General features: G+C 29.2%; 4 protein-coding genes across 5 annotated transcripts; 3 read left to right on the forward strand and 1 right to left on the reverse strand.

Annotated features, from left to right (window-relative positions):
* Positions 1 to 2,261: 2,261 nt before the first annotated feature.
* Positions 2,262 to 2,698, forward strand: LOC114182559. The gene has a single exon (XM_028069447.1). The coding sequence runs from the start codon at positions 2,421 to 2,423 to the stop codon at positions 2,580 to 2,582; it is 162 nt and encodes a 53-aa protein (XP_027925248.1). The 5' UTR covers positions 2,262 to 2,420; the 3' UTR covers positions 2,583 to 2,698.
* Positions 2,699 to 7,001: 4,303 nt separating this feature from the next.
* LOC114182310 (KH domain-containing protein HEN4) lies at positions 7,002 to 13,315 on the reverse strand. 2 transcript variants are annotated; one of them, XM_028069158.1, is made up of 8 exons: positions 13,183 to 13,315; positions 12,109 to 12,752; positions 11,468 to 11,899; positions 10,816 to 11,073; positions 10,451 to 10,717; positions 10,269 to 10,333; positions 8,615 to 8,682; positions 7,002 to 8,437 (listed from the first exon to the last, which is right to left on the reverse strand). In XM_028069158.1, exons 2-7 carry the CDS (start codon positions 12,682 to 12,684, stop codon positions 8,634 to 8,636), a joined length of 1,647 nt encoding a protein of 548 aa, XP_027924959.1. In that variant the 5' UTR covers positions 12,685 to 12,752; positions 13,183 to 13,315; the 3' UTR covers positions 7,002 to 8,437; positions 8,615 to 8,633. The 2 variants fall into 2 exon arrangements, with proteins under 2 accessions (XP_027924959.1, XP_027924960.1); XM_028069159.1 differs by lacking the exon at positions 13,183 to 13,315 and adding an exon at positions 12,921 to 13,154.
* A 21,897-nt stretch (positions 13,316 to 35,212) lies between these two features.
* LOC114182062 (polypyrimidine tract-binding protein homolog 1-like) lies at positions 35,213 to 42,078 on the forward strand. The gene is made up of 10 exons (XM_028068811.1): positions 35,213 to 35,389; positions 35,846 to 36,046; positions 39,208 to 39,270; positions 39,823 to 39,896; positions 39,990 to 40,085; positions 40,243 to 40,300; positions 40,377 to 40,463; positions 40,531 to 40,612; positions 40,819 to 40,931; positions 41,773 to 42,078. Exons 1-10 carry the CDS (start codon positions 35,213 to 35,215, stop codon positions 42,076 to 42,078), a joined length of 1,257 nt encoding a protein of 418 aa, XP_027924612.1.
* Positions 42,079 to 60,747: 18,669 nt separating this feature from the next.
* LOC114181533 (expansin-A10-like) lies at positions 60,748 to 62,177 on the forward strand. The gene is made up of 3 exons (XM_028068008.1): positions 60,748 to 60,966; positions 61,110 to 61,398; positions 61,569 to 62,177. Exons 1-3 carry the CDS (start codon positions 60,819 to 60,821, stop codon positions 61,876 to 61,878), a joined length of 747 nt encoding a protein of 248 aa, XP_027923809.1. The 5' UTR covers positions 60,748 to 60,818; the 3' UTR covers positions 61,879 to 62,177.
* The last annotated feature ends 9,912 nt before the right edge of the window (positions 62,178 to 72,089 follow it).

A 72,089-nucleotide genomic window follows, 5' to 3' on the forward strand; every position in this document is an offset into this window, starting at 1 on the left:
ATAACTCGATGGAGCAACATGTTCAGCTTTAATAAAGTTAATTAAGTTTCTAATTTATTCTAGTTTTTATTTTTTATTTAAAAAGTCTATTAAAGGAAGCAACAAATTTTGAAAAGTGGTAGCAATCAGTGGAAAGTGAGAAACTTACAAGTCAAAAAGTCAAATGTAATATTTATGATGCTCCATTATCTTCTTTTTTCTCCTCTAAGCAACCTACTGTAAAATAATGCAGTACTGAAACTGAAATATTTGAAGAATTTTCAAGATCACTTTAAACAGAAAAAAAAAATTAAAAATGGGTTATATGTAGATTCATTTATATACCCTTTATTGTATAATTTTTAAAATTTTTATCTTTTAACTATAAAATAAAATAATGTATAGTTAAAGTAAAATATAAGTTAAGTTTAGTTTATGAAATTAATACTTAATTGAAATATTAGTTAAAATGTCGGATAATAAATATTCATTAATCAGACCTTTTTCGATGTGTTTTTATAAAAAAGTATGGTTTTTAAGTTAAAACATTAGCTTTATAAAAGGAAGCTTTTATAAGTTAAAATAATTTATTCACAATTTAACTTATATAAAAAATTAACTTATGTATAAACTAATATTAATTTATAAAAAAACATTTTTCTCGGTGAGTAATTTTGGAGAAGTTTATTAAAAATACCCTAAATATATACTAATGGTACTAATTAGTGCCTAATTACATTTTTTTCTGACGTTAATTTTTTCGTACTATGCATACTTTTGTATTTTTTTTTCTTTACGTTTTGAAATAATGCTCCTTTAATAAACGAGACGTAAATTTTCCTTTTACATATGTTTATAATTGATATATCATTGTAATGTTCTTTAAATAAAGGAACTTTTTTCATTCTTACAATAAAGAAAAAAAGTGAAAGGGAGGAAGAGACTAAAAGTGCATCAAATAATAAAAATTAAATAAAAGTATTTTCTTAAAACGAAGTGGGAACCACGAGATTTTTTCTCTTAAAAAAAAATTACAAAAGTCTCCCATTCAATAATGGATCTTGTACGTTGGGGTGTCCAAATTTTGGTTGAATTATTATTTTAATTTATTTTTTCGTCAAAAAATATAGAATTAGTCGTTTAAAAATATCAAGTTGGTCATCTAATATTTTTTTAATCTCAAATTGATTTTGATTTTTTTAAAATTGATGTAATTTGATATTTTTGTTAGATTTCTTAAAGCAGAACAAAACTTTTTCACCAAAATTTATACTAAGATTATATCGATTACACCAACAAAACAAACCATATTTATTCACAACTTCAATCTTGATGAAAACAATTGGTCTGATTCAAAAAATTTAATGAAAAAATGACAAAATTGTATATTTTTTCTAAAATCGAGACCAAATTGAAACTAGAAAAACTCAAGGACCAATTTATTATTTTTGAACGAAAATAGGAACCAAAAGAGTAATTCCAAAATTTTTATATAAACTAATAAAAACATTGTATTTACTTTTTTTATAATAATAAAAAATAATAAAATTATAATTATTGTTATCATTATAATTATAAAATTAAATATAAAATAATTTTTATTTTATTATAATTAATTTTCATTAATAATGCTTAAATTTGAAAATAATCAAATAAATAATATTAAATTAAATAAATAATCACTTAAAAATAATATTAATAAAATAATTTCTTTATTTAAAAGATAAAATTGAAAAATAAATGTGAAAAAAAAACTATTCTTTATCTATAAATATAAATGAATAATATATATTAAAATATTAAATTTTAAAAAAATATATATAATTATATAAATATAAGAAAAAAATGGGGGGCATGCCCCACTGTGTCCAAACTAAGTTCCGTTACTGTATATATGTATGATGTATAACTAATATATTTGTATGAAAAAAACATTAATGAAAAACGTAAGAAAAAAAAATGTATTGTTTATTATCATATTGTTAATGTTAAATATGTATTAATTTGATCCATAACTAATATTTGTTAAACAATTTAATCAAACACTTGTAGTAAAAAACTTTGAAATAATAAGTCAAATCTTTGAAATAGAATAATCATAAAAAAATCAATAAATATTTCAAACCGGTAAGTAAAAAATAATAATACGTTTAGAAATTATTTAATACAATTTGAATTTGTAGTGGCCATATTATATTTCCCAATGGATCAATGATGAATGGATTAATTATAGTTTATTTACTAACTACCATTTAAGAGTTGACTTACAAGAAAGAAGTATAAATCCCTAGATTGGTGGTAGTTAAGCTAGCAAAACACCAAGAACCCTAAAAATTGAAGCTTTTTGAGAAGGGTATCTTCAAGTTCAGATCTTCATCATCAAAAGGAGGAAGATCAAAGTGAAGAAAGAAGAAAGAAGAAAGAAGAAAAAAGAAAAAAGAATGAAGAAGAATATGATGGGTGTTTTGATTGGAATAATTGGTGCAACCCTAACCCTATTTGCTTACTCACAAACCTTCATATCACCAAGTCAATGCATCACACTTGGCCTAATTGTCCTCATGTTGGGTTTGCTTGTAGGAGAAGGTCTCATATCTTTCTAAGTCTTCTTTTCTTCTCTTTCAGATCAAACATGGAATATTAAGTGTTGTTTTAATTGTTCTCTAATTATAAATAAAATGATATCGATATATAGGGTATCTTAAATGTTGCTTTTCTATTGTTAATTTCAATTAAACTTCTATTTTGATAATCTAGCTTGGTATAATGAAGATCTATAGCAAAAATATTATGTGATTATCAATAAAATTTTAATTTCAAATGAAAAAAATGTCATATGAAACCTTAGTACTTCTATCCGTTGTTAATATGGAACTAAACTTTGATTTGAAAATATTTTTCTAGTTCTTTTTTCTGCGTACCAAATTAAATCCCAGTCTATGAAGGGATGAAGGAAAAATAATGTATTTTCTGATGTATTTCTTTGTATTGGCCGCAAATATTTATATATTTTAAAATATGTAGCCTTTTCCTAGAAATTATGAGTTTTGCAGCTGGTTAAACACTTCTAGAAGCCATTATAATTCAGAAAATATAGCATTGCTTTTAATTTTACTTTTGTAGGTTAATTATTATTCGTGTCATACAAAAATTAAGCACTCAACCAATGTAAAAAGATCAATGGTATAAGTTTTAAATTGACTATGATGAAAGTGAACAAATTTATTAAATATAACTATTTATAATTAACAACATCGCGTAGATTATTTAGAGTTTACTTTATTCAAAATAATTACCGTACATATAGTATTATGACAAGGTTACTCGGTTAATTTTAATCATTACCAGAGAAATTACAAAAAAAGAGAGAAAATTAATAAAAAAATGTTGGGACCTGACAGTAAAGAAATTAAAAATAGAAAATAATAATTTTTAATGGTTTATGAATAAATAAAAGATAGTTTAAACATTTTTCCATTTGATAGCATTGATCGTCACTGTGGACAGCCATGTTCGAAATAGTAAACATTAAATGAATGTTTGGTCATAACTGGAAAGTGATGCTTCTTAAGCATGCTTCCATTCTAATAATGCTACTAATACCAAGTCAAATTAGTTTTCTCATTAAAAAAATTATTAGGATAATTTTGTTATTTGGAATTATATAGGTGGACATAAATTTAATACATGGTTGTTATATTTTTTTTTCTCAGCACATTTGTTATATATAAGAGGTATTTATTTTAATAAACTAATATTATATAAGATTTAAATAAAATTTTAGATTATAAAAATAAGAAGAAAAAGTTTTTTTTTTATCTAACAAACAACAATAATTAAATAAAATATTAGTTATCTTAAAAGTTACGATAGACAATGGAATTCACAAAAATACAAATTAAGATTTCGTTTTATATAATAATTCTTGCAATGAAGATAATCGTATATGAGATCTTCAAGTTTCTTTTTTTTTTAGTTCCACTATATTTTATCATTTTTAAGATTTTTTTAAAATTCATTATAATCCTAAAGTATCAAAACTCAAGTTCTAATTAATAGTTTACTTAATTTTATTTAACTATTTAAGTTTAGCTTATATTTATTTTGATTCATAAATTTTTATCAAATTAATGCTTCAAAATGACGGTAGTTTTGGTCCTATGAAAAAGATTCAAAATGTTGACCTTCTAATGAAATATTAATTTACTTATAATATGGTGTTAGATTAATCAATTCTTCTTTTATCATTTAAAATAGCTAGTTTAAGATCAACAATGTAACATTATTTTTATAAAAGTATTTATTTCAATTAGTGCAATATTTAGTGGTATTATTTATACTTGTACAAATAACCTTAAACTAGCCAAACGGAGACCGTAAACATTACTTGGTAATTACTAACTAGTGAATAATAATGATCTGGTTCATTGTCATAATATTATTGTTTCTCAAATTTAAAATGTACAAAATTTGCCACGACTCTTTCTAACTTACTAGATCAAAGATTAATTTATTTATTTTTTTACTTATTAATTTCCTTATGATATTGTCACTTACATAACGACTCTGAACATTCAATTATTGAAGAAAGGTTCATACTTCTTTTTTAAAATTTAATTGGCTAATATTCTCTATGAATATTAATCAGTCACGATATGCCTAGTGAAAAATACAACAATAATTATTCTTCAAAGGGCTAGCAAAAACAAAAAACTACAAATATAACAAAAAAGAAAATCAAAGGCACAATAAATAATTACTTTGGTGGGATGCTTGCAAAATATTACACTAAGCTCAATTTTAAGATATGAAGCAACAATAAGATATTAAACTTTAAGGCAATGAACACCAATCTTGATACCTGCAAAATCAATTAAGTTAAATCAAAGCAACCAAGGTGAAAATCAACCCCAAATGAAACCCTAGCTTATATATATATATATATATATATATATATATATATATATATATATATATATATATATATATATATATATAATTTTTTAACCTAGCATTTTTACATCTCACCATCATTGATTATGTCCAATAATGTGCATGATTATATGTATCATCAAGAGAGTCCAGCATGAGAGAAGAAGGCCTTAGTGTTTGAAAGCAAAATGAATATTTGAATATAACATGATATTCTCAATAAAGACTTTTATAAAGATAAATTAAGAAAAAAAATAAAGTGAGCATTAAAAAATGGTAAAAATAAACTAATTTCAATTATTTAAAAAAGAAATCATTTTTTATGTAGAAATGTATCCAATACAACTAGTTTGTCAAGGTTTGAAAAACAATTTGAAACTTGAGTATGACTTGAACCACAACATCAAAGATTTTTGGACTTGTGGTCCAAAAACATCAAAGGTACCTTGCAGTGAAGATTTTACCATCATATCAAAGGTAAAATCTTCACATCAAAGGTTAGCACCTTATCAAAGATCAAAATAAAATTGTGACTTCAGCCAAAACATCAAAATGTGTAGACATATTGTGATCAAAATCTTGCATATCAGGGGTACTTTCCTATAATTTATCACAATATGAAAAGATTGAAAGAAAATTGTGACTGCAACCAAATTTTAGAAGGTTGACTCAGAATGCCAAAAGAAGTTTGCCGGCAAGTCATGCATTACATGACCTCATTCCCACATGCAAGACATTAGACAAATCATTTGAAGCTAGTGATCATTCAGATAGGCTGAGAAATCTATGATTCCTACATAAAACAAGGTACAAATACAAAATCAAGTTATTCAGTATAACCAATCAAATGCAGCCAGCCTAGAACTGCCATAATTGCAAGAACAGTTTTTTCCTAAATGTGGAAGACAACATTCCCTGCTAGAATGAGGAAAAAAGAGCTTTTACATTCACAAAAGAAACTAACAAGCATGGACTCTTATAAGGGGTTAATGATTAACTAACTGGTAGAGGTGAAGAAGCCAAAAAAATGGGCTTGAATGGAGCTTTTATGCAGAGAAATGATCTGATGAGAATATAAAGAAAATGTTAATGCTGCATGACATTGCATTAATGATGCTAGCATGTCTGCAGAAGGGGAAGCTCTATAACAGTTCCACTGTTGTCCTTTACTCAAGGGGAAATCAGAAGAAAAAAATGCGTTTTCTGGAGGATTCTTATTGTTGGACGTGACATTGCATGGTGAACAAACCAAGGAATATGAAAACTTTATTAGATGTATTCCGATCCCACCACTCTAGTTTTGTGTAGCTTCTCATGTCATCCCTGTTAAAGATTTACCATCTAGTCGTATATTTAACAGATAATTATCTATAAGCTATGTGACACGGTATTGATAGAGATCAAACAGATTATGTTCAATGAACAGCATCTACGTTAAGAAATACTATTCACTAAGTTGAGAACTGATCGATGTGCATTGTGTCAGGTGGATCTATTTTTCACAAACAGAGAATCTCTAACCCCAATTGTCAAAACTCAGGTTATGTGTTCTTATATGATTGGAATCCAAGTTGAAAAATATTCAATAAAATTGATTAACCGAATATTCCAACCAAAATAAATCTTCAATAAAGCCAGTAATTTTTTTTTCAAGAGAAGCACACCAATAACACGATTATCCAAATCGTTGAATGGGTACATGGTATTTGGATTTACATCACATCGGAATGCATTCTATTCTAAGTCAAGATAATTCTAAAAATAAATTAGAAGATAAATTGAATAAATACTATACCTTAATTCCACCCAAAAGTGTGGAACCAAAGGATGGAATACATTTTGTTCTTGATTCACTAATGAAGCAAGTATACTAGAACACTTCCCCGAATAAAACCCTGTTAATTCCAAATGGAGCCTCACAAGTCATTTATTTACATGAACAGTCAACTTTCGTAGCACGTTCAAAGTCAAAGAAATAAGACAATAATAAGAACAAATCATATATGCAAATATGGCCATGATGCTTTTGCATCAATTAGATGGGAGCCAACAAAAACCTATTCCTGATTGGACCTACGAAATGAGTTGCATATAACAAACCAAAGTGCATTTCATATAAAATTACAAACCATTGAACAATACAAGTTGTTACATACAAACTACCACTTAGCAACCAAAATCTAATTTATCCACTCTCCAGGTATCATCAGAGTACTGAAGAACAATGTTATCTAAATCCAAATACCAGGAAAAGTGAAATACACCAAAACTCCAAAAGAAATTCAGATCACTGCATCTCTCTCTAGGCCATTGTTCACAAAATTTAAACAAGTACTTATGAAAAGAGTTGTAAGAGTAACCCAAGGCACACCTTTGCACCAGCCATCGGATCACCAAGATTTCAGAAGACTCTCACTCTGCAGGTGACCTAATGGCCTGACAAAATATCTTCTTTTCTTATGCCAACTTTTGTGAGTAGTGGTAATCCAATATAATTTAAAAGTGAAATAAATAAAATAAAAGTGGTTCAGTGCAGTTGAATGCTAATTAGGCTAAAAAAAATGTACAGCACTGATAAATATCCAAACATGTGTTATATTGATAAATATCCAAAAAAAAAGTGCCAAAAGTGATAATAAGTTTGAATACTGCTTTCTAAAAGAGTTTTTATATTTTAAAAAACTAAACAAATCGGTTCCATAATTTTGAAGAACTTTTTTTCTCAATCTGACTTAGTGCAGAAAAATGAAAACACGTTTTAGTTGTTTGTTTCCTTTAACTCGTTCTAATCAATTTTCTATTTTCACTTTGAACTACCACAGTCACAACCACCATCACTACCAATGTTGTTGATGTTGAAGTGCCTTCAAGCTTTCCCAATTTATCCTCAAAACAGAATTCATCAAACAGATCCTCTATTTCTGAATCACCATATACCATACAATGTCTTCTAATGATCTTACCACAAACAACTTATTTTTGACTATGAGCTTCAGTAGTTGAGGTAACAATATAATAAGATGTAAGTACAGCTTTCATACCATTAAACAGAAAAGTGTAGTCATGTAAGGTACTCACAACACCCATTTGTATGAACTTTCAGAATCATTGAAGACAACATGCCTTTACCTGTTCACACTGATATAGGCAAATAGAGGCACCTGCAAATCATGACGCCAAAACTCCACCAAATTTGATGTGACAGTAAAAATATGAGATAATAAAACCCAAAAACAGTAAATAGTATACAACTGTTGGATGATGAAAGCTACATGGTGTCTCAGTTTTAAAGATAAAAATAAACCACAATAATAACAGAAAGGCAAGCCAACTTTATAGGTTCTTGGGAGAACAAGTTATCAAGCTTGGGAATTAAGGTAAAATGGACATGGCCAATTTCAATAGTCTCCACATAAGTTTGGTCCTCTAAGTAGTAGCGTCAGGGTGGGCCATAAGTTTGTCAAACCCTGGTTCATCAGGTCTTCTGGTTTAGGCAGTAGGCAGGCTGCGGGCTTCACAGAACTCGCTGTTTGGGTGGTAAAGGAAAGGGAACAAAGGGAAAACAATATCATCAGAATTCTAAATGGGCACTGGTCAGGTTAAGATATCAATCTCTTATTTACTAAATTATAGGAAGTTGACAGTTCTAAATCATAGGAAGTTTCCAGGTAAAAGTATACCAGTAATGAAAATTGCATTCTACCTGCAGAGACTCATTAAGTTCAGTAAGCATGATTTCTCCTCCGAGAAACACCACTCTGAGTTGACATCCTGGAAACAGGTACTGAGTGTTAGAATTGATGAATTCAGTAACAGTCATAACAAATTATCAGTAAGAGTGGCCTTTTTCACAACATGGAAAGGAAAGAATAAAGAAACTGAGAATGTAAGGTAACTTATTCTGTTAAGGGGCATTTTAGAAAATATTTCAAAGCATGTTTTGCAGGAGGATATTCAAGTTAAAAATATCAGTTTAGAAGACTACAAATCCACTCATAATATTAACCCTTCAAGGGTTGGATAATAATGCATGTTATCAATAGAAGATAACGGCCTATTGCAATCAGCCAAATATCTGCCCTATAAATATCACATATTGGCAGCCTACTACGCAAAGTCATAGTGGACAAATTTTATATAATGACAAACTAATTTCAGAACATTTATAAAACTCTTATGATTATCATCACAATTCTTGAACACAACTCATAAAAATACTAATATTCCATTAGGCAATTTGAGGATGCATTGCTTTAGTTTTCAGTGTTTGACATTATCCTGTAAGTGGAAAATAATTGGTAACAATATTCTATGAGCAAACATACGAATAACAAACACAATTGGTTCTGAAATTTTGAAAGAAAAAAAAAACGAGAACAATAAAATGAGAGCAGCAACTACATGAAGAACGTCTAAAAGAGAAGGGGAGTAAAGGAGAGAAAAACAAAAATTAGAAGGAACATGAAAAAACAGAAACAAAACTTGGTTTCAAGGTTTAGGTCCTTAGAGCTTATGTCGCCATTGTAATTCAGGCTGCTGAAGCCATTGCCATATATGACTCAAAGGAGACTTGATCACAAAGAAGGGTCATTCTCTATTTCTTTCACAGCTCTATTCTCACTCTGTGAAGAAGGTTCTCATTCATAAAAGAGGGCTCATTCTCTCCCATGTCCAGGATTGGGGTTATTTAAAAATGGGTCAAACCCAAAATGATGCTTTTGAAAAACAAAAAACAAAGGAAAAAACCAATATTCTACCATAGGCACCAAGAACCACATCACATCCATGGCAGGGTGCCATGGCATAAGACACCACATCCTTCAAAATAACGGATGGTGGATAGCAACTTCTGGAAAAATCGACAAGCCATACCATTATGACACTACCATAACGACCATTTTATAACGCTCACTGATAACAATGGACTAGACATCAGTGTATGTAGTAGGCTAGAACACTGGGAATTTTGCGGAAACAAAATCCAAAGTATCAAACAATAAAGTACAGTTGTGGAAGCAAACACCAGAACACAATAGGGGATAAAATTTAATACGTAATTTCCTATAAAAATAAATGCGCCAATAAACATCCATAAATCAAATCTACACAAGTGAAATGATATTAGAAGCTTCCATGATACAAGTTTCAAAAAGTGTATGTATAATCCAAATCCAACCTTTCAGTCCTTAGTTAAAATATATTTGAGCTCAAATCAAATATTCAACTGTGCAGTTACCTTATGTTAGGTTCACTTTCAAAACTGATAACCTATATATTCATCTAAGATGATAATTACTGGGAAAAGTAAGAGATAAAAAAACTTGAGCAAGACATTAGACATCAGGAAGATTGATTACCCAGCAGTACCAGACCGTCCCAAAGAATAACTTCCATAAGCCCCATAAGCACTGCTACTTCCAAGCTACAGATGTATGAAACAACATTACGAACATGGAATAAGAAAACACATCTTTAAACTTAAAGAACTCATGACCATTTAAATATGATCCTAAACTCAAGTCCAACTGGAGAGAAGTACCTGTGAACCGCCATAGCTTCCATAAATGTCACCACCTGTTAAATCACTTGAGCCACCATACCCACTTGAATAAGAATGTCCACGCCCATGTCTTTTACCATCTCTACCATCATAGTTTAGGCCATCAGATCCATCTGCTGAAACAGGCAGATATGGCATAACTGGAAGGAATGCAGAGAGAGCACCCTCCCTATCAAAAATATTTGCTCTCAACCGTGTAAGTACATGCACCAGAGCCTCCTTGGCAACATCAAGATCTCCTGAAATCTAATCAGGATGGGTTTGGGGAGCCAATGTAGTAGAACAGAATGTTAGGACTCTATCAGAGACAACATTACTAGACCAAAGAATGAAAGTACCCTTACCTGCACCATTTCATCATCTTCAGATGCAATCTTAGGAAGATTCTCCTTCGAGATAATGCGAATATTTGCTTTTGTGAGTCTCCTCATCTCAGTTATGATAGATCCCCCTTTACCAATAAGGCAACCAATTCGTGAGGTTGATACAAGAAGACGGGTTGTGAAAGAGATAATTCCTGAATCTCTTTCAACCTTCTCACTGCATCGAGGTTGCAATCGCACAGCTGCTTCTATTGTTGGGGAGAAAGTCTCTTCAAAGAACTGCGTTAGCACAAGTTATAAACATCACAAAATGCACAGAAGAAAAAAATCATACCACGAAAAGTACATTCGTAGCGCAAGTGAAAAATGTAGGCCACTGGGAGATCATGTCTCCTCAATAATTGAAATGGTTACTAAGCATATTAGGGTTTCAGTTGTAATGGGAAAATTGGGCTTTTCAATGCGTTAAAGTAAAAACAACAAGTTTGATGACTTTGGAAAAAAGCGTTTTGTATTATTTCACGCAACATTTTTTTCAGACATGCCATTCGCAGTAGCACAATTTAGAAAATATCACCATATACCACAAAATACAAATCATGGGAGTTTTATAAACTCGGATTGTAAACACGAGAGATGGAAATAAAGACCCATTAGGTGACCAAAATTTTACCTCTTTTGTCAAAATGGTGATCAAGCATTCCTCTCCTTCTGTTGGTGAACTATCAACTTTGATTGTTGCCCCAGAATCCTGTCTAATTTGATTTATTATCATACCACCTTTTCCTATAACACCTCCAATGTTTCCGGTTGGGCAAACCAATCGAACTGAAAACTCCTTTGAAGACCCCTCATCCCTTGGAGCTGAGTACATGGAACGCGATGGCCAGTCACCAGTGTCACCTTTATATCCCCCATAAGCACCAACAAGGGGAGCTATCCCCACAATTGGAGCTCCTGGAGTTGGACCAATGAGTGAACTACCAGCAGGATATATACCAGGAACAGCAGAAGTAAGAAGATGCTGAGATCGTGAAGGGTTATCATGAAGTCGAGATGCTATTTGATGCAGAGCCCTTTTCACAACAGTGGCATCCCCAGTAATCTTGAGTTTCAAAAAGCCAATAGAAAATAAATTATAAACAAATATTAGTTTTCAACCAGATTCCAACAGTATCTAAACAATATAAACAAAAACAAGTCAGTCAAATAGCAATTCATTTAACACCCTAATCATCAATTGCATTAATAAATAAATAAACTGAAAAAACAAAACCATTGAATTTAATGCTAAAAAATTCTCATCCAGTTCACCTGCACAAGCTCATCAGAGCTCAAGGCGCACAAAGGTAAATGGTCATCCTTGAGTATCCGAATCTGGGCCCCAGTCTCACTACGAATGTTCTGAACTATCTGCCCCCCTTTCCCAATAACACAACCTATCTGATCAGATGGCACCAGCAGCTTAGCAGTCACTTGGTGACCTCCATCATCATCCTGATCACCATGCAAGTCCTCAGCAACTACTCTGTCATGCACCTTAAACAGAGCATCCTGAGCCGGAGACACGTAATTCCCACCACCCTCAAAAGAATTAGTCTCATCACTGGGGCTATAAATAGTAACAACTCGCTCTTCACAACCCGGCACAGTCTCCCCAATCCTAATCTTGGCCTTGGTCTCCATCCTAAGTTGCTTAACAATCTCACCTCCTCTACCAATAACACTGCCAATCTTTCTACCCGGGCATACATATCGAAAAACTGTATCTTCCGAATCAATCACAAACTGCTCTCTATCCTCACCGTGATTCCTCCTTTTATTCGGCCCATTATCATAGTCAGATTGAGAGTGGGGACGCTTACCATAACCACTCCTTTGGCCACCCATTACAGCAAATTATCTATACCAACTTCCAAATCAAACAGACAAACAGCTTTCAGAAGGGGCTAGATATTCTGCAAAGGTCACAAACCCAGATTTCAAACTACAATCTAAAATATTGAAATATTCAATAGAATAAAACACAGGTAATACATTTAATAGGATGGTCAAAGAATCTATTTTGATGATTGAATTGAGAAAATGACCAACTACTTTTGCAGGGTATGCTAACATAAACTCACATATGCAACAGAAAATTCAGATCCATCGTATGAGTATGAACTACATATAGAAATCAGGCTAAAATATCGACTTGATTGAACTTTCAGCAAGAATCACCCATTATTATTATTACTTAAAGTAAATACCCAAACCAAAGGGTAATTGGAATTGGGAATAAAAATACAATTGAAAAATAAAAGAGAAAAGTTTTATCGAATAAGATTAAAAAAAAAAGGAAAAGATTGTGAGATCTGGGAAGAGAAGAAGTGATGCGATGCTTACAAGGTGGAATTGGAATTGGGATGAACGCAGCAGAAAAGTCGTCGCTTGAGGAGACAAGGAATCTATCCTTAATTTCAATTGCGTTAGGGTTGGGTTAATCGTCATTTAACTCATATCATCTATTAATTTAGTTTTTCCATTAATGTTTTAAAAAAGTCATATTTTTACTAATGTATTTTGTTGTTTATATTTTTCAGAAAATGTCCTCTTATTTTCATTATTAGCGAACACACGGAACTATCACTATGTTCACAATTCTTAATTTTCATAAAAATTTAACTTTAAGGTGAATAAAAAATATATAACTAACGAATACACAGCTATTCATTTATTTTATTATTATTATTAAAAATACATGTATACATGTTATTTTTTATGATAATAAAATAAAATGATTATTATTGTTAAAATTATAAAATTAAATATGATTTTTTTATAATTTTATTATAGGTATTTTTATTTATTTTAGACAATTTTTATTATAGATAATTAATTTAAATAATAAATTAAAAACAGTTAAATTTAAATAAAATTAATAAAATGAATATTTTAATTTAAAAGATAATTATTTAAAGACTAAATTTTACAAGAAACAAAATGTACATAAAAAGAACGGTAACCTTTCTAGATTATTATAATAATATTTATTATTATTATACTTAAATACAATTTTGGTCATTGTTTTTGTTGAGTTTTTATAATGTATTTTTAGTTTTTCTTAATCAGATTCTAGTGTTAATTTTGTTCAATTTAGTCTTTTTCGTTAACATTGTCTAAATAGCTAATGGTACAGTGTACAACATGACCCATTATCACCTTCATCATCGAAATCCCATTCACCTCCACATTTTTCATACAAAGATTTTAATTTTGTTTTTCGTCCGAGCTTTAACAATTATGGAATTATACATTTAAGTCAGAAAAGAAGAAATTAGGAAAATGGAGGAATGCACAAAAGCACAAGAAATGCACAAAATCTCCTTGGGAGTAAGCAACATTAACACTAAATTGTGGTTCTCTAAATCACACACAATCTCAACATTCTATTCAATCACAATGATTGGGAGTGGAAGGTGTGCCCTTGATTGTAAGTGATCGAAAGAGGAAGTGGAAGATGTGCCCCTGATTGTAAGTGATTGGAAGAGGAAGTGGAAGGTGTGTCCCTAGTGTAAATGGAAGGTGTGCCCCCTCTAAAAGTGTGCCCATCGTTTACGACCTGTTCGCTTGATACGATGTGTGCGCATGGATGAATTTTTTAAGAAGATTTGTGGGATTAACATTGTTCTTTTTGAAAGATTTGACATGATATGGAGGTGTGAATTTGGAAGATAATAATCTCTGCAAAGAGTGGAGATTTGGAGGATTTGTGGATTTAAGTTTAACTTTTATACATATAATTATTGTTCTATAATAAATAAATAATAATTATATTATCTAATTAATAATATATAATAATTATTAAATAAATACCGATAATAATAATTTATTATTATAATAAATAATAATAATGATAATAATAAATAATAAATATAATAATATATTAATTTTATCTATCATATAAATCTATTCACTCACCAACTTTCACACACTTCACTCTCAAATCCACTCACTTTATCTTCAAATCTCTTAAAAAAAACAACTAAAATTCATCTACTCAAATCCACACAAATTCACTCAAATTCATCAACTCACTCCCTCTTAAATCCACTCCTTCAAAAGAACACACCCTTAGGGTTTTAGGTGTGTCTATGCTTCTCTTTTCATCTTTAAATCACACAATTTCACATTAGAGTGTTCTTGGTACATTGATCAAAAGTGGAGAAAAAATGGAGGAGATGATGAATGGTTGTGTGGAAGGTGTTTGAAAGGATGGAAGTGGTTGTGTGATTGAGAAAAAAAATAAGAGAGAGAGAGAGAGAGAGAGAGAGAAAGTCTACATGGAGGGTGGAAAGGAAGAAGATAATGGAGGAGATGATGAATGATTCGATGATGGAGGTGAGAAAGATGATGTGTGAAGGTGAGCGTGTGATGAAGAGATGAAGGAGGTGGAGTGCCACGTCACAGTAATGGACCACGTTGTACATTGTACATTAACTATTTAGACGACGCCAGCGAAAATAACTAAATTGATAAAATTAACAAAAATTGGGATTTCGTTGAACAAAATAATAGTATTATCTATATAAACACTTTAAGCTAGAGGGGATGAGGGACATTCTAGATACTTCTCTCTTTTTCCAATCATAATTGATAATACTATTTCATCATCCATGTTTTCCACTTTAACGCGTCCGGGAGAGGAAGGTTGCTAACAATGTGGGTTCTTAAAAAAGTTCCATTATAGGTTTTTTTTTCTTTTTCTTCTCAATACACCAAGACCTATACCATTAATGCTTGACGTGATAAGGTTCATAATAATTATGACAGGTAGGTTTTAAAATATTAGTTTTCATTTTTTCTTTCTTTCTAGTTCTCATATCTTAATTTAAACTATTCACCTATTATCTAATAAATAATATTTGGTATTGTTTTGTATATACTATTTTTTGTAGGGAAAAGATAATTAATCTTTTTTTTTGTTTATCTTTTGATGTTTATTCGACCGATCGCGAGTGAGATTAATCATTTTCACCAAATAAAATTAAATCATTTCTCAAATAGTTTCTTCATAAAGAACTATCTGATTCTTATTCTCCCGTGTGAATGAAGATAAGTAAGAGCAAAAAATAATCTTTATCAGGCAAAAATAAAATATTTTTTTTCTTTTGAGTATTTTCTTTTTATTATTTTTGGAGAAAATAAACATTAAAAAAAACTACATTCATTTGTATATGTTAAATAAAGGTACTAAGCACTAGGGTGGTAACATCTCCCCTACGCGTAACTGGCCTAGGCTCAAAATTTGTTTTCGTAGACCTTATTCTTATAACTATAGTTTTCTATAGTTCTCAGAATAACTATGGTGACAACTCTAAACTTTATTTTTTTATAGTTTTCATTTTTGGTTCACCGTCTCATCGTGATTTTAATTATGACAAAAAAAATTAGAAAATGGTGATAAAAGACATTAATATTTTTATATTAATACAACTCTTATTAAATCTCTATCTATTTTCAACCTTTTAAAATGAATTGTTTCACTAGTTTCTAAAATTATTCAAGATACTTATATCTACCATAATCTACTATAATACTAAAAAGTTTACCACTATAGAAATCTCAACCTTGCCCATTTCTGGTTATTGACACCTCTCTATTTAAATGTTTTTTTTTGGCATTTGGGTATCCAAACTATAATATTACTATGTTGCCCTTCTATGTAAGATGCATCTTCATTGTTATTCATAGTGTTTTTTATTTTGTCATGACTTGAACTTTTTATTATTTCCCTTGTAATTTCGCCTCCTAGTTGTACCCTTTTATGTTTTTGTTTTGTGAACTACTAAAAATTCTCATATTACATGAAAATTTTCTTGCAAATTTGTTAGAAATTTTTGCAAGAAAAGACTTTTTCCTGCTATTTTTTCTAAGAATTTTAATTGGCAGGTAATTACTTCGTGGATAATTATTTCCTACAAAATTATAAAATTCGCAAGTATTTCCTACAAAATTTGTTGCAAAAAGTGTTTTATACAAAATATTTTGCAAAAAAATTGGCAACAATTTTCTGCAATTTTTTTTATAACAAAATTTATAAGTATTTCCTACAAAAAAAAACTTTCAAAACAAAATTGACAGGAAATATGGATTTTTTTAGTAGTGTATAATGTGAAGCTTGGTTTTTAGGTAATTTTTCCTTTCCCGCACAAGTTTCTTTGACGTCTACGATGCATGATAGACATTATCACATTCATGTATTTTCTCTTTCTCTCAAGTGATGCACATTTTTTTCCTCTTTCTCTCAACATGTACACGGTAAGACCCGAGGAAATTAATTAAATAATTAATTAATAAATACGAGTAGTGGGAGCCTTTATGACATTAATTAATGATTGACGTGATGTGAAAAAGTACTAGCTCAAGTGGTTGAGAGTACTTGATGGTGTGGATGGTCTGGGTTGATTCAAGCGTCTAGCTCGGGCGTGGAGTTTTGGCCTTGGGTGATAATCCATCTCGCTTAGGCCAATTATGTGTTGTTTGATTTATTATTATTTAAAAAATATGCAGTGCTACCATTTTAAGTATTGAGAGAATATCAATTTTTCTGGGCCAAGAAGAAGGATCATCATCGGAAATACCAGGTTAGTGTTATTTCTGGTTCAACTTGTATTTGGGTACCATATTGGGTCTAAATTATGTCCATAAGCTTTGTGCACTACTTCCAATTGCGTGGTTTGGTTTTGGGATGTGATTTGTTCATGTGTTGCTGGTGTTTGTTTGCATCACAGTGCAAAAGTCTACAATTCTCGCTCAAGCGAGCCAAGCTCGCCTAGGCGAGGTTAGCAGGAAGTTGTGTTTGTGTCTATTCGAGCGTTTAGCTCGGGCGTGGAGTTTTGGCCTTGGGTGATAATCCATCTCACTTAGGCGAGTATGCCTCGCCTAAGCGAGAACTCAAGAGTGTTTGGAGCCTTTGCTTGAGCATCTCGCTCAGGCGTGAAGGTTCGTCTTGGGCGAAAGCTAGTCTCGCTCAGGCGAGAGACCCTCGCTTAAGTGAGAATTTGATGATTGATGGGTTCTGTTTAAACTCGTCGCCTAGGCGAAGCACATCAGTTTAGGGCGAAGGATGGTCTCGCCCAAGCGAGAAGGAACTCGCTCAAGTGAGACTTCATGGGCTGTTGTACTATGAGCTCGCTCAGGCTAGTGAGCGTAACTTAAGCGAGATGGGTTTGGATGTTTGGACGAAGGCTTTTAGCCTAAGCAAAGAAAAGTACAATGGTATGTCTCAAGGCAATTGACAATGTTGTATCAGATTGGTTGGTGTTTGAATTGTGATGCGTGGTCTATAAGGCTTCTAAGATATCTCAAAGGTGGGCTTGCTGGTAATCCTTGAGTTGTGGCTCGAAACATATCCCTTTAGTTGTGGCTCGGGATAGGGGTTAAGCACGTGGCATTCTCTGAGTTGTGGCTCGGAATGACGTTACTTGAGTTGTGGCTCGGGATAGCGGATGAACACAAGGAACTCTTGAGTTGTGGCTCGGGTTGGCAAATGTTGCCGGTGTGAGTGTGCTGGTTGTGGCCAGTACGGATGGGTCCAGATAGATTGTCCTCCTTAGTAAATAGCTGACGAGTTTGGTAGTCTTGGGACGTTACGAACTATGTTCGTATTTGGGAACTCCACCTGGCGTTACGGTGTGTGATCCGTAGCATGGTTTCCTGCACGTGCTCTATCGGTTGTGGCCGATAAGTGTGGTAGCAAGATATCTTGAGGTATTCACTAGAGGATGTAGAACGCGGTTAACATGGTTGTGGTCATGTGGAAGGAAAGGATGAGGTTCTTTTGATGCGACTAGATATCAAACCATGGTTGTGGCCATGTGAGACCAAAGGATGGAATTCCTTTAATGTGAATTTAATATCGAACATGGTGGTGGCCATGTGGGATTAAAGGAGGGGTTTCTTTTGATGCGATTTGTTATGTGTACATGAATATATATATATATATATATATATATATATATATATATATATATATATATATATATATATATATATATATATATATATATATATGTGTGTGTGTGTGTGTGTGTGTGTGTGTGTGTGTGTTTATTATGTTAGCGCACCCTATCTGCTTTTGTTTGGCGATGATCGTGTACGCGGTACACGAGAGCAGATGATATTGCAGGTGGATCTGGTGAGGCCTAGAGACAGATAGAGGCTAGTATTGAGAGAAGATTTTTATCAGAGTTTTTATTATGTTTTGGAACAGTCGTAGTATTTTATATTATTAAACTTGATTTTTATTATGGATTTTATGTTTGAGTTATAATAGAGGTTTTGAGACTATTTATTACTACTATAAGATTTTAATTTTCCTGCGTTTGGGGAACATAAGTTATAATAAATGAAGTTTTATTATTTATTTCTTTATTTTATTATTTAAATCTGTAATATCCGGTCAAGATGTTACATTGTTTTTCTTCAATCATTCGTATGATTTTCAGGTTTCATAAAGCAAATAATCGATAAACACTTTGTATTTTTGTATTTTCCTTCTTTGATTTGTTTTTCCAATTTTATTTTATAACATGATCATGTATAGTGTTTTTCTTATTTTTATGTTATATTTTTGTTTAAATTGTTAACGTTTTTTATTTTTATTTTCTTCTTTTTTAGTTTCTTTTTGGTATAAATACACATTTGATATCCAAATTTTTTCGAAAAGTTCAATTTGGTATGATTTACTAATTTGGTCTCAAATGGAAGATGACGAAATTGGATGATTTTAAAAAATTGGGGTACTAAATTGAATAAAAAATTTAAATTGGGGTACTAAATTGAAAACAGCTATTACACTGCCATGTGTCATGATTGTAAGCTGCCACATGGCACGATGATAAACTGACATGTGGCAGTTTTAAAATTTTTTGAAAAAAAAATAAAAATAAAAATAAAAATTTCATGGCTTGACAGTGTCCTGTATGGACACGGTGTTAATTCCAACTTAACGGAGAGGATCAAATTGAATCTCTTTAGAAAATTGGGGTACCAAATTGAACATTCTTAAAATTCGGGTACCAAATTAAACTTTCCGAAAAAGTTTGGATACCAAATATGTATCTATACCTTTCTTTTTTCAAGGAGTTGTTGAAGACAATATCAAAAGTTCTTGAAGACTTAAGATTATGTCATTAAAAAAATGATATTTTTAAAAGGTTTTATCTTTATATTTTTTAAAGATTTGATTTTTATCGTTTTCTGCATGCAAAGTTTGTTTTTTTATGTTGTTTGCGGTTGAATTTGTTTAACATGTCAAAGTTTTTTTTTTTGTTATTTAATTTCTTCTTCCAAAGTTCCTAGAAGGTTTTAAGGAGAAGATCGAAGAGTCTTGAATATCCAAGACGATGTTTCTAGGTAGAAGGACAAATATATTTTTAAAAGGTTTGATATTTTTAAAAGGTATGATGATTTAAAAGTTTTAATTTTTACTTTTTTACACAGTTTGATTTTGATTATTTTTCGTTTTTGCATTAAAGAAATTATTTCTTATATGTTGTTTGTGGTTGAATCTGATATTTGATGATGTGGAGAATGAGTAACTTTTATTGATTTAATTTTTTGTTTTTGGTGTTATGGAAGCTATGATAAACCAAATTAGGCAACCAACTCTAAGAAGGAAAATCACATTTATGTTATTTAGAAGACATTACATGTCATCAAGCACCCTGCAACTTTTACCTTTGGTTAACTCTGAACCTCCAACAACAACCTCACACCTCAAGTACTCTTTGATCTCCTATAGTAGCACTACACCTCTAATATCAACTTATGCAACTCTCGTGCCAACACCACTTCTCTGGTAATGAAGTATTCTCTTTTTCTTCATTGTGCTACTTAAATTGGTTTTCAATTTTTCTCCTCCTCTCCTTCTTCTTCTACTCCCTCTATTCTTTTTTTATAAAAATATATAGTTAATTTATAAATATATTTCGTCAAATTGGGTGGGAAGTTTGGTATCCAATTTCGACAAATCTTTTGGTCAATAACCAAAATTTTATTTTATTGACAAATTTTAAGAAATTCAATTACTAATGTATTTTATTGACAAATTTATTTTTATCGATAAAATTTGTCAATAAATGTTTCACCAATGAATTTATTTTTTTCGATAAAATTTTGTCAGTAATTAAAGAATTTTTTGTAGTGTGTTTTCCATGTATGCAAATGCACATTACTTCTTCATGTGACGACAACAAAATTTCTATTTGTTTATTTATTATTATTATTATTATTTTCTATAATATACTTACAAAATTTAGAGTCAAAATCAGACAATGATGTTTAATTATACTTAACTGTTATTTATTTATTTATATTATTTTATATATTATACTAAAAAAAATTTGAAACATAATTTTACAATAACATATCACATAATTAAAATATTCTTATATATATATATATATATATATATATATACAATATTGTATGCATCTTATATCCACACCGTTTAATACATCTTATATTTCCTATATTAGAAGAGGAATAAGTGTTATTTATTTACAGTTTTCCCTTCATATACTGGCCTTTAAACAGGTGGAGGGAAAACGTTATGGATATGGTTCACTTGGACTATTGGAGTAAATAGAAGGTAATTTCGATTTGTCCTTCGATGACAATTGCCGCATTTGGAGCAGAGAGAAAAATAATGGTAGAGTTTCTCGTTCCCTGAAATGTTACAAAATTATTCACTACATTGGTTTGTCATGCATTCCCCATGAAAACAGCCACAGTGTCAGCAAAGAAGGGATCATACATGTTGGGAGCAACCATCTATGATAAAGTTATAAAATTTTGTTTTTCACACACAATCATAAAATAGGGAAGTGAGACAAATATCACATAAAAAATACAGCATATCATAATAAGATAAAATGAAATGAAATTCTCCCAAATCCATAAAATTGGATTTTATTATACTTTATAAAGATATTGATTAATTTTGTAGTGACTAGTCAGGATAAATGAGCTCATGGCCAACAAAGTAACTCAAGAACATCTCATCTTAAGTAATACTAACTCGTTTAAATCCCCAAGGTCATACCTCCAAATACAATAATCAAATATTTATTTATCATAAAGTTTATTTCAATATTAAACCAAATAATTATATAAATAAATAATGAATAATTAAAATAAATATAAATAAATTAAAAGGACCAGTACGTAACTGAAGATAAATATAAATAAGTAAATGATAGTAAATATAAATTGAGTAAATAGGATCAGTGCACAATTGGAAATAAAAATAAATAAATAAATAGGAACGAGAATTAAATATAAATTAGAATGAGGTTAGGGACACCTCACTTATAGAGATAAAGGTAATTATGAATAGATAATCAAAGTAAATAAAATGATAGATGTCTCCTCCCCTTACCTTAGTTATTATGAAAGATATATCCCAAAACCTTGTGAACGTTTTAGCTTTTTTTTTTCTTCACTGCCAATTCACACTCACAAACTCCTCTTCTCCCTTTTTTTGATCTTACTGTCTTCGTTTTTCTTTCACATTCACCACCCCTATTTATATTACATGCATAATCATTACGTTTAGTTCATTTGGTTAGAAAACACTATTCAATTTTTTCTTCTTTCAAATTCTCTCGTTAGTTTTGTTTCTTATGGATTAAGCTCCCCATTTTTTTTTCTCTTTTCTAGCCTATAATTGCATTAAATCTCAAATGGCATCTATGGTCCTTTTATCTAATTCAATTACGTGGAGCATGGAACAAAGAATTGTGGTAATTTTTTTTTTCTCTTTTTCTCTTTTTTTTTATTATATAACAATATGTCAGTTTACCTATTATTATATACAAGTTTATCCGTGATAAATATATGTACATATTTATGTAAACTTAACTTATACATTTTATTGTTCATATATATATATATATTATAATTTAGTTTTATTTTTTATTGATAAAATAAAAAATATTTTTTTATAACATATATACATATATATATATATATATAATTTTATTTTATCTTTGGATGTTACAATTCTCCTCCACTTACAAAAATTTCGTCCTCGAAATTTGTTTTATTGACTAAAATAAATGAGGATAAATTCCTCTTACTTTTTCTTCTATTTTCCATGTAGTATCTCCATTAGCTTGATTCTAAATGACTTTTACTAGAGAAATTTGTTTGCCTCTCAGCTCTTTGACCTTCTTGTCCATAATTTGTACTGGCATTGCGCCAAATGTAAGGTTATTCTTTAATTATATTGTATCAGGTCTTATCACATGAGTTGGATCAGAAATATATTTTCTTAATTGAGACACATGAAAAACATTATGTAGGTTGGAAAGGAATGGGGTAAATAAATTTGATAAGCAATAAGACCTATCTTTTTAAGAATTTGGTAAGGACCAATGAATCGGGAAGTGAATTTCTTTGATTTCATCACTCTACCAATTCCGGTGGTTGGTGTTACTTTCAAGAATACATGATCGATCACCTTCTTGAAATTCAAGAGGTCGTCTTTTCTTGTCAGCATAACTTTTCTGTCTACTTTGAGTTGCTCTCAATTTGTCCCTAATCATTTGGATTTTCTCTGTTGTCTGTTGAATCATGTCAGGACCTAATACTAAATTTTCACCAATCTCAAACCAACACAAAGGTGTTCTACATTTTCTCCCATATAATGCCTTATAAGGTGCCATACCTATGCTAGAATGAAAACTGTTGTTATAGGTGAACTCAATCAAAGGCAGGCATCGATCCCAACTACCAGAATCTTCTAACTCACAAGCTCTTAGTAAATCTTCCAAAGATTGGATTGTTCTTTCTAATTGTCCATCAGTTTGGGGCTAATATGCTAAGCTAAGATGAAGTTTAATCCCTAAGGCCTGATGTAAGCTTCCCCAAAACTTAGAAGTAAATCTAGGATCCCTATCAGACACAATACTTGTTGGAACTCCATGCAACCTCACAATTTCTCTTATGTACAATTCAGTCAATTTCTCCAATGAATACCTGATGTTAATGAGTAAGAAGTGAGCAGACTTTGTTAATCTATCCACGATAACCCATATGGAATCAAATTTTTGAATTGTTCGTGGTAAGCTCACTAAAAAATCCATTGCTATACTATCCCATTTCCATTCAGGTATATCTAAGGATTGTAACATTCCTGTTGGCTTTTGGTGTTCTATTTTAGCTTTTTTACAAACTAGACATTTTGCTATATATTGTGCCACTTCCCTTTTCATTTTGGGCCACCTATATGTTTTCTTGAGGTCTTGATACATTTTTGTTGTGCTCGGATGCATGCTTAATTTGCTTTTATGTGCTTCCTCTAGAATCATTTTCTTAATTTCTTCATTGTTAGGTACACACATCCTATCCTTAAATCTTAAAGTTCTTGTCCTATCTATGACAAAATTATCTCCATCTTTTTGTCCTATCAATTTCTTTTTCCTTTGAATGAACTCATCACTTTCCTATGCCTCATGAATTTGTTTTTGTAAATTGTTAGTGATCCGAATGGAGTTTAATTGCATTTTATCATGGCTTAGGGTGACCAACAAATTCATGTCTTTAAATTTTTTCTAACAATTCATCTCATGATCATTAGTGAGGAGATATGTAAAGATTTTCTGCTTAAAGCATTTGCCACTACATTTGCCTTACTTGGATGATATTGTAGTTCAAAATCATAATCTTTCAGAAATTTCATCCATCTCCTTTGTCTCATATTTAATTCCTTTTGGTCAAATAAGTATTTGAGACTCTTATGATCACTAAAAACTTCAAACTTACCACCATAGACATAATGTCACCATATCTTAACTGCCAAAACAATGACAACTAGTTCTAAATCATGGGTTGGGTATTTTTTCTCACGTGTTCTTAATTGTCTAGAAGCATATGCCACTACCCTTCTATCTTGCATAAGAACACAACCTAATCCCATTATGGAAGCATAAAAAAATATAACAAAGTGTCTAGTAGGATCAGGTAATGCTAAAACAGGAGAAATGGTTAATCTTTTTTGAGTTCTTGAAAACTATTCTCACATTTTTCTGTCCACACAAAAGCTTGGCCCTTTTTGGTGAGTTGGGTTAAAGGCATAGCTATTTTAGAAAATTCCTCAATGAATCTTCTACAATATCCTGCCAAACAGAGAAAATGTGAATCTCAGTCACTGTTTTTTGTGGTTCCCATTGTAAAACTGCTTCTACTTTGGTCGGATCCACTAACACTCCCTTATTGGAAATCACATGTCTTAAGAATTTTACTTCCTCTAACCAGAATTCACACTTAGAAAATTTGGCATACAATTTCTTTTCTTTCAAGATTTGCAAGACAATCTAAAAGTGTTCCTCATGTTCCTCAAGAGTCTTAGAATAAATAAGAATGTCATTTATAAAAACAACCATCAATTGATCTAAAAATGGATGGAAGATCCTATTCATATAATCCATAAAATTGCAGGAGCATTGGTCACACCAAAAGGTATCACTTGATATTCATAATGGTCATACCTAGTTTTGAAAGCAGTTTTTTGTATGTCTTCTACTTTTACTCTAATTTGATGATATTCTGACCTTAAATCTATCTTAGAAAATACGGAGGCTCCTCGTAATTGGTCCATCAAGTCATCTATTCTAGGAAGAGGGTATTTATTCTTTATAGTAAATTTATTTAATTGACGGTATTCTACACACAACCTAAAACTTCCATCTTTCTTCTTAACTAGTAAAATCGATGCTCCCCACGGTGACGCACTAGGACGAATGAACTGTTTTTCAAGTAACTCTTCCAATTGTTTCTTCAGTTATGCTAAGGGTGACATCCTATATGGTGCTATAGATATTGGTCCAGTTCCAGGCATCAAATTTATTGAAAATTCAATTTCTCTATTGGGTAGGAATATAATTGGAAAAGACTTTAGGAAAATTTTGAACAACTGCTATATTTTTCAACTCAACTTCCTCTTTTATTTCCATAGAAGATAATAATAAGTACCCTTGAATTTCATTGCTTGAAGGCTCACTTTTTGAATTGGTAGGTGATTTTAAAAGATTCTCGGAGTTTGAAAATATTACTGATTTCTCAGCAAAATTCAAAAGGACTTGATTGAAGATAATCAGTCCATACCTAAGATTACATCTAATTGAGATAAAGGTAGACATATTAAATTTACAAGGAATTTCCTATTCTCAATGAACAATGGATAGTCTAAACAAACTTTATTGGTAATTATCAAGTCATTTATGGGAGTTGAAACAACCAAACTAGTTTTTAGAAAAGAGGTCGACATATTAAGGTGTTGAACACAATAATTGGAAATGAATGAGTGAGTTGCACCTAATTCATACAATACATTTAAAGTTTTCCCTTTAATAAAATACATACCTTTAATTAGATCATGGTTTTCAGCAGCTTCAACTCCAGTCATGGTGTACACCCTTCCTGTTGTGGTAGGTCTTGTCTTGGTTGTAGCTAGATTGAAATGTGGCTCATGTTGTCCACACTCAGAGAATAGGTGACCAGGTTTCCCATACTTGAAACAGACCGGTCCCTTAGATGACAATCTTTAGCATGATGACCTTGTCCGCATTTAAAGCATCTGATATAATCATATACAGGTCTACTAGAATTTCCTGATGAAGATTGGTTGGATTGGGTCCTCCATTGTGGGCGATTGTAAGGTTTTCCCTCACTGTGTTTATTTTTATTTGTCTGGGGTCCAAAATATTTTGGTTGTTCTCAAAATCTTCCAAAAATCTACACTTGTGGATAAACGAGGAAAATCAGCAACTTCTAGTATTCCTACTGCTTTTCTCAATTCAACCCTAAGTCCATTTTCAAATTTTATACATTTCATCCTTTCCTCTGGGTGATAAAAGAAAGTAGAGTATTTTCCTAATTCTTCAAACTTGGAAGCATATTCCCCTACTGTCATACTTCCTTGCTTCAACTGCATAAACTCTATTTCTTTTGTTCTCCTCACATCATTAGGGAAATATGTTTCTAAAAACTTTGTTCTAAATACATCCCAGGTAATAATTATTCTTCCTCCTTCAAGTAATCTTCTGGTATCATCCCACCAATATTCAGCTTCTCCTATTAACATAAATACAACATAATTCACCTTTTGGTTGTCAGCACAGTTCATAACTCAAAATATTTTCTCCATTTCCTTAATCCATAATTTAGCTTTTTCTGGATCATACCCTCTAGAAAATTGTGGGGGTTTGTTTCTCCTAAATTCAGCTAAACCTTGTGATTCAAGATTTCCTTCAGACCTTTAACTCCTTATTAGAGCAACAACCATGTCTAGGATAGCTTGCATTGCTTCAATTAATTCATTATTCCTCCTATTGTTTGCCATCTGAAATCGTATGAGTTAGTAAAAAAAATAATGAGCACATTTCACAGATCTCGTATGAAACGTGGCTTTGATGCCATCAAATGTGACAAAAAAATTTCTATTTATTTATTTATTATTATTATTTTCTACAATATACTTATAAAATTTAGAGTCAAAATTATACAATGATGTCTAATTATACTTAACTATTATTTATTATTTATATTATTTTCTATATTATACTAAAAAAAATTGAAACATAATTTTACAATAACATATCACATAATTAAAATATTCTCATATATATATATATATATATATATATATATATATATGTACAATACTGTATGCATCTTATATCCACACCGTTTAGTACATCTTATATTTCCTACACTAGAAGAGGAAGGAGTGTTATTAATTTACAATTTCCCATCATATATTGGCCTTCAAACAGGTGGAGGAAAAAGGTTATGGATAAGGTTCACTTGGACTGTTAAGGGTAAATAGAAGGTAACTCCGATTTGTCCTTCGGTGACAATTGGCATGTTTGGAGCAGAGAGAAAAGTAATGGTAGAGTTTCCCGTTTCCTGAAATTTTACAAAATTATTCACTACATTGGTTTGTCATGCATTGTCCAGGAAAACAACCACAATGTCGGCGAAGAAGGGATCAAGCATGTTGGGAGCAACCATCTATGATAAGGTTATAAAATTTTGTTTTTCACACACAATCATAAAATAGGGAAGTGAGACAAATATCACATAAAAAAATACAGCATATCATAATAAGATAAAATAAAATGAAAATTCTCCCAAATCCATAAAACTGGATTTTATTATACTTTATAAAGATATTGATTAATTTTGTAGTGACTAGTCAGGATATATGAGCTCATGGCCAACAAAGTAACTCAAGAACATTTCATCTTGAGTAATACTAACTCGTTTAAATTCTCAAGGTCATACCTCCAACTATAATAATCAAATATTTATTTATCATAAATTTTATTTTAATATTAAAACATATAATTATATAAATAAATAATGAATAATTAAAATAAATATAAATAAATAAAAAGGACCAGTACGTAACTGGAGATAAATATAAATAAGTAAATGAGAGTAAATATAAATTGAGTAAATAGGACTTATGCACAACTGGAGATAAAAATAAATAAATAAATAGGAACGAGAACTAAATATAAATTAAAATGAGGTTAGGGACATCTCACTTATAGAGATAAAAATAATTATGAATAGATAAAAGTAATCAAAGTAAATAAAATGATAGATGTCTCCTCCCCTTACCTTAGTTATTATGAAAGATATATCCCAAAACTTTGTGAACGTTTTAGCTTTCTTCTTCTTTTTTACTTCACTACCAATTTCAAACTCACAAACTCCTCTTCTCTTTTTTTTTTATCTTACTGTCTCCGTTTTTCTTTCACATTCACCACCCCTATTTATACTACATGCATAATGATTACGTTTAGTTCATTTGGTTAGAAAACACCCACCATTCAATTTTTTCTTCTTTCAAATTCTTTCGTTAGTTTTGTTTCTTATGGATTAAGCTCCCCATTTTTTTTTCTTTTCTAACCTGTAATTGCATTAAATCTCAAATGGCATTTATGGTCATCTTATCTAATTCAATTACGTGGAGCATGGAGCAAAGAATTGTGGTGAGTTTTTTTCTCTTTTTCTCTTTTTTTTTATTATATAACAATATGTCAGTTTACCTATTATTATATACATATATACAAGTTTATCTGTAATAAATATATATACATATTTACGTAAACTTAACTTATATATTTTATTATATAAATATATATATATATTATAATTTAGTTTTATTTTTAATTGATAAAATAAAAAAGATTTTTTTTATAACATATATATTATTTTATTTTATATTTGGATGTTACCCTTCAAGTGACATCGTAATAGTTGGTTGGATTTATTATGTCTTGCCTAAATAGCATTTACTTGAATTTATCCAAAAATGCAAATCCATAAAATCTTTTTCAAAGTTGACAAAAAAAAAACATAAGGAAATTGATGAAGTAAAACAAACTTAGTGTAAGTTTCAAAAGATTGTTGATGTTATAGAAATTGTAGAGCGAATTCAGCCAATCATACATAATGAAAAAACATTTCATACACCTTGGAATGAGCATAAATATATGCGTAAAGTATGATGCCAACTTAATACTATTGTGTGTATGTTTGAGCATGTTAATGTTTATCAGACGTAGAAATAAGACTGCACAATGCTATATTATTTGACAAACAAAACAATGTTATATTAGTATGATATATTGGATTTCACATTTGCAGATTATGCAAACTCGCTAAGTGAGTGATATGGATATTGAGAGTGAAAATATGTTTTATGAATGTCAGAGAAGTAAGGGTGACCCCACTTGTTGAGCGAGACAAGGCTCACTGGGTGAGTTTGTGAAAAATGATCTCAATGGTCTTATTCGTTAAGCTAGTGAGACATTCGCCAGATGAAAGGTTTTAACAAAAATCTAGATAGCCTAGGCTAATCAAGGTCGTTGGGCGAGTCATATTACTCGTTGAGCGAGATACTTTATAGGAGGGTCTCACTAGGCAAGAGTATAACATGTTGAGCGAGAGTAACCAATTTAAGATTTAGGAACTTAAATTTTTTTTCTTTTAATTTTCTGTTTGTGATAATGCTTGAGATGAATTAAGTAATGAATTAATTGATATGAGAACGATAAAGTGTATAACTGATTTCCAAGAAAGGAAAGTTGAATTAATAGGTTTCATAACCCATTTATGTGTGTGTGTGTGTGTGTGCGTGCGTGTGCGTGTCTATGTGTTTGTGTATGTGTGTGTAGGTGGGTAGGTGGGTGTTTGTGACCCCTTTTATATGTGTGCATGAGTGTGCGAGGGTGGGTGGGTGTGGGTGTGAGTGTGTGTATGTGTCTGTGTTTGCGTGTGTGAGTGAGTGTGTGTGTGTGTGTATGTGTCTGTGTGTGTCCATGTTTTGTTTGTCTATCTGGGTCTTTATGTCTATATTTGTGTGTGAGTGTGTGAGTGTTTTTATGTGACGATGAAACTGGTTTGAGATAAGGAAAGTGATGTAATGTTGTTTTATGTAATCCATTTAATCGAGTTTATGGTGTATTGAAAGGGAATTTAAGGAGATTATCTTGACTCTGTTAATATCCAACTCACATATAAAAGTATATCTAGTAGGGGTGGCAATGTGGGCCGACCCGACTCGTTTAGGCCTGACCCGTACAATGCGGGTTGACCTGCTTGGCCCCACATTTTCAATGCGGGCGGAAAAGTCTGGCCTATCCTAGATAAGTGTGGGTCAGCAAGCCCGCGGGCCAGCCCGTTTTTTTTTTAATTTTTAATTTTTTAAATTCTTATGATAAAACTTTTAATGTTCAAAATATTGGGAAACTTTAACAAGTTCATAAAATTAAGCAAAGACTTTGGAGAGTTAGATGATAAATTGATAATTCAACATTTTCATCATATTCATATTCGTATTTTGATATGCACAATGTATTCTTCAAATTTTAGTACATTAAAAAAATACATAATACTTGTCTTTTCCAGCATACAAGAATTTGAAACGTTAATGCAATGATCAAGAAAAAAGTAATTAATATACACAAGTGCAAGTTTTTTTATGCGAACTTGCGGGCTAGCTCAAACGAGCTACGGGCTTCTACGGGTCGGGCCACTATGGGCCTGCGAGTTCACTATCCTGGCCCCTTCCACATTATTTTTGCGGGTTTGCAGGTCAGACACATATTGCCACCCCTAATATCTAGTGTGAGAGTCGAGAGAGGTTCATACAATTTTTGTGTAGACGTTTAATTCTTGTTGAAATGTTAATAGATTGTTTGAGCCAATTAGTTTGAGTCGTCGGACTGTTAATTGTTTGTGTTATGTTTTGGTCCATGTGGGTTGATTAGTGATGGACTAAACAAGTTATAATTATGGTATATTATATGAGAAGTTGATGATTAAGAAGAAACAAATTTTGTTGAAATTTAAGATATATATATATATATATATATATAATTTATTATAATTGCATTAACTTGCATTGTTATCCACTAGGGATGGCAACGGGGCGGGACGGGCACAAGTTTCGCTATCTTATATCCATCCCTGTAAAAAAAATTCATCCCCATCCCCATACTCAAACCCAACGGGTATCAAACTTTTGTCTCATCCTCATCTCCACCGGCTAACGGGTATAATCTCATACCCATATCCATACCTATTTTCTTACTACTTCAATATTAATTTTAATTAATCTTTATAAAATAATACAAAATTATGATTAAGGAAACATAATATTAATAAATATTCAATATTAGAATGATGTCGATATCAAATACTTAAAAATAAATTATAATTATTTACATTTTAGATTACAATACCAAATAAAATTTCATGAGAACCAAAACAATGATTAAATTTGCAAATATTAGTTAAACATAGTTGATAAAATTTAAAAATATTTTTTAAAAAAATATAAAAGAAAAACAAATATTCAAATTAAAATATATTTTAAATGTTTGTTTACTTCAATCTTTTAAATTCTAATAAATCTATTTTTTATACACTAATAAAAGTTATAATACAACATTTGATCAACATGATACAAAGAACAAATAATAATCATAATAAAAGTTTAAAATAAATTATAATTGTTTACATTTTAGATTATAACACCAAATAAAATTTCATGAGAACCAACACATTTATTAAATTTACAAACATTAATGAAACCTAGTTGATAAAATTTAAAAATATTTTTTAAAAAATATAAAAGAAAAACAAATATTCAAATTAAAATATATTTTAAATGTTTGTTTACTTCAATCTTTTAAATTCTAATGAATATTTTTTTTATACATTAATAAAAGTTATAATACATCATTGACCAAAATGATACAAAGAACAAATAATAATCATAATAAAAGTTTAAAATAAATTATAATTGTTTATATTTTAAATTATAATACCAAATAAATTTTCATGAGAACCAACACATTTATTAAATTTGCAAACATTAATGAAACCTAGTTGATAAAATTTTAAAATATTTTTTAAAAAAATAAAAGGAAAACAAATATTCAAATTAAAATATATTTTGAATAATTTTTTACTTCAATCTTTTAAATTCTAATGAATCTCTTTTTTTATACACTAATAAAAGTTATAATACATTACTTGATCAAAATGATATAGAGAACAAATAATAACCATAATAATAAAATTTTAACATATATCTTGTATCTTTTGAACTTCAATTATGTTGAATGGTGATAAAAAAAGTATTTATGACAATTACATTAAATTTTTATATTGTAGTAAATAAAAGTTATTTATACAATTATACTGAACAAATTACAGTATGATTGATAATGAGTTAAAAAATAAAAAATAAATAGATAAAATATATCGAAATAGTATTCTACATAATGAAAATAAACAAGAAATAATAATATTAAAAAATTAAAAAATGTTTACTAACAATTTGAGAGACTATTGAAAGAAATCGCACAAAGGACAACAAATGTATAATTAATGGTATGATAAGTTGAAAAATATCTTAGATATCTAAGAAAACTTTTTAAATATCAACATATTTACTCAATGGTTGAGAAATAACAAAAATTATTTTAGTGAAACAAAAGAGTTCTTCAAATGAAACAAAAACTAATAATAATAATAATAATAATAATAATAATAATAATAATAATAATAGTAATAAGTAAAGGAGTTTTTTTATATTACCTAGTAAACGAAAGGTTTGTGCTATTAAATAATTAAATTGAGAGTATTAAACATTTTTATGTGAAAGGAAAATATACAATAAATAAAAATATTAAAAAATAATAGAAATATTCAAATGTGAGACATAAAATATTTTAATTGACATACATATTTTTTAATTACATAAATGTTATGATAAGATGAAAAATATAATTGAGATACAAATGAGTTTCATGACAAACCAAAATAATTGGAAGAAATAAAAAATAATATATATATATATATATATATGGTTACTTAATTAATTGATAATATTTTAATAATTTAAACGGGGACGAGTATTATGGCGGGGATATGTACATCCCCATACTCATCCCCATATTCAATTGAAAAAGTCGGAAATTTCCCATACCCATACCCATACTCAGTCAATGCGGGGATTCTCCGTAAAAACGGAAATGAGTTTGGACAATACCACGGGGACAAATTTATTTGCCATCTCTATTATCCATCTGCTATGATGATCAAATGATTGTGCGGATAAGATATATGTGTATAAATCTTCTAGTTAATGAAAGAATAATTATATCTAAATAGTTTAACTTGAATTTTATATCTTATATATTTATGTTTGTTTATGTTTTTTTATCATATATAATACTTTAAACTAGTAAAATAATCCTTCTAAATTAGAGTATTTCAATTAATAAACAATCACACACAAAGTATAACCATATTTCATACTTTATTATTTTCAACACTTAATCAAATAATCAAAATCATGATTATTAGACTTTTCTTTAACAAATGCGTTACATCAAGCAAAATTCAAAATACGTGTGTGTGAATTTTGAGTATAATATTAAATAATCATTTATTTTATTTATAAATGATTTAACTTAATTAATAAAATATTTATATTTCACCTGTTTCAAATATAAATATAATTACATATAGAAATAAATAAAATACGATGAGATATACATACTATAAGTATATAATATTATGTTATATGAAACTAATGATAGGTTTTTTTACATTTATGATAATTATATATTATATTTACGATCATAGAATATGTATAGGATATTTATGGTCATGTTTTTCCGTAAATGTTTAGGATATTTCGCAGAAAAATTGAAAACAATTTTCACTCCGATGTATGAACTGATGTATGAACTATTTAACGGTAATAATAAGTCGCTTTGAAAAAGTAAAAAGAGAGAAAACAAAACATTTTAAAAAATGAGAGAAAAACAATTGAACGTTATAAACTAAATAATTTAATATCATATAATATTCTAATGTATTAATTAACATAGTAACAATAAGTAGATATTTAATTTCATATAAAAATAAATAAGAAAATATAACATATTTTAAACGCATAGATAAAATTTTTATGTTTATTTTTAATGCAAGGTCGGTATAAAATTTTCACACGCTCAGTGTTAATAAAACTATCTTAAAATTTAAAATAATTATTATAAAAAGTGAAAAATCCTTAATAATTTTTAAATTATTGTGTAAAAATATTATACACCGTAATTTATAGTTAAATAATAATGCGAAAAATTATATATTAGTACATTTTAATTAGAGAAAATAGTTTCATTCATTAACGATATACAATCACACTTTCATTCAATTATAAAATACACTATATAATAAATTTGTCCACTAACCATAAAACCTATTTTGGTTTTCTATTGAAAGTTTTAAATCCACAATACTTATAAATAAATGTCTTTCAAAAGAAACCTATTTACACCATGTATTAAATAAATTCCCAAATATCAAAATCAAATAAAAAAATTTGAATATACATGAATTTTCTCAGCCATATGATTAAATTTAAACAATGCACACGATTTAATCCACCTGTATGATGATTGCACCGTTGGACCGAAAGTTTAACGCACACGGATAATTAAACATCTTTAATTAAATTGTAAATATTTATATATAGCATGTACTAATTAATTTCCTGAAACAATAATAAAGTAAAAAGATTAAATTAATAAGCATTTATGATTTTTCTTAACCGTTATGACTAAATTAAAACAAACCCACATAATGTAATAAGTTCACCCTCCACGTCATCGTTTTTAGGGTATCTTTGTCTCTATCTTTTTCTCTCTAGTGTGTTGTTTCTAACGTATTTTCTTCACAAACACTTTCTAATCACTCTCAAACTTTTCTCTGAATCCAAAGCACATTTCTCTCTCCTATTTCATCAAACACTTTGCTCATTCACTCTATTTCCATGGCTTCTTCCCTCAGAATTGACGAAACAGTGCCTGCTTCGAAGGTGGTGCACTTTCGAAACCTTCCTGAACACTGCTCTCATGAGGATCTCGTAGAGTTGTGTACTCCTTTCGGTAAAGTGGTTAATCTTTTGTGCAATGTTGGACCCAATAAGAACCAGGGTTTTGCTGAGTTTGTAAGTTCTTTCACTCTCTTTCATATATATATATATATATATATATATCTATGTTTTCTGTTCTCTTTTCTATTCATGAATGCATGTTCTATTATTATTTGAGTGAGACAAACCTAGGTGTATACTTTATACTTGTCTTGTAACAAACAAAATATATATTTATATAAACTGTCATATATTATGGTATGATACGAATCCAATTAACAACGTTAAGAATGCTAGGTCTTTATACAAGAACATTGAACATGTTAGATTATGAAGATTTATGGAAAAGATTTAGGATAGAATGTAATGACCCTTTTAGGTTTTCATTTTTGTGGAATATGAATGAAGTTAAATGAATGAATATAATCATGATAATTAGAATGGATACTTTGTAATGAAATCTGGACTTTGGCTTGTTGATTTTTGAAGTCATGGTTCTCTTCTCACATGTTAAGTTCAAATGTTTAACAGGCAGATATAAATGAAGCCATTTCAATGGTTTCAAACTATGCTTCGTCTCCAGATCCTGTTCAACTTCATGGAAGAAATATCTATATTCAGTATTCTGATAGACCAGAAATTGTTGTTACCAGATTCGCCAAAGGAAATATCCTGCTGGTAACCATGGAAGATGTGAAAGCTGGAGATGTAAGCATTGATGGCATGCGCTCGGTAAGTCCTATATTTTAGTAGGTTGTCCTCCACTTAATTGGGTTTGGGAAGGAAAATAACAAAGTTTTGTTGATAAATTTTTACGATATATACTCGTACTCGTCATGGATGAAAGAAAAATTTAATACAATCTAAAAAATAAATTTTGCAAAATACAAAAAGTTTATCAAAATATCATAGTTCATTTGAAAAAAGTTTATCTTAAAAATAGTGATAAAATAGTGATAAAATGGTTAAGAAATAAGTTTTAAATTTAATTCAACCTTAAAAAAATTGATTTATAAAATAAGATTTGTATCTATGTATATAAATCAATCGATCTTATTCTAATTGACACGAGACTTCTAAAAATATAAATTTATAACAATAAAAAAATATAAATATTGTCTTATAAATAAATTTTATAAAATTTAATTAAACTTAAAACTCATTTTTTAAAATTTGATTTCACATTATTAATTTGGATATATATATATATATATATATATATATATATATATATATATATATATATATATATATATATATATATATATATATATATATATATATATATATATATATATATATATATATATATATATATATATATAACCTATACATAGCAAACCCATTCTTTATTTATAAAATAAAAAAAATTATTCTTTAAAACGTGACCTTGAACTAATCTAAATTAATCAACAAGCATGTATTCACAACCAGTAAACTTCCCTTTTGAATAATAGTGTGAGAGTATGAACAAAGTAAAATTCTGAGACCAATTGACTTTAACTTAAAATTTATAAGAGAATTATGGATTATGATGAAGGAAGACATTATGAAGGCATATATGGATTAAGGGCATATGGAAAAGGGGACGAAATGCCTTTATTTATTTTTTTCACTTTGATCCCTAAATATGAAAATCATTTAGGAATAAATGAGTCAAATCCTATCCAACATATTGCTGAAAATAATGTTTTACAAAACAAGGTGATTGATGAATTCCAAGTTGTTTTCTTGGGAACAAGAATATGTTAGATAGGGTATTGGTGGCAAACGAAGTGGTGGATGAGATAAAAGAAAGAAGAAACTATGTATTAAAGACAATTCCATCATGTGGAAGTTCTTATACTATGTGTTAAAAAACTCAACTTTTGTAGAAGATGGATTGAGTGGATAAGAGTTTATATGTGATCATCATCATCAACTTCAGTATTAGTTAATGGAAGTCTAGCTAAAAGTCCATCATAAGGTATTAGACAAGGAGACATTTCAATCTCATTCCTATTTCTCATCATATTTCATAGGGGTTGGTAAGTAAAAGGCAAAAAAAATAAAAATTGAAGAATATGTTTGAGTAGATCAATATTGTTAGTGTTACCTACTTTCTTCAAGTTAATCAAGGATGTTAGAAGACTTCAAGAACATTTCTTTGGTGTGATGTTGGTATCTTTCTTACCTTTTATCGAGTGTACTGAGTCAGTTGTAGCACCAAAACAAGTATCGTATCCATATGGACTAGTTTAAAATATCAAATTCATTGACTTGCAACAAAACAGTGTTTGACAAAGTATTATGAAGAATTGAAATAGGGACTAAGTAAGATTAAAATAACTTTTATATATATATATATATATATATATATATATATATATATATATATATATATATATATAAACATTTTGAGATTGAACTTCACCTATCTTCTTCAACAATTCTACCACTAATTTAATTAATATATAATAATACAATTATCCGGTGTCACTAAAATTGAATGACTCAATCTAAATCAATTTCCTGACTTTAAAAATCTAAGGACTTTAACCATTGATTCCTCAACTACTAATGATTGAACCTTTGTTTTAAGTACAATTTGACTCAGTTAAAACATTCAAATATATTTCTAGCATTCAAACGCATTAAATGTTTTGATTGGACCTTAAATTTAAGATTATTTTCTCAACTCAATCGAAATCAATTAAATAAGATGATAAATCAATTCATCCAAAACATAAATCAAACCACTAACACTAAATGCATAGTTATATATATATATATATATATATATATATATATATATATATATATTTATATTAATACATTGCACAATTTTTCAATCTGAACATGCTTTAGTAGGCTTAAACATGTTATATTTAATTTCGGGTTATTCATCAATGAAGTCGAATTTTTGTACATATCATTGTTGAGTTTAAATCTACTTAAATATGCACTAGATCTCTCTATTTTCCCGGTTCTTACCATTGTTACTCTAATTTTGAAGTATTCTCTTATACTAACAACTTATTGACAAATAAGTGTTACTTTTACATGTTTGAAAGGAGGAAAATTGCCCTTTACATTAGATTCAACTAACTTCAAATGTTTTTAGTAGGCTAATAAAAAAATTTCTATTCTTTACAACATCATTGATTCATTGAATGGGACAATTTTAAAGTTTACTCATTGACAACTCATTCTTCCTCGTTTTTAACATTTCAAACTCTCTATTTCAAGCAGTTCATTTCTTATTTGGTTAGGTATTTATAAATACGTAAAAATATATTTATTACGAATTAAATACAAAAAAAAAGGCAAAAATCTTGTTGAAAAATCTATACATAATAGTTTTCTCTACAAATCGAAGAACAATAAATAGAACATTGCTCCTAAAATCATTTGATAACTTACGAATATGTTGAATCCCTCTTATCAATTTTTTTAGACCCATAGCCTATAAAAACTCTAAATACCATTGAAGTTGATTCCTTCCTTGAATTTGCCTCAAATGGAACTCGAAAGCACAAAAAGGAGTTGACATAGTCACATCAAAGTGCATTCTTTAACCCATTTGGTTGCTTCTATGCTTTTGGTGCATCAAAGGGAGTAATATTTTTGTGGATATTGTAGCTTATTATTAGAGCCTATCCCTTTGTTCCATCTCAACCATATTTTTTACTATGATCATTAACATTGCCATAAATTCCTAGCCTCTAATCATAATTTTTTTAACCAGAATAATTTCATATAGTTTTGAATTTACTTTTGACACATAATTGCTAAGGAAATGACATATAGTCAACTTTTGTGATTTCTTGTCCTATAGCCTCTACTTTTTTATTTTATAATGTATGTTTGTTAATTGGGGTTAAAATATACTTTTATTTTCTCTTTTTATTCAGGTCTTCTCTGAATATGGTTTCGTACAAAAAATTTCAACATTTGAAAAGAACGCAGGTTTCCAGGTTAGTTGAATTATATGAGCTTCTTGTGTCAATGCTAAGATATAATCTCTATTAATACAACAAAATTATCGATTAATAATCAATTTTAATAACAAAAAATAATTAGTTACTACAGTGACTAATTTAAATATCAATTTATAAATTAAAAAAATTTTGTAACTAAAATAGTTTCAAAAAATTATAATTGGTTTCTAAATTGGTAGTTAAAATAGTTTCTATTATGAGTTAGTCTCTAAATTCACTAACATTAGTTCCATAGGTTTTGGCTACAAAAAAAATGGTCTCTAAATTAGTTTCTACTTACTAAATTGGTCTTTAAACATAGTTTGTGGTCATAGTTTTCTTGTAGTGTATGTCATGTATAAATATCCAATTTTAGTGATTAAAAGTTGTTAGTTGATATATATTTACTTTTTTTTATCGATAAATATTAGTTGATAGTATTTTGTTAACGAGAAGCTGAACTCACGACCTCTCTCGTCCTCCATTCCAATTTTACCACTAAGTCACCCTATAACTCGTGTACATATATTCACCGTTATTTTTGGGCAGGCTTTGATTCAGTTTGCTGATATTGAATCTGCTTCTTCTGCTAAGGAAGCACTGGACGGAAAAAACATACCCAGGCAAGCAGTGCTTTTACATTTCCTCTTTAATTTGGTGATCAACTGTTGAATAAATCTTAATTTTTCTGATTAACTTATGGTTTTTGTATACAGATCCTTGCTGCCAGACCGTATTGGTGATTGTAACTTTCGCATTGCATACTCAGGCCATCGAGATCTTAATATCAAGTTCCAGTCTAATCGTAGCAGGTAATAATGAACATCATATATCTTAATTTTGTTACCTTTTCAGATTTTTGCATGGCATTGTTTTAATGTTCACATTAAAAACTCATATAATTTTACAAGATCTTGTTAATTAGATACTTTTCTGTGTTATATTAATACATTTTTTACGAGTTTACAGGGACTACACAAATGCTACTCTTCCTGTTAACGAGGCTACTATTGCTAGGGCATTGCAGGTATTTTTCTGTGATGAATTTATGTTCTCCTTGTTTGTTTATCGTATGTTATGTGCTAACGATTTATGATGTTCAGCCAATACCTCGAACTGCTGACAACCATGTTCTTTTAGTATCATTCGAGAATATGGTCCATGATGTCACTCTAGATGTTCTTCATGGGGTGAGTTTGTGTTTCTCAATTTCATTCAAATTTTCATCTTTATACTAATGCAGTTTACATGTTGCAGGTGTTCTCTGAAATTGGAACTGTGCACAAAATTTATATATTTAAAAAGAACGGTCGAACTCACGCACTGATTCAGTACCATGGTATCAATCGTCATTTACTCAATAAGTTTTCTAGGGTTTAGTACCTTTTGCCCTTATAAATATATATGGATTAATTACTATTTCGCTAACAAAATATTATTTTTGTTTTATGAAGTTAATTATTATTGAAATTCTCATTAGTTTTATTAGGATAATCATGCATCCTTTGATTGACACATCATGTTTTGGTTCTATTGGTGATGCAGATGTGGCCACAGCAAAAGCTGCAAAAAATATTCTTGAGGGTCACTGTATATATGAAGGTGGCTATTGTAAGCTTCATTTGGCATACTCTCGTCACACTGATATCAATGTAAAGGTATGAGTTAGTCTTCATCAGGGAAAAAGTTGTTCTTACAAACAATACTCTTTTCTTTTTATCAGAATTGATTCTGTTGTTATTCACACTTCACTCAACTTTAACTTTATCATTTTTTTTCATGAATTTAGTGTTAGATTTATTTTTTTTATTAACAAAGCATAAATAAATTATAGGAGAACACTTAAGGGGTGCTCTAACCCTTTTAAAAAAATACACAAGTTGAGAGATAATAAATAAATTAGTGTTAGATAATTTATTATTGGACCAAAAGCTATAGTGTTTAATGAAGCTGTAATTCATTCAGAGCAATTTCTATCCCTTAATAATTATTTACTAGGAATCAAATGCGAGACACTAGTTCTGTTAGGAATCTAAGTGTGAGTCAAGATTTTGGATTAAGAGTGGTGTCAATACCTTATGTAGTTAGACGGTGTTTATTTTCACCAGTGATATCCCTCCTTATAGACCTAAGAAGCATTACAGTTTGACTGTAATCCGACCTACTTAACCTTTACCATAGGATAATTGATGTCATATTACTCATGAGTGAAAAAGACTTCCGATCATTTATTTTGATATATCTTAAAAAAATGAATTTTAAACTTAATTTAACTTTACAAAATTTATCAATTAAATAAAATTTACACTTATTTATATATTGTAAATTAGTTTTATTTATAATCGATGTGAAATTTTTGACAATTATATATACTTCTGATCTAAAAATTCACGAAAATAAGAAGTTGAAAAAAAAAAAAATTAAACCTACCTAATCCTTTAATGTTTGTATGGTTATTATAGGTGAATTTGATTTGAGTGTTAACTGTTTTGGTTGTAGCCTTATGGGGACAAAAGTAGAGACTATTCAAAGCCTGAACAGAGTGTGTCTGTAGCACAAGTTGCAGCAACAGGTTGGCAGAATCCTCATGCAGCATCTATGAACCCTAATGCTTATCCCTACTGTTACATATGTGCACCTGCTACTTTTCCTGATGAAGCTTATGACTATGGTGTTGGACAAAGCAACCCTATGGTTCCCACAGGTTACATACAAATCACTCCACATGTAGTTCCTGCTTTCTCACCTCAGATGGAACCTTATTTAGGGTTTTTTCCTATACAACCTTATTATTATGGTTACTAGCTTATACATCAACTACTCTATCAAAATCTTGGGCACTCACATACCTTTAATAACTCTAGTCATATATTAAAGAATTGATTGTAATTTCAATTTCAATTTCTAATCATTCTAGTATAATACTTTCATGCATTTTCTCATATTACTCAATCTTTTCCAGTATTGACTATTTTATCTTTGTTGCTAATTTATATTTCTTTTATTCGGCAAATAATCACTTTACTCAACATCTATATAGTTTTTGAAAGAATAAAAAAATATGTTAGTCATTAAATATGATGTTATAAATATATATAATAGAATGGTAAATACGATATTATAAATTATAATAAACAATTGTCCCAAAAGATAATTGTTTGTATTTTCAGCGAGACAATTTTCTTATCAGTTATTTATTTATTTTAAAAGTTCAGATTGTCTCTTTTCTTGAATTTTGTTCGATTGATGATGCCAAATACATGGAAGGAATTATCGTCAATCACCGTTCTACACTTAATAATATTTGCACACTTTTTTTTTTTTTTGTAAATCTCATATATGCATGCATTTATCTAATACCATGCTCTTATAAAAATTAATTTTCAAACCTGGCACCAATTTAAAGTTTCTGAGTATTTCTCAATGTTGATTGTGAGCAATATTAAATTTACGCCATAAATATTCCCTATACAATTTCGTAAATCATGAAATTGAGGGAGGAGTATGTTACCATGTTTTCTAATTAAAATAGTTGAAAATCAAATTATTGAAGTCTCGCGTTAAGAATTCAGGGTTTTTAGGTCATAAATTTTACCAACATTTTTCTCTTCTATCCGTCTGTCAAAGTTTGTTTAAACTTGATCGATGGCAATACAGCCGTAGGGTGATCACGAATTTTGTTATTCTATATCTATTTTTAGAGAAAATATATATTTTCATTCTCATATACAAACATAACGACTATTAAATTTTGACTCATTCTTGCTAGATGTCCACTTGATGACAGGTATGTACTTATACCCGTACCGTATATGTTTTCTTATTATTTTAATATTAATTAATTAGATTTTATAAAATAATAAAAAAATTACGGTAAAAGAAACATAATATTATCAAATATTTAATATTTTAGGAGATTTGTATTTTTGTTTCTTCAATATTAAATATTTAGAAAGAAATTATAATTGTATATATTTCAAATTAAAATACTAAATAAAATTTTATGAAAGGCGAAACATTTATAAAATTTGCAGACGTTGATGTTACCTCGTTAATAAAATTTTAAAAATTTTAAAAATTATAAGAGAAAAAAAATATTTTAAATGTATATTTACTTTAATGACTTAAATTCTAATGAAATTTCCTTTTCTTACACAAATAAAAATTATAATACATTACTTGATCAAAATCACACAAACAAATATTAAACTAATAATAATTGAAATTTAACATAGATCTTTCATCTCTTGAACTTTAATATATGTTGATGGTGATAAAAACAATTCACGACAATTACATTAAATTATTATATTGCAATAAATAAAATATATTTATACATAGTGATGAAATTACATATATGATAATGAATCAAAAAAAGAAAAATAACGGTTAAATATGTTTTTGGTCCCTCAAGTTTCAGTGAAATTTGGAATTGGTCCATCTTTGAAACTTTTGACCAATTAAGTCTTTCATCTTTAGAAATGTATGAATTTAGTCATTTTAACCAGATTTTGTTTGTTAAGTTTATCTAACGTTTCAAACACATTTTATGATAGTATTTGAATTGTTTAAATCGTTTGATCCATTTTCACTTAAATGCTAACTCAAATATTATCATAAAACACATTTGAAACTTCAAAAAAACTTAACAAAATATGATTAAAAGGATTAAATCCACGCATTTCTAAAGATGAATGACTAAATTGGTCAAAAGTTTCGACGAGGGACTAATTCCAAATTTCACTTAAACTTGAGGGACCAAAAACATATTTAACCCGAAAAATAATTATATAAAAAATATCAAAACAATATTCTACATGATAAAAATAAACAACAAATAAAACTATTAAAAAAATGATCTAGTGGAAACAATTTGATAAATCGTTGAATGAAAAATCGCACAAAGAGAAATAAATGTATAATTAAGGGTATGATAAGAAGAAAAAGACCTTAGAGATCTAAGAAGATTTTTTGAATGTCAATCTAGTCGAACGGTTGTGAGATCTTAAAAATTGTTTTAGTGAAACAAAATAGTTATTCAAATGAAACAAAAATAATAATAATAGAATAAAGAAGATAAAATGCTTACATTACTTAGTAAACAAAATGTTTATGTTATTAAACACTTAAATTGACACTGTTAAACATTCTCTATGAAAAGAAAATATATAATAAATAAAAATATTAAAAAATAGTAGAAATATTCAAATGTGAGAAATAAAACATATTTGATTGACATATATCATATTTGAACATAATTGCACAAAGGTTTGTGATAAGAGAAAAAATATCTTCAAGATACGAATAAATTTAATGACAAACAAAACAATTAGTAGAAATAAAAAGTAGAAAGAATGTAGTGTGTGTGTGTATATATATATATATATATATATATATATATAAAGGTTAATGAACTATGAGTAGTTTAATAATTTAAACAGGAACGAGGATATAGCAGAGATGAATATTATGGTGGGTATGAGGATGGGGACACGACAGATATGTACATCCACATGCCCACTCTCATACCTAATTAAAAAAGTCGGGTATTTTCCATACTCATACACATACACAGTTAATGTAGAAATTTTCCGTCAAAATAGAAATGAGTTTAAACAATACTCACGAAAACGAGTTTATCTGCCATCATGTCATCCCTATGCAAGCATCAAATAAAAACCAAATGATTCATTATTATGGAAAAAAAAAACAAAAGATAAATTGGTCATATTTTTACATTTTGATAGGAATGCGCATACATAACCTTCAATCGATTTTAAAATTCATGATAATGTACAAAAAATTCAAATAGAAAAGCAGTCAAGTTCAATGAAAATAGTTTGCAATTTAAAAATATTAATGTGACACAAAGACCCACAAGTATTGTTGTTTGACAATTTCCGATTCTAGTTATATTTAAAATATTAACAAGTTAATTTTGATAGATCAAAAAATAATACTAAATAAAATTTAAAATAAATATATAGATTTATAAATTAAAATTGTATTCGAGATAGCAGAATTTTCTAATCAATATTTAACATCAAATTAGTCTTATGTATGATGCCATCAATTTAATTTGACTCATGTATACGTGTCTGATACTTTAAGATACTTTATCGATACTTATCAATGACGTATTTAATTTATAAAGTCATAGTAGACTACAAGAAAATATTTAAATAATGACCCATTTTAGTGACAAAAATAATTAGTTATTATATAATGCATCGATACTTTAATTTGGGTTATGTATATGTGTCTGATACTTTAAGATACTTATCAATTAAATATTTATTTTATAAAGTCGTAGTAGACTACAAAAAAATATTTGAATAATGACCAATTTTAGTGACAAAAAATAATTAGTCATTATAGTAACAAATTTAGGTACCAATTTATAAACTAAACATTATTGGCAACTAAAATAGTTCAAAAAATTATAATTGATCTCTAAATTGATAACTAAAATAGTTTCTATTATAAATTGGTTTCTAAATTGGTCACTAACAATAGCTACCAAAATAATTGGTCTCTAACATATTTTTGGTTACTAAAATTGGTCATTATTTAAGAGTTTTCTTGTAATAGTACTTTTATGATGACAATAATTTATATTTTTTATGTTGAAAACTTGAGTACATATGATTTTAATTTAGATTCATACAAACAATCATATATTTATTATGTTTGAAGAATTTTTATACGCTTTTAAATATTCATATATCATATATCGTATCCTATTATTTTCAAAATAAACGCATTGGCATATCCGATACGTGTCGTATTTGATACACATCGTATCTATACATCATAGGTTAAAGCCTTTGTGAATCATGTGTGACTATATGTGGATCGATACCTTTAGATGTTGCATTCAAAGTGTGTTATAAAGGATAATAATTTATTTTGTTACTTCTTTGAACTTCTTACAACATCATTTTAGACATACAAACTTTGGTGGTTGACATGTTGTGTCAAATCATTCTTGGGATGTATTATAGGTCAAGTTATTTCCTTTAGATGTCCATTTTAAACCTACAAACTTTAGTGGTTGTCATGTCATGTCAAATCATTATTGGGATGTGTTATATGTCAAATTGTTTCCTTTAGATGTCCTTTCATTATTATAATGTGTCTTGTGTTGACACTGGTATTTTGCATCGATCTAAGGTGTTTGTATTACATATTCTTTTAAAATTTCAATATATATTGTCTACAATTTTGTACACATTTTGTTTGAAGACTTTGTTCTAATACTTTTTTTTCAGTCCTTATCTAAGTTTTTGTACAATTCTTGGTTAAAGATTCGTATAAACTTGATATGTGTCTAACACTTTTGTACAATATTCAAAATCTTAGTCTAAACTTTCACGGTTAATTATCTTGTGCTAAGTTTTACTTAATGTAATACTTGTTTCATACTGACATAAGCTCTTAAACACAACAAAACATGTTATGATTAAAATATGAGTGTCTTGGGCATTATATTTAGATTAAGACTTGCATCTAGCATAAAATTTTGATTATGCCTTGAAACCTTTATCTTTCACTACTTCGTGGTCTTCTTGTCTTTCTTGAAGATTATTGATGCAAATGATGGTGCATCATCACCGTTTATAAATTATAAGGCATATTTCACTTGTCTCAAGGCTCAATTTAGTGTCTTTTAAGCATGGCACAATCATTACCTACACTAAAAGAACTTATGAAGCTATATAGGATGATGAGAGGCTAGCAAAAACATAGTTGTGTCTTTATTTTCAACTTTGACATCAATGTCTCAAAGCTCCATCAAAATTTAATAAAGCTCAACACGAGTCTTTTTGCAGTGTACTCTCTCCTACATATGTGGTTCAAAATGTTGTCTCTTCTACAACAATTTATTATAGATGAACTTCATCATGTACAAATTTCTCTACTTTAGCCATAACATTGATACAATTTACTCTTCCACAGCCTGATAAAAAATATCTTTTGGAAGTGAGAGAAGGATCATAAAAAAACATATTTTTTCTTGTTGATGAATATAGGGTTAAATATATTGTTGGTCCTTTAACTTTTAGTGAATTTTGGAATTAGTCCATTTCGAAACTTTGAACCAATTTAGTTCTTCATCTTTCAAAATACGTAGATTTAATCCTTTTAATCAAATTTTGTTAGATTTATTTGATGTTTTGTACGCATTTCAGGATTATATTTGAATTGTTTATACTATTTGACACATTTTTGCTTTAATGTTAAGTCAAATACTATTATGAATCGCGTTTGAAATGTCAAATAAACTTAACAAAAATTAAAAGGACTAAATTCACGTATTTCAAAAGATAAAGGACTAAATTGGTCCAAAGTTTCAAAATGAACTAATTTCAAAATTCATTGAAAGTTAAAGAACCAAAAACATATTTAACCTATGAATATAATATACCTCTTTATGTGTAATGTGCTCCAGGAAAGTGATGTCCACATGCCTTGCTACTTGATAAAGGCTCTCATTTTAAGTTCTCCATACAAGTTCTCCATAGTATTCCTATTTACGGGACGAAACTAATCGAGCTAACTCATTTTATCATCTTATAATTCATTAGAGAGACATGACACCGATAAAACCTAAATTCAGATTACACAAGAAATCATTATTACTTTCAACTCAAAATCTTTAAATAACGTATTTATGAGGCTTTTCTAATATGATATATTCAGTTTTTTTTATCTCTACCTAATATGATACTTGGACACTTGAATTCCAAATGAATAAGGGTGGGCAAAAAATCCAATTTTTATGATCCAATCCATTTTTTCTATGATCCAATCCATTTAATATCCATTCTATTAAGATTCCAATCCATTTAAAATCCATTTTATTGGATGTGGATATCAATCTAATCTACATTTTATATATTTTATGGATTGGATATCCATTCTCGAAATCTAGATTTTCAAAATGGATAATCCAAAATATCCAATCTAAATTTTCACTTTATATTTTTTGTTAGGTTAGGCTAAAGGTTGAGACGGACCAGCCCAAATTTAGTCATATTTGATTGAGTTGGCATGACCCTGTACAAAATTTGGCCGAATTAGGCCAAATTCTGTCAAGTCGGTCCCGATCGAGATTTGATCCAGTTGGTCCTGGACAAAATTTGGAAGTATTCAGCCAAATCTGTCAAATTCTTTGGTGTCAGCCCTATGGACACAAATTTGGATCCACATCCATTATTTGGATCCAAAATGGATGTGGATTAGATTTTCGATAGGGTTGACACCATAGAATTTGGCAGATTTTTTGTCGAGGCCAACAAGGCCAAATTTCAGCATGGGATGAACTTGGATGACTTTCGAACGAATTTCAGTCAGGGACGACGTGACCAAATTTGGGCTAAGGTCGACTCAACAAAATTTCAGTCGAGATCGACTTGACTTGATTTGACTGAATTTCGGCCAGGACCGATTTTGCCTAATACGACCAAATTTTGGCCAGAGCCGACTTGGCCAAATATGGCCACATTTGGGTCAGGTCCTTATCAGTCAAATTTCGCTCAGGGTTGACTCCATTAAATTTGTCGGCTAGGACCGACTTGACTGAATATGACCTATTTTCGATCACAGTCGACTAAGTTGAATATAGTCAAATTTCGTTCGGGACTTAGTCGACCGAATACGGCTAAATTTGGGCAAGTGCCGACTTGACCAAATTTTGGTCATGACCAACTCGACTGAATTTGGCCAAATTTAGGTCAAGATCGACTTGCCTAAATATGATCAAACTTCGGTCGCGATCGATTCTGCTGAATACGACCAAATTCCAGCCAGGACCAACTCGGTCAAATTTTGGTCGAGGTCAACACGACTGAATTTTGACCGGAGTCGACTCGACCAAATTCATTCGGCTGAATTTCGGTTGTGGTCGACTCAGTTGAATACGGCCAAATTTCGATCGTGACTGACTCATTTGAATACGGCCAAATTTCACCCGAGACCGTCTCAGCCAAATACGACCAAATTTGGGTCAGGGCCGACTCGGCCAAATCTCAATCGGGGCCAACTCGATTGAATTCGACCAAATTTGATGGAGCCAACTAGGCTGAATACAGCCAAATTTTGGTCGCGGTTGTCTCGACCGAATACGGTCAAATTTTGTCTAGGTCGACTCAGGCCAATGCAGTCAAATTTGGGTTGGGGTGAACTCAACCAAATACTTCCAAATTTTATCTAGAACTAGCTGGGCTAAATTTCGATCGAGACCGACTTGATAGAATTCGGCCAAATTTTGTATAGGGTCAAGCCAACTCAATCAAATACGACTAAATTTGGACTAGTCAGTCTCAACTTTTAGCCTAACCTAACCAAAAATATAAACTGAAAATTTGGATTGGATATTTTGGATAATCCATTTTGAAAATCTACATTTAGAGAATGAATATCCAATTCATAAAATATATAAAATATATATCAGATTGATATCCATATCCAATAAAATGGATTTTAAATGGATTGAATTTTTAATAGAATAGATATTAAATGGATTAGATCATAGAAAAAATAGATTGAATTATAAAACAATGGATTTTTTGTCCACCCTTGATTAGAATTTTGTGACACATCTCTTCGCATATTGAATGTCAGAACAGAAAACCAATAAAAAAATATTGTCTGCAAACATCTAAACAATTTTCTAAAATCATCCATGTAATGATAGCAGGCATCTGCAAAAGCTTCAAATTATTGTTGATGCATAATGTTAGCTTTTTCTATTTCCGGTAAAATAATGTATTTTATCTTCTTTCGATCAATAAGAAACTTGAAGAACGATAAACAACAAAGAAGAACCTTAGCTATATTGCAACCAGTAAACCAAAGAACCATTATTTTATGAAAGAATCAAGTATTTCACTGCAATAATGTGAAACGTGCGACATAAGACGTGAGACGTGCTACGTGGGACTGAGACGTGGAAGGTGTGACGTGGGCGTGATACGTGGGACATGTGACATGAGACGTGAGACGTAGAACGTGGGACGTGGGACGTGGGACGTGGGACGTGGGACGTGGGACGTGAGACGTGAGACATGGGACGTGCGACGTCAGATGTGAGAGACGTGAGACGTGAGACGTGGAATGTGAGACGTGGGACGCGAGACGTGCGACGTGCGACGTGGAATGTGGGACGTGGGACGTGAGACGTGACACGTGAGACGTGGGACATGGAACGTAAGACGTGAGACGTAAGACGTGGGACATGACACGTGACACGTTACATGTCTGACGTGGGACGTGAGACGTGAGACATGGGACGTGAGACGTATGATGAGGGACGTGGGAAGTGCGACCTGAGACGTGAGACGTGAGACGTGGGACGTGGAACATGAGACGTGAGACGTGAGACCTGGAACGTGAGACTTGACACATGGGACGTGGGACGTGAGATGTGAGAGACGTGGGACGTGCGACGTGCGACGTGCAACGTGCGACTTGCAACGTGCAACGTGCGACTTGCAACGTGCGACGTGCGACATGAGACGTGAGACGTGAAATGTGTAACGATCGTAAACACTAAACCTTTAAATTTATATACATAAACTTTAAAGCTTACAATTTAATTAAAAATTTTAAAAGTTTAATAAAAGAATTGTTAATGTATCCATAAATTTGTACTAACAAATTTAAATTATACTCTTGTAAAAAAATGTATTAATAAAAAGAGATTAAATACATATAAAATTGAAAGAATAAAAATATGAGGGTAAAAGTAATAATTAATGTTTATTTAACACATAAAAATAAAAATTATGAGGATAACAAAAATAATTTATATTTATTGAACTCTTAAATGAGCAGAAGGAAGCAGAGGATGATCTGAAAAGTTAAACTAAGGATGAACAAAAAATCTAATTTTCATGATCCAATCCATTTTTGTTATGATCTAATCCATTTAATATTCATTTTATTAAAAATCCAATCCATTTTATTGGATTTGGATATCAATCTGATCTACATCTTATATATTTTATGGATTGTATATCCATACTCTAAATCTAGGTTTTCAAAATGGATAATCCAAAATATCCAATCCAAATTTTCAGTTTATATTTTTGGTTAGGTTAGGCTAAAGGTTGAGACGGACTAGCCAAAATTTAGTCGTATTTGATTGAGTTGGCGTGACCCTATACAAAATTTGGCTAAATTAGGCCAAATTCTATCAAGTCGGTCCCAATCGAAATTTGGCCCAACTGGTCCTGGACAAAATATGAAAGTATTCGGTTGAGTTCACCCCGACCCAAATTTGACTGCATTGGGCTAAGTCGACCTAAACAAAATTTGACCGTATTTGACCGAGACAACCGCGACCAAAATTTGGCTGTATTTAGCCTAGTTGGCTCCAGTCAAAATTCGATTGAATTCAATCGAGTTGGCCTCGATTGAGATTTGACCGAGTTAGCCCTGATCCAAATTTGGTCATATTCGGCTAAGACGGCCTAGGATGAAATTTGGCTGTATTCAAATGAGTCGGTCACGATCGAAATTTGGCCGTATTCAACTGAGTCGGCCACGACCGAAATTCGATCGAATTTAGTCGAGTCGACTTCGGTCAAAATTCGGTCGTGTTAGCCTCGACCAAAATTTGACCAAGTTGGTCCTGGTCTCAATTTTGTCATATTCGGTAGAGTCGATCGCAACTGAAATTTGGTCATATTTAGGCGAGTCGGTCCTGACCTAAATTTGGCCAAATTTCGTCGAGTTGGTCATGACCAAAATTTGGTTGAGTCAGCACTAGCCCAAATTTAGCCGTATTCGGTCGAGTAAGTCCTAAACGAAATTTGACTATATTCAACTTAGTCAGCTATGATCGAAAATTGGCCATGTTCAGTCAAGTCGGTCCCGACCGATGAATTTAGTGGAGTCAACCCTGGCTAAAATTTGCCTGATCAGGCCCTGACCCAAATGTGGCCATATTTGGCCAAGTCACCTCTGGCCAAAATTTGGTCGTATTAGGCAAAATCAGCCCTTGCCGAAATTCAGTCGAATCTAGTCAAGTCGATCTCGACTGAATTTTGTCAAGTCGACCTTGGTCCAAATTTGGTCACGTCGTCCCCGACCGAAATTTGTTCGAAAGTCATCCAAGTTCATCCCATGTTGAAATTTGGCCTCGTTGGCCCCGATAAAAAATCTGTCAAATTCTATGGTGTCAGCCCTATGGACACAAGTTTTAAAAAATTTAATTTGAATTTATTTTATGAAAAATAGATTTTGGATTTTGAACTAGATCAAAATATTTAGATTTGGATTTAAACTTGATCTAAATATTTGGATATGGATTTTTAAAAAATCCATATCTATGTTTTTGAAAAAATTGATTTGGATCGAAAATCTAATCCAATTATTGAGATATAAAATGGATGTGGATTGGATCATTAAAAATCCAATCTATAATCACCCCTGAAATGAAAAATTCATGTAAGCTTATTTTTCTTTTTAAGTAATGTATGCAAATTTGTCAACGAAATTTCTAGCATCTTGTTTCTCAATGAAAATTCCTAAAACTCCACAAAATTTACCACTACTTTGGATATTAATTCATGTAAAACTACGTTGGTGATACATGTGCAAACATAGACACGGAGTCCCCACGTAATCTAAGCCAAAGATATGTTCTCCCATTCTGGTAAACATCCCTTCATCAAAGGACCCTTGACTTCCCTGAATTAATCCTATATTATGGGAAACAGAAAAAAATAATATATATATATATATATATATATATATATATATATATATATATAAATAATCAAACTTACCATTCCTTGGAATTTTTCATTGACAAGACACATAAAATAGAGACACCAAACCATGTCTCACGGGACGTTATTGGGTCGTTATTGCATTGCTCTATGAAGACAAAAAGATCTTGTCAAATGAAATTGCAATCAGATAACATCTATATAATAACGACAATAATAATTAGTATAATTATTATAACAAGAAGCAGAAGTTTTGATAAGAAATTCACTGTTGATGATTAGATTATATGATAGAAAGAAGAAAATACTCATTGGATCATTTAGTAATATTGAAAGACCCTTTGGTGTTTTGTTATGATTATTTTAACATAATATTGAAATTAATTTTAGTGTTTCATTTTGCTATTTTACTAACTTATGTTCTATATTTAGAGATCATTATGGATATAATATATATATATATATATATATATATATATATATATATATATATATATTATATTTGTGACAGACTCACTTGTTTATAATCTTTTGGTATATTAGAAATTTTATATTGATCCAGAAATATGATCAACATAACATTGTATATAAGAATAAATTCTTGTCTTACAAGCTTAAACTTACTTATCTACTTATCTATTTATCTATCTATCATATATATATATATATATATATATATATATATATATATATATATATAAATTTTGTTTTAGTGTTTTCTTATTTGTTGTTGTTGTTGTTAAGAATCGGATAATAATGATGAAGATGATGTGTGAAGTTTTGTATATATGGATATGTTGTAGTGGTTATTTCTTTTTTGCATGAAATATTGAAATTTAGGTTTTTTTACTATATAAATAAATACGTTATTACCAATTCTAGTGTTGAAGAGACGAATTGGAACAAGTTTTTTTTTTTTTTTTTTTCGTTTCTATTTAACTAAAATTGTTAACTTGTATGTATACTTGAATATGAATTCAGTTCGAGCAAAACTTAGAAATATGAAAAACAAGATCGATTTAACTAAGCACTCGAAATGTTATCCATTAAATAAAAAGTTTTGAATAAATTATTCTTATATCTTTTATCTTTTCTTTTTAAATATTTTGTTCAACACATACTTATTGAAAACCTACAAAAATTCCTTAACTTTTTCTTTCAAAACATTACTTTGGCACTTTCACATATTATACCAACTTCTTTTTTCTTAATTTTTCAAAAATATTACATCCCAGGCTTTTGTAGAAATAGTTGTCGCAAATTAAAAAAAAAAAAGACTTCTCAAATTTTCTTATAAAATATTATTTCATCTGTATGAACAGTGGCAGATCTTGACCAAAAGGCCAAAGTAATATCATTTTGAGATCATTAGATTCAATCATTAGTATAATGCTTCAAAAAATGACTTCTCTAACTGAACATTTTTTATCATTAGTATAATGCTTCAAAATATGTGAAGAGGTAGAATCTATCTTGTTTTAGTTAATAATTTCCTTTTTATCACTCTTAAATGATTAATTTATTCTTTTATTATTTAGCAATATACCTTTTTTTATAAATAATACTAAAAAATAATTGATCATAATCTAATAAAAAATTGAGACACATAATTATTAAAAGAAAAATATATTCATTATTATTAATACATAATACACTATTATTTTTTTCTATATTCATAAAATAAAATATACAAAAAGCTCATGAGATAAAAAAATAATGTTTTCATTATCAAGTAAGACAAGAGACGGGAAAGGAAGAAGATAAATGGGAAATATAATGAGTTTGTGTCTAACTTTTTTTTCTTTAAAAACAAAAAGGAGACATATGAGAGTGAGTGATTATTATAATTTGTGAAAAAACTAAAAAGACAATGAAAAGGAAAATAAAAATTATGTTAATAAATATTTGGTTTAATTACTCATTTGATTCATGTTTTTGTTTAAAAATGTTAAGTTAGTCCTCTCTTTTTTTTTGTCTCAATTTGATCCCGATTTTTGAAAAACTAATGTAATTCGGTCTTTTACGATCAATTTTGTTAAATTCATCGAAACATATCAATGATCTTTTCATTAAAATTGAGACTCTTAATATGGATGATTTGCTTTGTTGGTGTAATTAACCTAGTGTCAATTTTTAAATAAAAACAAAGACAAAAAAATTAAACTTGAATATTTTTTTTATTATATTTAATTTTATATTTTATTATGTATTTACATTTAATGTTATATTTAAATAAAAGAAATAAAAAATTTAATTTTTATTACCTAAAGTTTAAATTTTTTTAATAAATTTAAAATATACTTTTATATTATATATATATATAAATAAAAAAAAATCAAAATTTTGGGGGGCCAGGACCTTCCCTGCCCCCAAAAAGCTCCGCCTCCGTGTAGGAACTGAATACAAATACGTTGAAAAGAAAGTGACAACAACTCACGTTGTAATTTGCTTAAAATTCATTTTTTATACATATTATTTTAGAAAGTATTTTTTAAACTGAGTTAGACAATTCAAAATATAACCTTAACTCATTTAAAAAAATACATCAAATTTAATCTAAAAACTGAGTGCAACCAATTAAGATTGAATTAATGGAACATACCCATCATGGTAACCCCCACCCAATTCCGACCCGCACAACTCCTTAATAATGTTGATGTGAAAAGTAAAAGATGAAACGACATGTCATATAATTTCATTAAGTTGCATGTTAGATCTATTAAGGCTATATTTGAATCAGATTCTGTTTAACAGTGTAAAAAATAATAAAGAGTTTTTCATACATTAAATATGAATTAAAAATTAAAAGCGAAAGAAATTTATAGAAAAGAAGTTTAAGAATTGAATTTTAAGTTTAATTTAATTTTATAAAATTAGTTTGTAAGACGAGTATATGTAAACGATACTTTTAGTTTATCAGAAACTTGATTTTGATTATGCTTTTCTTATTCTCATAATTGTTTTATAAGAAAATTAGTTAATCTTAATCGCTAGTTTCTTTGTGTATTTTATAACTTAGAAACATAAAAAGATCTTTCAAAATAATGTGTGGTAGAGCTAAAAGTCCTTATCCTTTCCATGTGAGAAGTAGTTTGATGTGTCTGAGCTGACCCTACCAACCCAGAAAATTTTAACAACTGCCGACGAAATTTTATATATATATATATATATATATATAAAAGTATGTCTGTGTCTGGTTACAGTTTCTTCTAAACAAATGCATTGGATTTTCTTTTGTAATACTATAATTGTTGGTTTAATAAGTTTTTGTGAACTTATTAATCAAATTATTCTAAAAAGGTAATTTCAAATTAGTTAATTGCCATTGTTTACCATTCATTTTCTTATAGTTTAATTATAATAATAATAATAAAAAGAATAACTCACATTGTTTATATAATTTGATTTTTTTATTGTGTTTCATCATTATTTACGATTAAATTGAGTTTAGCTTATGATATAAATGAAAAAAAAACGTTATCATGAAAAATATTATTATCTTGATCTTCAAGAATCACCTATTATTAGATAAATAAGTTAATTTATTTTAGTCTAAAATCAAACGAGTATGTTTAGATTGTTAATCAGAATATTTTATGTGCAAGTTTACCATGAAGTTTAAACTTGAGTAAAATAAGTCTTAACAAGTAAGAAAGTTATTTATGTTTGTTATTGTACCTTAAGGTAGATGACCTTGATGTCAATGTAACTTGATTACAATATCTCAATTTCCATGTAGGGTTTATGTGTTGTCATATTTTGAATGCTTGAAATTGTAAAAGAATGATATTTGAATTTTTGGTTAATAAAGTATTGTTTTAGAGAGTACTTTGAATTCAACACCATTGTTTAAATATTGAGACAATAAATGGATTATGCATGTTAAGGTACGGTGTTTCTTAAATTGAGTTTTGAATATGGTTTAAATGACTATATTTAGTTTCTCATATTTATTTATGGATGATTTATGAGTTTAATGTGAGTGAAATTTATATTTGAGTTTGGATAATTAAGATTAAGTTGAAATGAATAGAGTACGACAATTAAGAAACCTATATGTTGACCATTTTGAGTTTGTCGAAAAGTTGCAATGCAATTGTTAGATTTATTTGGTTAAAGTTTTGAAAACAAGTTAGTCTTATAGCACAAAGTTGATTTTTTGGTATTTTCTCTCGAATGAAGAATTTTTTCGCTTAAGTCAGAAAAAGCAATTGCTCTCAGCCCTATTTGTTTTTAAGTGAAAAATATGTTTCTTTAATTGATTGAATATGAATGCTAACTATAAATATAAATAGAATATTGAATATATGAACAACATAAACAACTAGAACTACAAATTTCTATAATGTTTCATATCTTTTATATTCTTAATGTTTTTCAGGGTTGAATTAACCTTGTAATACTTCACTTTGTGAAACTTTTCTCGTGTGAGCTAAAACTATGGTCTCTGTGAGAGGTTTTTTTTATGTATTTATTAAGAATTATTGATCATAAGGGAAGATTAAGAAGTGGTAACCTGAAGAGGTTTATACTCATATAACTTAGAGACATGCACTCGTTGTAATTTGAAAAAGTTTGTGCACTCGTTCTAATCAACTATATTTTATTAGTATAATGGCTTAAGCAGAAAATTTAAGGGATTGAATGTAGTTCATGTGTTTGGATGAACCAATATGAATTTTTTGTGCTTATTCTCATTACTAGTCTAGTCTTACTTTGCGCCAAAAAAGTTTAGAGACTATATTGAACACTCGTTTTAGAGCCTCATTATTTTATAATTGGTTTATGGAGTGCTAATTATAATGTTTTCTTTTGTATACATTTGTCTTATGTTAAAAATTTATTTAAGTAATTTTTTCTTTTATGTATTATTTGTGTGGTAACCTGCTATGGCTATATCGTATACATGAGTATATGTAGGTGTAAGTGTAAGAATAATATCTAGAAGGAATTAGAGATTTAATTAAAAGTTTTTTTAAAAGATGGGATATATATATATATATATATTTTTTTTGTCAGGTTTTATAAATGATTTTTCTTGTTTTTATTATATATATATATATATATATATATATTATTAGTTTAAAAAAGACTTTCACATCAATTTCTACAATGGATCACTTTTAAAAATCATACGGACTAATTATCATACTTACGAGATTTTAGATCTGTTAACACTTTGAACAAAAGTTTTGTCTTAATAAAATGGAGTGTTTGAAGAATCTATGCACAATTTTTTTTATTGATTTTAGATGTGTGTAGAACACCTAGTTTGTACTTATAGTATAGATGCTACATACTTTTATTTTGTACTTTTATTTTCTTTTTTCCTTGTGTATATATCAAAAGGGGTGAAACACCGCACATACTCTATAATTAATATATCTTTATTGCTAATAACAAGAAAACAACTTGAAACCTAAAAACATCATTTTTAAACTCAAAAATTGAAAATTATAATAAAAGGAAAAAAATTATTATATTCAATTCAATTTTAAGATTGATGTAAACAATGAAAAAAGGAAAAAGAAAAACAATACCCTTTCAAACTGAATTTGACATTAGTTTTACATGTTAACCATCTTTAAAAATATTACAAATACAGAACCATATCTTTAAAATAAATCAATTCAAACACGAGTAATTAACACATTTTTTTGGATAATTTGATGCATATTTTTGTGGATAATTTGATGCATGTGGTATCAGTATCATGAGCATAGTATAATAGGGACAAGTAGGTTTTGTGTTTGCTGTAGTGAATAAATAGCACATGTTTGAATTTAATGAAGGAACACCTTTTGCATGCGTGCCAGCGAAACATAATCTATGATAAATTCTTTATAATTTTGATATATATATATATATATATATATATATATATATATATATATATATATATATATATATATATATATTGATAATGTTGTAAGGTTTAGTTATGTAAATTTTATTTTAATCATAAATATATAAATAAAAGGTATTTCTAATTTTGTAAATTATATTTTAGGATTAAATAGAAAAAAAATACCTCAAACTACATTATAAGAATATATATCATAAAAATTTTACTTATTTATTTAGTTTTTCATGTTTCGGCTATTATGATAGGATAGATATCAGAATTAGTTGAACCAAACGTGATAGAATAATTTAATTTGATTAAAGATGGAGAAAGAAAAGTGAAAGAAAAAAATTGGGTACGTGTTTTATGTTAACAAAGTTTATGATATGAACGAGTTTTAATTTTGTATTAAAAGTTAGAAACTAAAAAGATATTTAATCATTTTAAAAAAATGTCTCGCAAATATTCTAAAATTCAATTCTTTTCTTCCATAACTTTTTCGATACATATATAAGAAATTTTAGATAGATACCAATATTACTTTTAGAAGAAGAAAAACTACGAATGAGTAATGACAACATTAAAAAGGTTGTCTAATACAATAAAACAACATATAAAATGAAGCATTGCTCCATAGATATTATTAATATATGTAGCAATCTAATAATGATTGATAACTTAAAGAATTTTTACAATCAAAGTATACACTTCTTGAAAATATCAAATACCAATTTGTTGAATTTAGTTGTTTTAATATCAAGTTCTTCATCATTTTCATTTATAATGTCATCAAATTCATTTTCTCCTAATTAAATTTTTAGGTGCCATAAAGGTTTTTTAGAAAAGGCTATCCAAATCATTATGCATGTTCAATTTCTCTCATTGATTGTCTTATACTTTTTTTAAGTGCCGTGTCTTTAATGGAAAATACACCTTTTATAACTTTTATCAAATCTAACAGACATTAATTACATATTTTGCTACTTAAACTATTATCATTTTATAAATTTAACCATCGAAGTTTTTCTAACACATTTTACCATATAAAAAATTCATATAATTTACTGGTTTCTTAAACTTTCAACAAATGATTAAAATAGAACTATAACCATACCGTTTTGCAAAAACAAATAATTATCTTTTTAGCTTTTTCTATTACTCACCATCCGTTGTTATAGGTTTAAGGTGCCCATAAAATATGGAAAATTTAAAAACAACGATAATAAAAATACGCGAAAAATACACGTATGATAAAATTCACACAAAAAGTTTCATATAATTTAGTGATTTGATAAATTTGCAACAAATAAATAAAATAAGATTATATTTTATCAGTAGCGAAACAGCGTGGTTGCTCTTTCAACTTCATTTTTTCCTGTGACATGTCCTTTGCTAAAAGTTCAATCTACTGATAATATATGAAAAAAACTTTAAACATTTGGTGATGTTAAAATAATTAAGAAAGATCTGATTACCGTTAAAAACTCGCTGCTAATCCGTTGTTTAAAGTTTAGACAATGATTTTTTAACTTTAAGTGAGATCTTTTTTATTGTTGTTTGAAGTGTTCGTTTTTTATTATTGTCCAAAATGGGTTTTGTTGTAATGTGGGTGATGAAATTAATAATAGTTGTTAAGTAGTGAAACATGCAAATAAAGTTTTACATTTTGAGTGCAAAACTGTATTGAATATTGGTCGAAAAATTTGTGGTTCATACTGAGGTGAATGCTTTGATCTCCATTGGAAAACAGAGTTTGAACAAAACTCAGTTTTTCAGCACTTGCATGGTCCCAACAGCTAAAGTGTGTCAGGGTTTGATGTTGACTGACCTCTATTTATTCCATCCTCATTTCCCAAACAACTCCATTCAATGTTCAAATCCAAGTAATCAATTATTTTGTGTTCTCCTTATGCTTGCTTTCAATTAATTGTTACATTGCTGAATCAAATTCTGCTGCATTTATGCAGGAAAAAATGGTTCATGTTGGCTTTTTCCTTCTGGGGTGTCTCTCCATCATGATCTCATATGCTAATGGTTATGTCACCAATTGGGGTTGGAACAATGCACATGCCACATTCTACGGTGGAAGTGATGCTTCTGGGACAATGGGTATGTGTGTATGTATGTGTTAAAGTATTGCCTATAGCATGTATGAAGAAATGCTTCTGACAAATGTATGTGTGATTGCCACAATTGTGCATGAGATTTTTGATATTTGGTTGCATAGTTATATCTATGTCATCCTATTGCAGGTGGAGCTTGTGGCTATGGAAACCTGTATAGCCAAGGGTATGGAACTGACACAGCAGCCCTTAGCACTGCACTGTTCAACAATGGCTTGAGTTGTGGCTCATGCTACCAAATCAAATGTGCAAATGACCCACAGTGGTGCCTCCCTGGCACCATTGTAGTCACTGCCACTAATTTCTGCCCCCCTGGTGGATGGTGTGACCCTCCCAATCACCATTTTGATCTTTCTCAACCTGTTTTTCAGCAAATTGCTCAGTACAAAGCTGGTGTTGTTCCTGTAGTTTACAGAAGGTAATTCAACACTCTAATTTTCCTTTATCCTTGAAGATTGTTGCACATAGTGTTTATGCAGCATGTGAGGTGTGAGCAGAAATAGACCTCTAACAAAAATAGTTACAAGTCCATCATGATTAAGTTGGTGTTGAAGCTGAGGTTTTTGTCTTGAATGATTTTGATTGAAGGGTAAGGTGCAGAAGAAGGGGTGGAATCAGGTTCAGCATCAATGGTCATTCATACTTCAACTTAGTCCTTGTGACTAATGTTGGAGGGGCTGGTGATGTGCATTCTGTGGCCATCAAAGGTTCAAGGAATAGGTGGCAAGCCATGTCAAGGAATTGGGGCCAAAACTGGCAGAGCAATTCCTACCTTAATGGACAGAGTCTCTCCTTTTTGGTCACCACAAGTGATGGCCGCAGTGTCCTCTCATACAATGCTGCACCACCAAGTTGGTCCTTTGGACAGACCTACACCGGAAGGCAATTCCGCTACTAACCAACCTTTTTCTTTCATGGAACATCATTCTCATATTGTTTGTTACTGCCACCAACACATGCATCAAGAAGAAAAGGACTACGGCATAGGTTAACAGTGTAAATGTGTCAATATTGAGCCACAAAATAGTGTGCTTTAGTTTAATTTAGTTTTTTTTATCTGATACCTTGGTTTATGCCAAGTTAGCCTCAAGGGTGCTACTTGTGTTTGTTTGCCTTTGGCAAATGGGATTCTGGCTCTATTCAGTAAGACCAACTTAAATAATAATAATAATAAAGTATATTTTTATTTTACTTCAATTACTGTTGTTGAATGACAACTGTCAATTTATGCTTGGTTTGCATAAATTAAACTTCCTAACCTATGAAGCACAAATACAAAATAATACGAGAATATGGCTAAATCGAAAAAATATGTTATGGACACGGTAATATATATATATATATATATATATATATATATATATATATATATATATATATATATATATATTAAAATTTATTATAGTAAATATTCCTTTAAGATTTTATTTATTTAAGTCTACATTCCATATAGATTTGTATTTGAGAAGAAAAAATTTTCGAATCAATAATTATATGACTTTATTTTTAAAAATAATATATATATATATATATATATATATATATTGATTTGACTTTATATTCTATATATATATATATATATATATTATATCTTATATCAAGAATTCCATTGTTATCTAATGAAAACGCGTTTACCACAATATTTTACAATTTAGTTTCCTCTTTGTATTATGAAGAGTTTATTGAGCGAAGACAAAAATTATTATGCACAAATACTAAATTCTCTACCTTTTTAGGTGTTGTCTTATTTCTTTTTTAAAAAAAGTATAAAAGAGTAGATACTCCAATTCTTTTCACAACAAGAAAAAGAACATAGTTGTCCAAGTAGCTTAAGACCTATCTTTTGAAGTGTTGGTTCATGAGATCCATGAACAATCTATTATGATATGGTATCCATTTTGCCTCTATCTCTTAAAGAGTCAACATTTGCAAAATCTTCCAATCCTCCTAGAAAATTTGCAAACTCCACATTTACTTACCTCCTTACATCCACATCACCAAAGTACTTAATACATTGTTGTCTTTCATGAGTAAGTTTTATATCTTAATATGGAGCACATATTTGTGAATCTTCACTTAACCATTCAGAACTATAATATTAACAAATAACAAATAATCATAAAATAATTTAACCATATAATACCTTGGAATTAAAAGATGAGCAAAACACTAAAGATATGTGCTACTCTTAGTCCAAGGATCAATTAATTAAATATTAAGTTTACTACATCAAAAAAGGATGAATTACTACTGCAAAATAGAGATATAACAAGATATAACATCGGTTCCTGGAGAAACGATGTAATTTTTTGTTCGGTGATAATTTTGTAAATACTGTAAACGATAACATCGATTGTTAAATGAATCGATGTGATTTTTCTTTTAAGGATATTAAAATAAAGGATACTACATTGGTTATCATGGCAAACCGATGTAGTATCCCCTTTTATTCAAACCAGGCCTCTTGGTCTCCCATTCTCCTTCTTCGTTTTTGCTTTTTGAGAACCTCTCTTCCTCCATTTTTGTCCAATCTCTTCCCACTCGAAACCATGTTCCCTTTCGTCATTGTTTTCATCTCTCATTGTCACCCTCACAAACCTCGCTATCGTTGACGTTTGCATGCCTCTTCGTCACCGTTTAGAAGTTATACTCTTCCCTTTTGTCGCAATCAAAATCGCGATAAGATAGTGAACTGAACAAAAAAGTTTGAAAATAGAGTTTTGGAGTCGCCACCATAGTTTATTCCAGGAAACTATGAAAATCCATAAATATAAATACAAGGTATGTGAAACTGGATTTTGGATCCGCAAGTGAATTACACGTATGGAAGGTGATAGTACCTACAACACCTGTACTAAGATGGTACCTTTAATTAAATGTGCAAAGAGAGATATGGTTTTCAAAATATTTATTTTTCCCACAAATGAAATGAAAATAGTGTACAAAAAAGAGACAATTTTTTTTATATAATTTAGGCTCGACAATGATTAAACCTCGCTCTCACTTTTACATATCTCCTCCATTCACAACGGTGAATCAAAATTACATAGTTCTTTGAAAAAAAAAACTATTTGAAAAAGGATTTTGGAAAACTTTTCAAAAGTGAAATTGGGCCAACGGGAGTTGGACTTGAGTGAAAAGGGAGTGCCAATGAGAATGTGACTTAAGTGAATCCAACAATGACTTGTCTTGCTCTTACATATTTTCATTCATAATGAAAAATCAAAGATCACCTAATAGTTCTTAGTGAATTATTGGAACGTTGATTTTTTTTTTTCTTTTCAATTTCTGAAAGTTTTCTACTTTTAATATTTTTGAAATTAGTAGAAGATGAGTATCATGCGACACGAACGACTGGACATAAAAAAAATATATAAAAGAAAACTATTTTCCTTTTCTTTACACTTTTATTATATTTAGAAAAATGGGGTTATGAAAAAGTTTTAATTACGAAAAAAAGTAAAACTGGAAAGAAAAGGATATAAAGTTTATTATTATCACTATTATTAAGAATAATAATTATAATTATTATCATTAATAAAAATTATAATTAAAAACTATAATTATTATATTATTACTATTATAATTACTATCATATTTAATTTAAAAAATTAATATTCTAAAAATATTATTTATTAATCACTATAATAATAATTATTAATACTATTATTTTTATTATCCATAGTTTATTATTATTATTATAAATATAATTTTTAATTTTATTATCATAATTATTATATGATATAATTATTTTATTTTTATATTATTATTATTATTATCATCAATTATAACTATAATTATTTTTATTATTTTCAACTCTATCTATAATTATAATAATAATTATTAACTATAATTATTATTATCGTTATTATTATCAACTATAATTAGTATCATTATCATTATTATCTATAAATATTATTATCATTATTATTAACTATAATTATTTTTATTTTTATATTATTATTATTATTATTAAGAATAATAATTATTATAATAGTTATTATTATTATTATTATTATTAGATACACGTATTTTGTTTTTACTTACTATGTAGGAATCATGTTTAATTTACTTGTCTTTTTTATTTGTTTTGTTGTTCATTTATCTTTACATTTGAAAAATTATTTTAATTCAAAAAATAGTTACTAAAATTAGTAAAATAATAAAACTGAAAAATAAAATTTCTATTATAAATAAATACTTAAATTTAAAATATAATAATTAAGAAGATAAAATGGAAAAAACAAGAAAAGACACTAAAGATGTTTATCTCTTTATATATGTAGTTGCATTATTATTATTATTATTATTATTATTATTTTTATCTCTACGCGATGTTATTATAGTTTTTTGTTAGAAAATTTGCACTAGGAAGGGTATGTAGTTTTGGTCCACAAAAAATTGCATTATAAAGAGTTTGCAGTTTTGACCCATAAAAATTGTAAGAAGGTTTGCAATTTTTGCCTGAAAAATTGCACTTGAGTATTTTTTTTGAGTATTTGTGGATGAGGGTACTTTTTTAAGAATGTTTCTAATAATATATATATATATATATATATATATATATATATATATATATATATATATATATATATATATATATATATGAGGGTACTTTTGTGAATAAAAGTTTAGCGGGTATGGGTATCCATTTTTAATATCCGTTTTCACAGGTACGGATACTATGATACCCGTACCTGCGGGTAGCGGGTATCCATTTTTAATATCCATTTTCTACCTGTTACGGGTTTTATCTGCGGATACCCGCGAATATGGGTTTTTTTGACATCCCTAGTGGATGTAGACCTTGAGGTACCAAGAAATTATTTTCTTAGTGCATGATTTCCCAACACGCGGGTACGAGTATGTTGTATATCATACCCGCTATACTATAATTTAAATTGAAAAAAACATGATTAAAATATTAGTACATTGATTTTGAATGAATTATTTTTCATCAATTGATTTTAAAAAAATCTCCATTTATTTATAAACTATCATTCAACATTATTTATTTAGACTTTGAATGTTATGTATTGTAATTTATTTCAATTTATGGTTAAAATATGTTGTTAAATATTTTATTTTATTTTTTAGTAATATTTGTGGATACCCGTGGTTATTTGTGGATATTAAAAAAATATGCAGATACCCCGCATAACAGATACCCGCATGGATATGGGTATGGGTACGGAGTGAATATTTATCTAACAGGTAGGCTATGGGGAACTACCATTCGTACCCTACCCATCCCATTGACATTGGTAACTTGCTAACTCTTTACATTAGAATGGAATATGCAGGGGCGATACTTGCATATGACAGAGGGGAGCCATGGCTCCCCCAAAAGTTTTAAACTTTTTTTTTATATTTAATATTTTAAAATTATATTTATATATTATTAAATTATTTATATTGTTATATATATATATATATATATATATATATTATTTAGGTTAAATTACACTTTTGGTCCCTCTATTTGTCATGAAATTTCATTTTGGTCCTCAAGTTTTTTGTTGTCTCAATTTGGTTCTCATTTTCTTAAAAATAACTCAATTTGGTCCTCACTGTTAACTTTGACTAGACGGTGTTAAGTCAATGCCACATGTCAATTTCTAGTTTTTTTTTTGAATTTTTTTTGAATTTTTTTTAAATTTTTTTTATTTGTGACACGTGTCACTTCACAGTTGTGCCACGTGTCAAAGTGATTCAATTTGGTCCCTATATTTGTTTTTAATTTCAATTTAGTCCCAAAGTTTGTAAAAATGAAGCAATATTGTCCTACTTAGATTGAGACTCAATTTAATATTTGTATACAATTTATGATGATATTCTTAATAAAATTGACGTTTTTATTAAATATTTGTAGAAAATTAGGGCAAATCTTCCTTCAATGTAAATACCACGTCAACACACTGTACAATTATAATTTGAAACACCCATCTATTATCATTTGACACGTATTCCTTATCCACTGCCACCTCACCACATTCTAAATGCTGTTTGGGAACATTTAACGGTATGGATTCAATTGATGCACTTAAACTAATTTGGGTACGCAATTGACACTTTTTTTAAACCAGGTACCAATTTGACACACTAGTCCCAAACTGGGTACTATACGAGTAATTATATCTATTTTATTTGACTAACTCTTTTTGCATAGATTTTATAAGAACTAATTTGTTAAAAATCAATTCCGTGTTCGTTGAGAGACGACTTTGGGTTACTTTAACCTTTCTATTTTGTTGACTACTTTCTTAATAATACTGAAATTGTTATAGATAAGTAGTATTAATTTGATCGCGTCAACGACAATGTTATCAAATTTGGCGCCGTTGCCGGGGAATACGGTTAGAATTTTTATCATTTTAGTTCTTATTTTATTTTATTGTTTTTATTTTTGTTTATCACTAATATTTTTTTGCTTTATTTTTGTTTCTAACATTTATCTTCTTTCTTTAAGCAAAGTTTTTGTTTGAGGAATTTTGTTGGAAAATTTGTGAAACTAGTTGGGGAACACTTTGGCTAAGGAAAGATAAGGTACTTAAGTTATCCATTGAGACACACCTCTCTTTCCTGGAAGTCTACTCAATAAGCTTTCAATTATTATCCATAACAACCATATGATCCCATACGATTATCAATAGCAAATTGTTACACCTACTTCTACATCTGATTTAAGGAGGTTAACTATATGTCAACTGAATGATCTATATCCTAGATAATATTTTTTGGGATATGAGCAACAACCACCATACCATGAGCAACAACCATATTCTGAGTGTCCACCTCAGCCATCATATGTTCCATTTGGTTCTCAATAACAACAACATACACCATCAAAACAAGTTGCAGCAATCAATGGACCATCCTATAACGAAGTTGTGTTATTAATGGATGGATTGAGAGAGAAATTAGACACCATAGATGAAAGGTTGCGATCTGATCAACGATGCAAAGATATTGAGCAAAAATGGTATGGAAATGATAAAGTATTGTACGACATGATGGAGGATGCAAGTAACAACTTTGTAGAATTACTTTGTACTGTTAATACCACCCTCCAATGCCATCCGAGATTTCCTGAAACCCTGGAATTTAGAGCACTTCGTCATGAAATAGAAGATATGCTTCTAAAGTTGGCCATTAGAGCTGAAAAAATGTTAGAAGATTTAAGTCAATTAATGAATGACAAAGCTATGGAGGCCACCTTAGAAAAACTTATGAAGACGATAGTTGAGCAAATGGATGAAATGATAATGTTAAGGAGTGTAAATCAAAGGATGGAACAATTAAGCACTGATGTGAACGGGTACACGATTCAAATGTTAGATCAACCTACACCAGAATCACATCACACTGATATATCTACTGATAGATATGATGATGCTCATAGTAATATGTCTACTGATGGACATATCAATTTTGCTAAAGATGTTGTTGATGAAGAAATTGAAGATTCTCACACATACATATCTACTGATGGATATGTTGATGCTCAATGTGAATATAAAGTTTTATCTATTGATGGTGATGTGAGTATAGATGATCTTTTTGAGGAGCAAAGTTGTGAGAACAATACAATGGAGGAACCAAGTACAGTTGAAGGGCCAACGATATTTGAAGATTTAGCTGAAGCATCAACTATTGCAACTGACTTGGTTAATGAAGCAGCGGATCCAACTACTTCAAGTGCATATTTTTGCTCACAAGATGAGATTACATGGATTACTGATGATCTGATTAACGACCCGAATGCACCTAATGATGTTCAAATTGAGTTAAAGCCACACACTCCACACATCAAGTTTGTTGATGTGAATGATCAAAATAGATTTTTAGTGGTGATTTTTGTTGACTTAGCTACAGAGCAAGAGGAAAGGTTGCTTCAAAAGGAAAAAAGGTTAGACTTATATTCTTTTGAAAACATTGTTCATCAAAAATTAAAAATGCATGCATATTTGTTTTTGTTTTTAATTTTAAAAATATTAAAAAAGATTCAAAAATATGTGTTTTTGTTTTCTTTAATAAAATTGTACAAGCTGACTTGTACTTTATAAAATTAAAGAAAATAAATTTTGACTTATGGCCAGATTGAGCCAGAAGTCATAGAGTTTTCGTCTTCTCCCCAAAATAAGTCCATCAAAGACATTTTTTTGATATAAGTGTGGGGGAGACAAACTGTAGATAAGATTTTTTTTATTTTTTTTATTTTCTTCTTTCTTTTCTGTTTTTGTTTTTATTAAAAAAAAATAAAAAATGTGATTTCTTTTTGAGAAAATTATGAAAGTATTAACTTTTTACTTAGTGAAACTTTTAAACAATATGTCTCTTAAGAAATCCACCAAAAATATTTCACAGCTTTTAATAAAACATATTGACATTGGATTCTGGGGTTTGATTCAGAAACTGGGATGATCATAATTCTAGGAAAATAAAAGTCATGTTGATATGAATGGATTGTTTCTGTGATTTGCTAATTGAGTTGATTTGAGAATTTCTTGATTAGATCTTTTGTGAAAGAGTTTTGACCTTGTGAGTCTTGAGCCTTAATGTAAAGGATGGACCACCATGTGCCATTCTTATTTTTCTTTAGTGACATACTCATCCTTTGTTTATACTCAAACATTTAACTTGATTCTTTTGTTGTGCAACTTAGGGGAATATGTATGATTTGATATGACTAAGGCATTTCTTGTTTTTAGCTACTTGGCCAAATAAGCCCACCTTGATATTAATCCATTGGTAACCCTTTTGAGCTTTAAACCTCATTTTTCTTGTTTTAAGCCCATTGTAAATCCTTAAAAAGAAAAAGACCATGTTATTCCTTATCTTAGGAAGAAAGAAAGGAGTTAGTGGATTATGATAGGATTGGTTGAGGAATAAAGTGTGTGGGTGAGTACCTCATCCACAAATTAATAAAAATGGCAAAAGGAAAAATTGTTGATGAAAAAATGTTGAAATGAAAAAAAATAATTGCTTTCTAAAAAAAGAAAAGAGAGAGCAACAAGCAATAAACGAAAAGAGTGTTGTTTTTGAAATTATGCTCCATTATTCTTCCTACATTACTATTTCAAAAACCCAAAAATCCTAAATTTTTTTCTACCTTTGCCTTGGCCCTATTGTAACCTATAAAAAGTCCTCATGATATTTGAATGCATGTTTTTTGAAAGTTTGTGAATATTAGAGTCTTGTTAAGTATTATGAGTGTTTACTTGTATGAGTATTTTGAGTGAAAACACAAGCTAAAACACTTGAGCAAATTTTGGTGAGAAAATACACATTTAACTTGAGTGCTTTCTTTCATAATTGATTGTCTTGTGAAGTCAAAAGATTAACTCATGTGTGAAAAATATAATCTTTCCGTTTGTTTATGCATGGTAACTTGATTTCTAGAATATTGATTTGTCTCAAGTACGGTTCATTCCTTTGATCCAATGTTGATGTGAAATAAAAAACCTCAGAACAAGTTTTGAAATTGCTCAATTTTGCCCAAGAGTGCAAAAGGATAAGTGTGTGGTTATGATGAATGCGTATTTTTGCTCCCATTTAATGTTTAATTCTGGGTATTTAATTGAATTTGTGTGCTTAAAGATTGATTTAATTGGGATTTCCTATAATTGCGTTTATTGAGCATGAGATACAAAAACATGTTAAAAATAGCTTTTTAGTTGCATAAATGTTCTTTGGATATTTTGAGGTGTGTTAGTGCAGCTGCATCTAAATTGAGCTCATGTAGGTGTGGAAATAAATTGCTTAAAGCTTCATGACACCTTAAAGATAAATCCAAGAATAAGAAATTAGCAAAATCACAAAAATCCAAGTCAAACAATGCATGAAGACGACAAGAAAAGCTTAAAAAAGTGAAGAAGTTTGGCTAAGCCAAGAAGAGGGAATGGGCAACAAAAGTTAGACCTTGCGATTTTCTTTATCTTTATGATAGAAGATAATTTGGGAAAAATATATCTTTAGATATTTTATTTGATATTTTTAAATAATTATCTTATTTAATTATATCATAAAATATTAAAAGATAATAACTACCAAATCTTTTTAAATATGATAAGATCTTCTTGAATCTTTTTAGATCCATAGCAAACAAATATATCTTGAAGATATTGGATTCTTTAGAAGATAATTTGAGGAGATTGCAAAGGGTTGATTTGGAAAATTAATACTAATATTAATTGGTGATGATTTATCATATATCTTTAATTAATTAATTAATTTAAATTAGATATTGATATTATCAACCAACTATATTTGTTAAATAGTCTATATCTCTCCAAATATTTTAAAATATATTTGAGAGGTTTTAGCAACCGAAAAGCCGAGTCCAAGTCCTATATAAAGAGACCAAGCGAGAAGCAGAAAAAGAAAAGCTCGGCACTTCGGAATTTAGGAACCCTTAGGGGGGCCTAATTTCTTTCTCTCTCCTTTCTTCTTCTATTTTTATTTTATTTTTGTGTTTCATGGAGTGCCAAACTTCTTGGGTTGATTCTATTGTAATTTCATTATGGATTCTGAGGTTAGAATGAAATAATTTCTTTGTTCTTTTTATTATTATTGAGGTTTTCATTCATCTATGTCTTTTATCTTTGAATCACGTAAAAAGCAATGATTTTAAATCTATATGCATGTTGATCATATGAGTTCAATAGTTTTTAAATTTAATTGAGACTTTACTTTGATTTTATTTAGAAACTTTCATGTGATTAAATGAGTTTTTACCAATAATTGAGACTTTACTTTGGTTAAAGGTATTTACTCTAATGAAAATTAATCGAGACTTTACTTTGATTAATTAAGCTTTTTATTTGGTGAGGAGATAAAAGAATAGACATGATTAGGCATAGTAAAATTTGATTGAGACTGTACTTTAGTTGAATTTACTGTGGATAATCTAAAAGTTCTCACTTTTAATTGAGACTGTACTTTGGTTAAAAGTGAGAATGTCAACAAATTAATTGAGACTTTACATTGATTAATTTGCAAATCTACAACAATAATTAATTGAGCAAAAATCTTTAGATAATTGATGATGAATCTATTTTGAAAATGCAATGAAGTCAATCTATTTTCTTTAATATCGTTTTTATTTCT

The sequence above is a fragment of the Vigna unguiculata genome, chromosome 4 (assembly GCF_004118075.2).
Source record: "Vigna unguiculata cultivar IT97K-499-35 chromosome 4, ASM411807v1, whole genome shotgun sequence".
NCBI classification, from domain to species: domain Eukaryota; kingdom Viridiplantae; phylum Streptophyta; class Magnoliopsida; order Fabales; family Fabaceae; genus Vigna; species Vigna unguiculata.

Coding starts and splice junctions, on each gene's coding strand:
- LOC114182062 (XM_028068811.1), top strand. CDS start 35,213: ATGGCTTCTTCCCTCAGAATTGACGAAACAGTGCCTGCTTCGAAGGTG. Junction 40,613..40,818: donor CGCACTGATTCAGTACCATG/GTATCAATCGTC, acceptor TTGGTGATGCAG/ATGTGGCCACAGCAAAAGCT. Junction 40,932..41,772: donor ACACTGATATCAATGTAAAG/GTATGAGTTAGT, acceptor TTTTGGTTGTAG/CCTTATGGGGACAAAAGTAG.
- LOC114181533 (XM_028068008.1), top strand. CDS start 60,819: ATGCAGGAAAAAATGGTTCATGTTGGCTTTTTCCTTCTGGGGTGTCTC. Junction 60,967..61,109: donor TGATGCTTCTGGGACAATGG/GTATGTGTGTAT, acceptor ATCCTATTGCAG/GTGGAGCTTGTGGCTATGGA. Junction 61,399..61,568: donor GTTCCTGTAGTTTACAGAAG/GTAATTCAACAC, acceptor TTTTGATTGAAG/GGTAAGGTGCAGAAGAAGGG.
- LOC114182310 (XM_028069158.1), bottom strand. CDS start 12,684: ATGGGTGGCCAAAGGAGTGGTTATGGTAAGCGTCCCCACTCTCAATCT. Junction 11,900..12,108: donor GCTCTGATGAGCTTGTGCAG/GTGAACTGGATG, acceptor TTGAAACTCAAG/ATTACTGGGGATGCCACTGT. Junction 8,683..10,268: donor GGACGGTCTGGTACTGCTGG/GTAATCAATCTT, acceptor ACCTGTTTCCAG/GATGTCAACTCAGAGTGGTG.
- LOC114182559 (XM_028069447.1), top strand. CDS start 2,421: ATGAAGAAGAATATGATGGGTGTTTTGATTGGAATAATTGGTGCAACC.